Raw genomic sequence first — 72,089 nt, forward strand, 5'->3', positions numbered from 1 at the left:
ATGGTTATTCATATTGACATCAACTTGCGATATAGCGATAACACTCTGGCCTATACTGTGGAACCTGACGCCTCAGACAGAGCTATTAGGGGCATGTTAAAACAAAAATCAGAGGACAACCAAGAGCACCGACAGGATATTTAGCACAGAGACTGACCAACAACAAAAGCAATTATTTAGTCATGGAAATAAATTATTAGTGGTGAAGCTTGAATTCCAAGAGTGGAGGCACTTGTTACTTGGAGCCCGTCAGTTTTTTGAAATACGCACTGACCATCACAACCTTCACGTCCATCAACAAATTGCATGTCTTAAAAGTCAGCAAGTCAGATGGGTCTATTTTCTTTCTCTGTATGACTTTTTTATTACATATATTCCTGGATCTTGTAGTACAGTTGCAGATGCCTTGCCCCGGAGATATCCTTAACATTCCTATGGTAACTCTGCACCTAAATGCACCTTGCCCTTTTGTCAGTTTATAGTAGCTTACATAAGTGTTTTGGTCAGATCTGTAAAGCAACACAATATTCGATTCTCTTTCAGGCATTCCACAGAAGCAATTCCAGGGGACTCAAGCAATACTAAGATGTCTATTCTTTCAAAATAGTAGTAGTAGTAGAAGACAAATGAGATCCTTTACACCAGGAAACAATCAATGACCAACAAGTGCCGTTTCTGTGCAAGTGGGGACACCGAAACTCTTAGACATCTACTCCTTCACTGTCCTGGTACGAGCAACCCCAGACAAACCTATCTTCACCCACACGGATCAAAGCTCCAGACCATAAGGGAAGAGGATTGGTGGAACAAGCTTATGAGCGGGGATTCAATTTCCCTGACTATAGCGACTGCAAAATTTCTGGACAGTTTGAAATTAGAAGAAAAGGATACTTGAGATCAAAACGGGAAACAGCTTCTCCTAACCTAGAAGAAACAGTACCCTAAAGAATATCATAAAGAACAAACAGAATAATTAACGATCTTAGGAAGCACCCCAAAACAGAGTGAAGGAAAAGATCTTGTAAAAATTGAAATACAATTAAAATACAAGTAAAAAAAAAAAAAAAATTGTCTTTTTAATCCTACCCTCTCTGTACAAGAAAAGGTGCTCTGATTATGTCACAAATACCTTACAGCGGACCTAAAGAAGTATATGCAACTAGCAAGAAGCTCATCAGACACCTTTGGTGGCCTTCCTTACCACAGATGTGGTATGGCAGGTGACATGTCCAATTTGTACCCAGTTTAAAACACCTTTGTTGTTTCTTGTGGGAAATTTGCGGCCCCTCAAAATACCTCAAGAAACTTGGAAAACGATATCCACTGACTTTATTCTGGGTTTACCGCCTTCTGAAAGCTACACTGTGATTATGTTTACCATCGATTCATTCACTAAAATAGCTCATTTCTCTCTATGTCTGGGAACATCGTCCACTCAAGAAATGGCAAGGGTCTTTTTTCAAGATCTGTTTCGGTAGTATGTCTGCTCATCAAATAGTTCCTGACCAGGGCCACCAATGAAGGGAAATGCCATCATCCTATGTGAAGAATCTGACAGATCCCTCACTGAAACCCTGCCTAAAGTCTCCTCCCAGGTGGCCAGGAAAGGGCAGATGCTTCCTGATCCCAATTCCGGGGGTGGTGTACTGCGGGAGGATCACCTGGGTGGAGATAGGGCCAAGGGTAGTGAGGAGAATCTGCGGGATGAGACTCAGTATTTTTCCGCTAAAAGGGACACTCTTACCACTATGCTAGAAGAGGTTATGGCTTATTGTCATTTTAACATCTCTCAACTTCCTAGTAAAACTGAGATGGTCAATTCTAAGGTGGCGGATTCAAAACATATTATGCCAAAAGAACAAATCTTTTGTATCCCTAAATGCCCTCCTCAATACCAAAGGTATACTCCAGGAAATGGTGGAAAAGCTGCCTTCTCTACACCTTCTTTCACTAATAAGATTGAAACCTAGAATCCCTCTTTAAAAAATAATAAGGGATTTAAATCTACCCTTAATTCTATAAAAGATGTGGGAAAACATATTTCTTCTAAAATAAACTACATGTCCCAGAATATCTTTGGGAGTGAAATGAAGAAGAGGGTTGAAGAGGCATGTTGAAGCGAAGGACAGGCAAGTAGGCCTAATAGCCTTTGTCAGGGTTAGGCAATTAACAATCAAGACCTGCACCTGAAGTTTATTACCGACCAAAGAGGCATAGAAGAAGGAGCAGTAGAAGGAGCAGAGAATGGAGCTTGAGCAGGAACGGGAAGGCTGGCAGTTGTAGCAGAAGGAGAAGAGCATGAGGCTGGCAGGCTGGCAGTTCAAGAGGAAGTGTGTTCACTTAAGGGACGCCAGGGGAAGAAGAAAACAGATTTCCCCCGCAAGTCCTGAGAGAGTTCTGTGTTCACAAACCCTGTTTTGTCGGGGCTGCACTGAGAGAGATGTGGCAAGATTGGAGCGCTTCCCAGGTGCGCCTAGTGGCAATGATTGCAGAGCCGTGATCATGCTACACCCTGAGGCCCGTGTACAGAAGCAAGCTGAGGGACAGAGGAGTAAAGGAGACTCCCCGTGGTTAAGGCTGGTCTGGGGACACCCGTGCTGTTGAGGGGTGTGGGTCGCAAGAGTGCCTAATGTAGTAGCAGAAGCAGTAGAAGTCGGGAAGTGGAAGCAGCAACCGCTGTGTTCTTGGAGCCGGTGAGGGAAGCTCTGCGTTCAGGTTCACTTTAAAACAATTGCTGGTAACTGTTACCAGCTCTGGATTAACTTGTGTAAGAGTGGGAGCGAGTTAAAGACTGTTCGTTGTTGTCAAGAGGTCGGCGTACAACAAAAATGTATCATGCATGCTTTTGAAGCACGTTGAAGTGCTCGCGTGTAAAAGAAAAATTTTCATTTTCTATTGTTAGATGTTTTAACGTTACTGGAGTGGTCACGTGCCTCCAATTAGGAAGGGGGCGCTTTTCTAAATCTCTCAGAAATGGAAAAGCTGACTTTCACATATTGTTACAAAGAATACTAAGTCAAAGAGAGGTTGCGTGAGAACCATTACATTATGATTCCCAACTGAAGTCAGAATATAACTGTTTTATCAAAGGGGAATACAATTCTTTATGGGTCTTTAACGTTAAAGATCCTCTTCAAAGAGTGGTTGCGTGTACCTAGATCTGTTTCTCTTTTGAAGATTGAACCTTGTACCATCCAGAACAAGTATTTTTTATAAATGTAGAAGTTACAAAACGGACAAAAAGAGCAAGCATTACCCAAATCAGCAGGCAAAACCTTTCAGTAGTGAAACTAGCCCTGTTGAAATGTATCCACCTGCATTCTGAGGTTGTTGAAGTTGTCAAAGGTCCAGTGTCCTCTAACACAAGTGTGAAATATTTTTCAAGCTGGAAGAGTGACAATACAGCTTCAGGGTAGCCACTGGAACCAAGAAGGTGCGAATGAAGCTGCGGAACGGCGCTGGGTGCTTGTAAGAAGATTAAGTCAAGAATCTGTAATGCAGAGACTGTTGAAGTGGAAGGAAAAGCAGTCTGAAAGCAGAGGCAGATAATATTGGGAGCCATAACACAGACAGAGGCAAAGTGGCTTCCCTTTTCTTGTAGCCTAGGAAAGAAGAGTGCCTTGCCTACCTGTGGATCTTGAAGGGTCTTGTCTTTAAGCTACCTAACAATTCTAAAGTATCAAGTGAAAGTAGAACTACCTGAATTGTGCTGGTGTATAAAACTTTCAGAGCATGTTGCACTAAAGGTGGTTGAAGTAGTGGCATACTGTGGAACAAGAGGAGTCTGTTCCCACAGTAACAGTAGTAGAAGGGGGTTGTTAAGAGGAAAGCGACACCCTAAGAAGAAGCACCCTGACAATTATACTGCAGAGGTCAGAGCTACATGGGAAGTTGTGGAAGCAGAAATTGTTTCATTACCTTTTTGAACTGTGGCAACATAATCTTGGAAAAAGGATATCCAGGATTACCATTGGTGCTGTTTTCTTGGCTTGGATTGGAAGGGGAACCTTTCAAAGGATTTTTGTTTGGTGAACTCTGGAACTCACAAGAGCTGATTCAAGACTTGCTGTTAGATACTTATGGTCCACAATGAGGTTGGCGACTGCATCTGGGAATTTGACTATAAACACAAAGTTGTACAATGGTGGGTGGTAGATTAGAAAACCGAACAAAGCTGCCAAATTGACAGATTTGCAGTCTGGGAAAATTGCTGTTGAGGATCCTTTGGTGGGATGTGTTTTTTGTGTACAAGGGCAGTTCCTTTGCTTCCTTTCCCTTCATAATTCAACTGGACTCTCTTGAAGTTAGGTGATGTGGCTTTGTGTAATCAGCGTCACTACTATGAGCTGGTCGATTTGCTTTATTGACGTGACAGATTACCAGATTGTCGAATGTATAACTCCCATGGGCTCCGAGTGCTAGAGCCCTTCGGGTGGAATCGTACAAAAATGTCGACCTGGAAACTGCGATGGCCGAAAATGCTGACTTTCTTTTCTTCTTTTTAACCCCTCCCTTACACCATATATATATGTGGGGGGCTTAGAGGAAAATATTATTATGGGGGAGTTGCAGGGGGTCTCCCCCCGCATATATATGTGGTGTAAAGGGTTAAAAAATAAGTCGGCATTTTCGGCCGTCGCAGTGATCACATAGATCCCTTCGGGTTGCATCCAGAAGCCTTATGTTTCTGCTGTTTGGGTTTACACTATGCGCCTGTTTTCCCTAGCAGGGTAACCTGACCCTGCTGGCTGTGTGAGCGTACCTGGTTGGTGGCAGTAATTATAATTTTTGGGGTTACAGCCAAGGGGTGATGTCTATCAGCCACCCTTCTAAAAATCTAAGTGCCCCTAGCAGCTGGATATTGTTTCCTACAAAGTACTTTGAGCAGATACACATGTGCCCATATATGGTCATGGAGCTGGCCTGCTTGTTTCCAGACTGGTCAATACAAGATCTGGGAATGTTTGTAATTATCTAGGTTCATGGTGGAATCTTAGGTGGCTTTTCAAGAAGCCATCTAAGAAAAAGCATTCAAGCTTGAATGATAATGTCTTTCTCTTGTTAACCAACAACCTGTGAGTTTGAATGAATGTACTCCACTGATTGGACCCATCTAAGAGTCTTTAATTTAATTCATGGAATGATTGTGCGCCGAAATGTGTGGCGCTAGCGTGAAAAAGCAAGCGCACGCGTGTGATTCGCACGCAATCGATTCATGGAAGGCTCTGCGCGTGGCTTTCCCGGGAGCTACGGAAAATCCGCGCTTACCTTACACATCACTGCGACTTTCCAAACGCTGTGCACGACACGCACAGCGAAAGCGCACAACACCTAGCACACATACCTAAAAGGGGGGCGGAACAGGCGGAATGCAGAACAACGCGTGAAAATGTGGGCTTAACGATGTAAGTGCCGCTGGGAAATACAAGCAACGCCCACACGCTTGCGAACAACACATATTCATGGAATCGAATAGGGAAAATCCGTGCATGGCAAAAGGCATGCACACAAGTAAATACGTCCGCCACACAAAAGCAGGCGGAAGCACCCCTGCGCAGTATAAAAGCATGCGCAAACAACAAACAAGCATATACAGCTCCGATGAATGTCCCATTTCTCACAGCAGTGATCGTGGGACACCGCAGGAGGAGGAGAATAGGCAGGCTCTGCATTTTTTTGCCCAGGACCAGCCTTTTTGGGATGCCTGATGACCAGGTCTATGGCAGGTATAGGTTTCCACCTCATGTCATCCTAGACCTGGTCACTGAGTGGGAGGATGACCTCACATCACCCACCTTGTGCTCCCAAGCACTGAGCCCCTTGGAAAAGGTGCTCAATGTCCTGCATTTTTTGGCCACTGGGTTATTTCAGCGGCCAACTGCCATAGTTGGGAGCGTCTTACAGCCCACGCAGTCACTCGGCCTACACCAGGTGTTGGCAATCATGACTGTGCGCCCCTCAGTCCGCAGGCACATAAACATGCCCAGAACACCCGCAGAAAGGCAGGCCGTGGTCCAGGACTTCTACAGGATGGCACACTTCCCCAAAGTGCTTGGTGCCATAGATTGCACCCATGTGGCCCTACGTCCACCTAGGGCCACTGAGAACATCTACTGCAACCGCAAGCACTGGCATTCCATCAACGTGCAGGTTGTATGCAATGCCAAGGGAATCATCATCTCTGTCTATGCAAACTATCCAGGGTCCACCCATGACAGTTTCATATACAGAATTTGCGCCCTGAGCCGGGACCTGGAAGTTGGAAAGCATGGCAACACATGGCTCATTGGTGAGTGCAAATGCCTGTGCACATGCATGCATGTCACACACAGACAAATACACCAAGCCAACTAATGACAACCATTATCACCTCCCCAGGACCCAGTTTCCCACCCTCACCTGCCTCGGGGGTTGCCATGTCCGACACAACACCATCTGGCACCAGTGGCAACCCCCCCCCCAGGCAGAGAGGCAGAGGACTGCCAGCTTCAGTGCAAATGAAGTTGGCATATTGGTGGAGCAAGTCCTGGGGCATTATGATGCCCTCTTCACACCATTGCGCGTCGACAATGAAGGACGGAGGAGGATCTGGGAGGATATCGTGGGTGCCATCAATGCGGAGGGGGTGGCACCCTGCGACTTGGAACACGTCCTGAAGCGCTGGGAGGACTACAAGTCCAAGACCGTCAAGAAGGCCTGGCACCTCTTGGACGCAGAGGATGCAGTGGGCGCCGGGGCCAGCTTACCATCCAGCAGATGAGGGTCCTGGAGCGCATTCGCCCAGTGCTTCACCACCAGTTCCTCGAGATGCAGACCCGTCTGGAGTCGAGCGGTAAGTGCCCATGCATTCTCGTACAACACAGTGCATGTTGCAGTGTGGGAGGAGTTTGCAACTTGGCTGTATGTGTGACATGGGCCATGTATGGATGTGTGTGTGCAGGGACATGATGGTTATGCATGTGAGTCCAGTCAGGCGTGTTCCACATGGATGGTGTATGTGTTGCAATGCATAATGCGCAGCAGCATGTGAGAATGCACGCATGTTTGCATGCCTGTGTCTGTACTTGGCCATGTTTGGGGTGTGAGACATGGATGCTGCTGTCACTGTCATGGTCATGCATGGTGTACATGTGCGTGTGTCTGAGTAGTGTGTGTGTGACTGGGAAACGCCATGGATGCATGACACATGTCCATGACGATGTGTGAATTCACTGATGCGGCCTAGTTCTCCATGAATTCACTGTGTCGGGATGTAGACATGGCCAGATACATGACTGCCGGGTGGTGTGTGTGCATGTGATCAGCATGTCCCATGATGCATGTGAGGTTCAGCCCCCCCATTGGATGTTCCAATGGTGCCTTGGACATGGATCGAATGTCTGTTGCATGTGCCATGCCTGTTACTGCATCTGTGTTGCTTGCACTGACCCATGTGTTGTGGAGGGTGATGATGGAAACGATGTATGACAGTGCCACTCATGTGCAATTGCTTTGTGTCTAGGAGACTATTGTTCAGTACCTTGATGCTTGTGTTCAATCTCTCCCTGTCTACAGCGGCGACTGAGGAAGAGGGCGGAGACGGCGTTGTGGAGCAGACCGGCGGGGATGCCTCCACCAGGCGGGGACGCATGGCCCAGTCACCCTCCCAGGACATGTCATCTTCTGGGAGCGAGGGGACTGGTGCCGCGTCCAAGGCCGGGCCTGCCGAAGGGATGCCCAAGAGGCGGAGGTTGGAAGTGAGCTCCTCGGCAGTGGTAGGGGCAGGTGAGCCCCCACAAGGGCTGTCCACAGCGGAACACGGTGCGGAGGCATTCAGGTTGGTGGTGGCTGAGGAGGAGGAGGAGGCGGCATCAGACCCACACATGGGGCCTGGTGCGGGTGGTTCCACTGGTGCAGTCCAGGGGCAGGAGCAGGAGGCAGCACTGGTCGCCGCAGAGGGGCCTGTGCATGTTCCTGTCCCTGATGCTGAGACTGCATCACCATGCACCAGCAGGGATGCCCCGTCCCAGGCCCATCCACAGGTAGGGGGAGGACCACGTCAACTGGCACCCCTCTACCTGTAGACGTGGCGATCCGTGACAGAGTTGAGCCCATCCTAATCGGTATCGCGTTGCTCACACGTGACATTCGTGATGATGTGCGTGCTTCCTGGGGGGACCACACACGTCATCATGAACAGATATGTGCCAACTTGAGCTGGCTGGGAGGGCTCATGGTTGGGGTGAGGCGCTGCATTTGGGGCATAGTCAGGGGTGAGGGGCTTCCTGTGGGGCATGGTCGTGGATGTAGGAGGGTCCCTGTGGTGTGGGCTGCCTGCAGGCCATGGTCAGGGGTGAGGGGTTGCCTGTGGGGCATGGTCAGGGGTGTAGGGGGTCCCCTGTGGTGTGGGCTGCCTGCAGGGGGTGCATTCGGCTCCTCACTACGCAGTGACCGAATCAGTCGGTACGCAAGTGCGCTTTTCACACGATTTGGCCAGAGCGAGCAGGGTACGCGTATTCCGGGGGCGCGATTTGGCCAGCGCGAGCGGGGTACGTGTATTCCGGGGATGCGCATGGACTTTTACACGCGATTGGGCTGGCGCGGGCGGGGTACGCGTATTCTGGGCGTGCGCGTGGAGTTTTACACGGGATTGGGCGGGGCCGATTGGGGTACGCATATTCCGGGGGTGCACGAGGAGATTTACACGCGATTGGGCTGGCACGAGCAAGGTACGCGTATTCTGGAGGGTCGGGGGGCTTGCACTTTAACACGCGATTGGGCTGGCGCGAGCGGGGTACGTGTATTCCGGGAGTTGCGTGTGGAGTTTTACACGCGATTGGTCTGTCGCGAGAGGGGTACGCATATTCCGGGGGTGCGCAAGGAGTTTTACATGCGATTAGGCTGGCGCGTGAGGGGTGAGTGAGCGTTTTTAGCGTGATTTCGTTGTTGGGGGTATGTATGCTGGTCCACTGGCCTTTGCACCATAAAGGGGTTTTGTGCGGCTGTTTTTGGCGCAAGGGACGGGGCGGGGGGCGTAACTGGCACTGCTGCATGGTCGCTGTGCCTCGGCTGGATATGGATGTTGAAATCCATGAATACGCAGTGTGTGGAAATGGGATTTAGGGCACCCGGCTGGCGCCTGCTACCTCTGTGTGCCAGCTGCGTGCGCTACTTCTGCGCAGGAATCTATTAATTACCCCCTAAATGTTTTGCACAAGTCCTTTAAAGAAACATTGGGAGAGGGCTTTGCAAAGAAGAAGACCTAAACACAAACTGCTGACAAGACAAAGTGCTGCATAACACTTACAAAGAACCTCTGAGGAACCTTAGGCACTTCCACCAGAATGACTTCCAGGGTAAGACCTTCTCCTAGTGATAATCACATCGTCTACTCAGACAACCAATAAACCTTGTGTTCGACTGTAGGATCTGTGATGAATTGCGGGTATTCATCCCTTCTCCCCTCGGGGAGCTTCCCCCTTTGAGGCTAGGGCGGTGAGCCCGCTCAGCAAGAGCCCATATAGGGGTCTGGGCATGTGAGACCTCATTGGGTGATATCCCCTTTAGGGGACAAGGACTCCCATTCCTCTGGGTATCTCCCTAAGCCACACACCAAGGTAGCATATGTAGGATTATCTGCTCTGAGGAATAATATGAGCTCTGCATATTTGGCTGAAGGCAATGCTGAAACAAACCAGCCTGGAAAAAGAAAAGAAGATGTCCCTTTAAGAAGAGACGTGTACTTAACTGAGATGAGTGGAGTACCATGGAGAGGCGCAGGTGAAGCCCCTTGATTGCGTTTTGGAGAAGTGGAGCTGAGTCAAGCCACACACAAAACCCGCAGTTTATGGGAACGCCAGTCTGATACACTGAAGGCCCGACGCATCCCACAATGGAGAAACTGTTGTGAGCCAGGAGAGCTGAATCCGGTACCAGCCCAATGGATGCCTTTGAGACCCTCAGAGGAGGGAGTGCGGTCAGCTTCCTAAAACCTGCGTTCAGACGCAGCAGCAGCCAGAGAAGAAGCCGGGAACAGGAGACCGGCTAAACCGAGGATTGAGAAGGCGAACACCGGAGAGGAATACCCAAGTGAATACCATACCCTGCAAGGTTCCCCAGTATAAAGAGAGGTAACGGGGAGAACGGGAGAAGTGGGAGGCCACCGGGGCAACGTTATACAGAGAGAGAAACTCGTCCCAGTAATAATGACAAGATACTAAATATAAAAGTGTTGAAATGGAACTGAGCAAAGCATATAAATAGAAGAGCGAATAGCCCTGTGTGTGAAGTAGATAACAACTGGGAACAAAGACAATTGAAAGAAGGGAAAATACCCTATGAGTCCAAAAATGAAGATTGGAGAAAGTAAGACACAACATCCTGTAATAAAGGAGATGAGATGAGATAAGACTATCAAGTGAACAAGATAGTTCCAGAGTGAGAACCCAGGAGGGGAGAGATACCAAAGTAGATCAAACCACACCCAAGCCGAGAAGCCAGCATAACAGACTGTGAGAGCTATATAAATTTAAACAAGAGTGGGAGGAAGCATCGCAAGGGAAACTGTCACAGGTGCATTACTAAAGAGAGTTCAAACCCCAAATATATTGTGGAAGAGCTAAGAATTAATCAAGGAGATATCCAGAGACTATTATAGAAGATCGTGTTAGGAAACAAGTACAAGAAAGAGAGACATTGATATAAAGAGACTAAGATAGGATAACAGAATACCAGGAGAATTAAGCCATCCTCCTGGCCTCGTTTAAGTTGTTTGTATTAGTGGTAGTAGCAAAAAAGGGGGTATAGAGGTGCACACCATAAATTAACAATTAGGTTCAACAGCACTTCAAACACAATCTGAGAGAAATGTAAGTGTTTTTAGAGGTGCTCCCGGTCAGACCTTGGCTACAAGGCCAGACATTGTGATCATTGGATATTCCTCAGGGAAGGAGGAAAAGACCTGGGCACTCAATTAGCTAATCTGCCTGATTAAACGTATGAACAATAATTAGAAGGTGTAGAGTTTAATGCAAAATTGTGAATCCATTGCGCTTTTATTTCACAGAAGAAACATGGGATATATTCTTATAAATGTGACACAAATTGTTTTTCCACAAGTGCTTTGAATAATGTGCACTAGTACTCAAAAACACATAATTAAAAAGGAAAGGAAAGATTTTTACATGATACACAATGTACCTAAATGAGTTAATGTTTTGAAATCAACAGATATAGGCAACAAGAGAGTTGATTCATAGGAACACGTTGGTTTGTCCTATTTCTTCTTCTTGTGTGTCTTACTGCGCGTTTCGGGCAAAAGAGCCCTTCATCAGATAAGTGATATCTGTTTTCCTGGCTGCAATGTCAATGATATTGTATGTCAGTGTCATGGGCTTAGTAACAATAAATAGTTCACATGAAAGCTGTAAGCTAGGGAAACTAACCTTCTATTGGCCAGAAGATAGGATATCTGTAATATTGAGTGCAGTGGATGGCCACTGTGAATTGCTAGAGTTTCTCAGAAGCAATGCTTGCTTGTCAACACTGTTGAAACAATAGAACGAAGGATGCGTGCTGAGGACATTTATGGATAAAGCGTTTCCTAAATGGAAAGAGCCCAGAATGGGACAGTCGCTGTGGAATATCTCTGGATGGAGCGCGTTTTGTGTTGCGTGTTGTCATAGGTTTGTTACCCTCCAGCTAGTGCTGCCTCACCCTCTTAAAGGGGATTTCTGAGCTCTAGACTTCACCTACGAAGGGCAAGCTACAGAAGTGTTAGAGTCCTGCTTAGCTTAGTTTTGGCACAGTGCCAAGTCTCCGGATGGTGCGGTGTGCTGGCACCATTACCCAGAACTAGAGGTGTCCCTATCTATGCCAAGGATTGGAAAAAAGGGCTGACACCTTGCCAGAGCAAAAGCTGGAATACCCAATTACAACGAGTTAGAGTAGTTCTCCTGATTGACTCTGGTGGCCATTCAAAGCAACGCTTGGGCCTGCATATACAAGAAAAGTACAATGTTTTAAACAGCTGCACAAGCCTTTGAACACTTTCCGAAATGTGCCTCTCCAAAGAGAGATCTTGGTTGATCTGGGCATGGAGACACTTAGGTGCACAACTACTTCCGAGATCAGAGGCGCAGACTCCTTCACTGCTAGCCAGTGAAGAGGAGTTGGGGTTGGTGGTGGTGTTGGGCATAAGGAGCGATAGCTGGATGTGTATCGCTCTGCTTTATCAGGTAGTGAGATCTGATTAAATGGTCCTAAAGTGTCAGGTATTTCTGGAGAGACATGGAATTAAAGATGGGTAGCTAGCAACTCTGGGGGTACATTCCACCCAGGGTTGTGAGTGACAGCTGATAGATATCCAGAGCGCTTGGGTTTTCTATGATGTCAAAGAACCCCAGGGTGAAACGCACCCTATATTTGAAAGCTGCCTATCAACAATTGTATGTTATATATGCTCCCCCATGTCCCTTTTTCACAATCTCTCTTATCCATCCCTTATGGTCCAGTTTTGCAAGGACTGTAGAGTGGAGACATGAGGAATCTATACACAACTTTAAAAAATCCACGTTCCCGCTCTCCTGACGTCAGAACCACCCAAACCTTTTTTTGAAATCTCTGCAGTGAACATGTTGTATCAGCCCTTCCATGATGTCAAAACAGTTCATTATGAATGCCATACTCCCCTGCCATGACGTCACAGCAGGAGGATAAAGTATTCAGAATGGTGAAACGTTTCTATGCCATTCACAACATCTCTGTTGTTTCATGTTCTCAGAGCTGGGGAGAAAGATATGTTTTTGTGGACACTAAGGTTTGGGGAGTGTGTAACGGTTTATTGAGAGGCCACCCTCAACACAGGGAGTTCCTTCCCACCTCAAGCTAAGCGTCACACAATAAACGGTTACGTCAGTTCTTTTATTCAGCCCTATCTCAGCCTCATATCATGACCTTTTGATCCCTCCCCCTGAGCTACCAATGAACCAAGAACCAGGCTGGTGTACAGGAAATATATTTGTATTTATTTAAATTATAGGTAATAGAAATCACAGTAAACTACACATTTCACCTTCTTTCTGGCTCACAATTAACTTCTTGTTACATAATTAAAACAGTAAATTACAACAGAAGTCTTTGGGCTAACTGATTCAGTCTGAACCCATATACTTTTTTCCACAACACAGACAACATTTTTTAGTTAATAAGTTACAAATTCTACATCTAAAGTCACCTATGACTGACTAAATATCCCTTTTCAAAGAGACTAGCTATCCCTTAAATGGGTGCTGTCTCCCTAGTGAGCGCTGGTGTACCGCCTATCTAGATTAGGGGATAGATACGAGACTAGCCCTACCCCCTCTCAGTACTTCTTCTAACATCTAAAAATAAGTGCACACTTTCGGAAGTCAAATGTGCCTTTTTTATTGTTATTGCTTCCTCTCCGTGTGACTTATCAATTCCAAACAACAATTATTCTTATTTTTTTAAAGAAATTTACAATCTAATGGGAAGATTGATATGTTTTGTCTTTTTTTGTGTGTATATCTAGTCACACCCTTATGTCTGCAGAGTCAATCTGGTCACTTAAAATGACACCATTCAGCTGAGCTTGCTAGTTCATAAGCATGTCTCGGAGGTCAGGTTATCACCCTGAGCTTCTTATGGTCAACCGGTTTCAGCGGGATGAGTATCACTATCCACCTTCTTCATGACTCTAACTTAGACATCACTTGTCAAGTTTCCAACATTTTTCTAAAAAAGACAACATTATTTTTCATGTATTACTCTTCATTTTCTGTTTGGGGGAGAGCGTCTCTTGTTTTCTTCTACAGGCGTCTTAATTTCCAGGTTCCCTTCAAGGGAATATATCAAAAGGAACCATCATTTTCTAATCGTGAATCCATCTTGTCAGGGCATCCAAAAACAACTTGTATCTTGCCCCAGCTTTCTTACCAGTTCTCAACAGTTTTTTCTCCTCTCCTTTATTCAGATCTTCAAGTATATGTCCTACTCTTAGTCTTAGTATCTCTGATGTCACTACGGATAATACTAGTTTTTCTGATGTAATTTGTGAACCATAACCGTTTTTCTATTATATTTTTAATACAGGGTCATATTAGCACAGCTTGCTTACCAGTTTTCGGTGCTCCACTTGGTTTTTGGGCCACCTGTTTTTGTCTGGGTGTTTGCTTTATTTTGTCGAATTCCACTTCACGCGGCTGTAATACGCGGTTCTTTGTACAACCTACTCAAAAGACAAATATTCTGGGTTAATTTACGACCCAGATGTCTGCACAGATCACATGATCATGGTGTATTATGGCGACACAAGGCGCCCTTCAAAGATGGCCGCCATATTCATGCCTGTTTCAATATGTGCATCACCAGGCACCCAGCAGTAGCCTTTGCCTTGCTGATTGGCCACTGTGTCTACTACCCCTGCCATTGGCCGCCGGCTGGCGAAGCCGGCCCTCTCACACCAAGGCCCTCAGGAACAAGGCTGGAGCCTGTTCTCTGCCTGTTACCTGCCGACCCTGCCGTCTGCCAGTCCCCTTGGCCTTCCAACACCAACCTCCTAAGGTAACATTCTGGGAATTCTACTATACTGCAACGTAGAGGCTATGAATGATCAGCTTCCCTCACAAACCCACCTGATCTGTTGTAACTATCGTCTCCCTTAGTAAATCACCTCCCGTGCAAGACACCTGCCCAGCCAACTATGTCCGCACGCTCCACTTCTATCCCGGGGTTACCCCATCCATCCGTGCCACTCCGTGTCCTTTAGGGTGATACGAGCGCACTGTGCCTAACTGCGACATCAAATCCAGTCTAAAAGTCACCTGCGTGTGCCTTATTTAAACTTTCCTTCATCATGTCTGACCGCATTTTATATTGGCTGACACACAGCCCAAATATAACATTTCGAATCTAGATGCTACGACAAATGCACTGTGCCCAACTACCATGCGACTTGCTGATTTATAGCCCACACGCAATATGTTGATGCTTGATGCAACTACAAATGCATTGTGCCCAATTGACGTTAGAATTACTGAGATGCAGCCCAATGCAACATTTCAAATCTAGATACCGCTATAACTGCACTGTGCCTAACTGCCTCTTGATTTGCTGACTTGTTCACCAATTGTCACTAGAACTGCTGACTTGTAGCCCAAACGCACTACTTCGAATTTAGATGTTACTATAATTGCACTGTGCCCAATTGCCTCTAGAATTGCTGATTTGTAACCCAAGTGCAACATCTCGAATCTAGATACCGCTATAAATGAACTGTGCCTAACTGACTCATGAATTGCTGATTTGTAACCCAAGTGCAATATCTCGAATCTAAATACCGCTATAACTGCACTGTGCCTAACTGCCTAATGATTTGCTGATTTGTTCACCAATTGTCACTAGAACTGCTGACCTGTAGCCCAAATGCACTATTTCGAATCTAGATGCTACTCTAATTGCCCTGTGCCTAACTGCCTCTTGATCTGCTGACTTATAATCCACAAATAATATTTCGAATCTAGACATCACCTCCATCCCTTTGAGCCCAACTGTGTCTTTAGTCACCCAGTCACTACCCCCTTAACTGTAATCCTTACCTGCGCCACCGTACCATATTTATCTGGTCACATCATGCGGTCACTGCCCTTTGCTAGCCCCTACTTGACCAACATAGCCGTCCTAGGCTCCTTATCCGTCAGGCCACACATTACCCCCGCCAGTATCCCTAACCCATAAGACATGCACACCTCACCTTCCACCATGCCCCCCTTTTCTGACCCTCCCTCAAATCCCTACCTTAACGACCCAGCCCTGTGGCTCAAACACTTTGCCACCAAACCTTCACCCAACCTTCCTTGCACTGTTCAACATAGGAATACCAGACTTAGGTCCAGACTACCCCGACCACCTTGCACTCAGCGCAACCACACTGCCCCCTCACAGCCCATCCCACCCACGCCCCCAAGCATTCCATCTACCACCACACCTACCTCTACACTCAAGGGAGCCCTCATCAATGCCAGATCCCTCACGGCTCACGCCCTGGACATCTCAGACCTTATCAGTGTACAAAACCTTGACTTTTTAGCCATTACGGAAACCTGGTTACATGATGCCTCTGGCCCACTCCTCGGACTATCCATACCTAAGGGTTACGCCATTATTAGAAATGATCCACACTCCAACTTGTCTAAAGGAGAAGGAGTTGCATTCATCCACAGTGACAAGATCACTATGAGAACTATTGCCAAAGCCCAATTTAGCTCCGCTGAATCCCTATCAGTGAAGCTATCCCTCTCACCCACTAACACAGCAACTCTCCACCTTATTTACAGACCTCCAGATCCACTTGGTTCTTACACTGATGATGTTACATCCACATTGTCTGCCAACACGAAGCCCAACTCTCAGGTACTGTTATTAGGTGACCTCAATCTTTAGCCTTTCCGATCCCAAGGACCACATGGACACTGAAGTTGCCACTACCCTTACCAACTTAGGTTTCCAGCAGCGCATTCGTGATCCTACCCACAACAAGGGTAGAACGCTAGACTGGATAGCAGACTTCAACTGCAATATCACTGTCAGTTCCAACAATGCCTGCGTTTGGTCTGACCATCATGTCATTACCTTCCTCATGCCAGCCACCAACCCTCAGCCCACACCTACCATAGCCCCGGCTATACCCACTAGAAATTAAAAGGACATCACCAGGGAGAAACTAATTCCTCTCATCCTCCCTATTCTGAACACCTCTGCCATGCTGCACAAGGACCCCACCGTCCTAGTAGATACATTCAACAGCACTCTGCTCAAAGCCATCAAGACCATAGCCCCGCTAAAAACTCGCAAAGCCAAACAACAGTCCCACCTGAACTCTTGGTTCACCCCGCAGCTTAACCAGCTACGCAAAGAAAAGCGTAAGGCCCGAAGCACTGTGGAAAAGTCATCCTAGTACGACTAATAAAGCCTCTCTCCTAATTACCTCGCTCAACTATAAGGAAGCCATCCTTCAAGCCAAGAAAGAGACATATAACCTATGCATAACCCAAGCAGAATCTAACACAAAAGAACTCTTCAAAATTCTCAAAGAATTAGAATTACTATCACCTGCCCCAGACGCATGCACTACGGACAGTACTTGGTGCAACAATATACAAAATGCGCTTCTCAACAAAATAACCACTCTGCAACGTAAAATTAATGATAAACAAAACTCTCTCCACGCGCCTATCCTCAATAAAACCATGCCACCTAAAACTACCACCCAAGACTCTCCCTTGCCTTTCAGCTTTATGCCATTTACACCCTTGAGGTTGGAAAAATCATCGCCAACTTGAAATCCTCCAACTGCCAAGGGGACGCCTGGCCAGCTCCTATTATTAAGGAATCGGCCCACGACCTTGCGCCCTTCATCACAACCTTTATCAATTTTTCTTTTCAATCGGGAGTAGTCCCTAACAACCTGAAGGATGTTTGGGTCATCCCTCTCCTAAAAAAACATACCCTGGATCCTGAGGTCCCAACCAACTATAGGCCCATCACGACTGTCCCATTTCTCCTGAAAATCTTAAACCGAGCAGCGTATCTACAGATACATAAATACCTGGAAACTAACAACCTTCTAGGCACCAGACAATCCGGCTTCAGACCAAAGCACGGTACGGAGACAGCCCTCCTAGACCTCAAAACCCACATTGAGGACCTCAAAGACAAAGGTAAACTAGCCCTGCTACTATTACTTGACTTATCTGCGTCCTTCGACTTGGTCAACCACCAAATCCTCTGTCATCACCTAAAAACGGCAGCCCACTTTTCTAATAATGCCACTAACTGGATTAAATCATTCTTGGATAATAGACATATGAGGGTATTCTCCCCCACCTCCTGTGCTGACCCTGCGCCAGTCCCTTGCAGTGTCCCACAAGGGTCGTGCGTAACCCCCACCCTCTACAATGTTTTCACCAAATGCCTGTTCGATGTGCTTGATTATCTGGGTGTCACCTACACCAACTATGCCGATGACACCCAGATACTCATCCCTATCACGGGTGACTACATGGTAGACTCGAAAGCTTTAAATGACATATACCACGTCATTCAAACTTGGATGGCACAACATGAGCTCTGTCTTAATGACGACAAGACAGAGCTCCTCATCCTAGGAACACAGCAAAGACTCAACAAGTTGAACCCTATGTTCAACTCCTTCAATATCGATGAAAACTCCATAAAAGTCTCTAAAGATACTAAAACCCTCAGAATTTACCTTGATTCTACTCTCTCCCTTCACAGACAAACTAATGCAGTAGCATCCGCCTCTGCATACACATGCAAGCTGATCACAGCATGTCGCCCTTTTCTCTCCTCTCAGAACTGCACTACCCTTGCTAGGACTTTGGTCATGTCCAAACTAGACTACTGTAATGCACCGTACCAAGGCACCAACCAATGCAACCTTGACAAATGCATGAATAACCAGGCCCCTAGCTATCTATCCTCCCGGTTTACCCAGTATATCCCACCTCGCTCACTAAGATCGTCCTCTAGCCAGAGCCTACTGATCCCAAGATTCAAGCTCCAAACAGCCGGTGGGGCCAGCTTCCCAGTTTTGGCAGCCAAACTGTGGAACTCTGTACCTCTCCCTATCAGAAACTTGCCTTCCCTGGATTCCTTCAAACAAAAAGCCAAACTTTGGCTAGTCTTCTCTGAAGACTAATTGACAGTTCGACAAGCATGTCTACGAATGTATCAGTCTGCGAATCTGAAATGTGTTCTTATTCTAATGTTCAGTGTATATGTTCTATTTATATATTCTTTGTAATGTAATACCTCCATGTAACCACTGTCTTAAGATACGCGCCCGGTAGCCTTCGGGCCTGGTTTGCGCTATACAAATTAAACAAATACAAATACATACTCTTTCTGTATTGCCTGCACTTGTGCTTGTGTCACTGTTAGGTAATATTTTGGCCTTCGTTCTCTCTATTTATTAATTAAGGGACACCCTTTATCCCTAAACATGCCATTTGATGCCTTCTGGAGTCTCTGTTATGGGGGACTTGTGCTCCAATGGGGCCATCACCCTTCTGTTCTGTCCCGTATCGCTTTAGGTGAGCGGGTCACATCTTATCTCGTTTCTTGCTCGGTGCGCCTGTTGTTCGTGTAGCTCTCTCAGTTCAGCATTCGATTATGTACGCAGTGTACAGAAATGACGTAGGGCGCGTATTTAAAGTCATGTGACTCTGGCATCTAGCATTTCCAGTCTTCTTTCCATGTCTGTGCCATCATTGTGTATTATACGTATGTTTTTGAGTCGTGCAGTGAGTTAGTATTCTACCACGGATTCTGGTGTGTGAATACTTGCAAACTTACTTTCAAATGTACTTGTGCCAGCAGGTTTTGTTTGGCTATTTTCGGCCGTGAGGCATTCTGGGTATTGTGGTTTTTCCATTAAATTTGCCATTCTTCCCTCTTCGGTCTTACCATTATTTTCATACTGTATTTCAATCATTGTGTTACTCCATTGTTGACCCGCCCAAGTCATTAGTTACTTATATTATTTAATTCAGCCATGGTATATTATCGGATGGATAGTTCTACCCATTGTGTAAAGCATCACTCTACTTGATATCCACTTCTTATAATTATTCCACAACTTAATGGGCCTCATTACGAGGATGGCGGTAGCCGTGCCTGTAGTACAGGCATGGCTGCCGCCGGTATCCATTGTGTTCCGGCACCCGCAAATGGGCAATTACTGGGTCATGCCGAGTTTGGCGGATCCGGTAATTGCCCATTTGCGGGTGCCGGTAATGAGGGACTCCCCATCCCCATTCGGCCCCATAGGGAATGGGACGTCGGATGCACCGGCACAATTCAGAGTGGTACCCGTGCATCCGACGTGCTGTGCTGCGGGTGCCGCTCTGCCCGAAAGGTGTCCACGAGCACAGCTTGTAGTATGGCGGCCTGGGAACTACAGTACCGACATGCTTACCGGTACCGTAGTTCCCGGACCGCCATGCTTGTAATGAGGGCCAATGTGTTTGTTTGATCTGTGATTGTCATATTACTCCGGGCTTTTAAACAGATGGCCACCATGGCTGGATTAAATTTGGTGGTTCACTGGGGGACCCAGGTTGCTAATCTGATAGTTTTTGCATGGATTCCTGGAGTGCAGAAGTCAAACTAGATACCACTCCATTCTCTACATTGTGGGCAGAGTTTGCCAACAAATGTATTCATTCAGCCCCTCTGTATGGCTTTTTAACCAAAATATCCAGAGCTGTTCCCTTTTTTAAGAGCATTGCCCCAATATTCCCTCCTCTTTTTGGTATTTGTACTTTTTCGAGAATGGTCAAGATATATCATTTTCTGAGTGTTGATTGTTCACATAATGCTCCACTAGTGGAGCTGTCATCCGTTTTGTCCTGATATTCGATCTGTGTTCACAGATTCTGTTTTTTATAGCTCTAGTCGTCATCCCAATGTATTTCTTCTCACATGGGCATTTTATTAGGTATATAACATTTGTTGTGTTGCAATTCGTGAGGGATCTTTGCTCCCATGGCAGTGACCATCCAATATCTATTGTTTTGGTGCGCTTTGTGAAGGGGCATACAGAACATAGCCCGCATGGAGAATGTCCAGTTGTTTTGGGTAAGCCCCATAATCTCGTTTGACTCTCACTTTCTTTTCTATCCTATTTTATAGGGGTGCACTAATGAATCTCTGATATTCCTTCTCCTCTTGATTGCAAATAAGGCATGGTTCAGAGGGCGTTGTCCAACATTTAGGATGTGCCACCGATTTTTTAAACTCTTTTTGATTTTATTCACCACTGGTGAGTGGCTGAAGACAGCTGTTATCTGGTCATCTCCTCGTGATATTTCCGCATGTTGCGTGAGTGTAATTTCTTGGGTATGTTCCGTGCTCTTTTTCTTGCATGTCTGATGGTTCTCTTGGGGTAGTTCCTCTCTCTAGGTTTCTTAGTTAGTATATTGGTCTGGAGGTCATATTCGTTCTGTATCGTATTTCTTCTAAACCTAAGAAGGGCACATTTTCTTTCAAGGTTCTTTGACGGAAGCTGTTGAATTCTAACAACAAATTTCCATTTGTTGGTTTTTGATATATTGTTGTTTCTAGCCGTGTTCCACTTCTTATGATCTTGAGATCCAAGAATGTTGCTTCTTCCTTACTAAATGCAGGTCTGAATCTAAGGAAGGGATTTGGAGCGTTGAGACACTCTATGAAATTCACCAAATGAATTGGGAAAAACACAAATCACAGTGCTTTATCTCCATTTCAATATAAGAAATAATTAGCGTTGGTAAACGACCGAATTCTATTTACATATGCAATGCTGTGCAATTTTGATTTTCCTGTGCGCTTAAAATGCTAGCAGTTTAGTTTTACAAATGTGTACAAATGCATATGGCAATTATTATTTCACCCACACTTTTGCTTTAAAATAAACACAGGGTGATTTAGCAGTTTGTTTTTAAGACCCCCTTTACTTTGGTCTGTGTTGGGGAAGTCGAACGGAAACATTTCAATTATTTAGGGATTTCGGATTCCAGACCCCCCTCCACTTGAAGGCCTGTGGTAGGGAAGCTGGACAGCAAACATTGGGATATTAGAGAATTTTTTGATTTTAGACCCCCCCTCCACTTAAAGTCCTGTGTTGGAGAAGCTGGATGATAAGAATTGGAATGATTTGAGAACTTGGGATTTCTGACTCCCCTCCCCTTACAGACCTGTGTTGGGGAAGCTGAATGGTAAAATGTGGAGGATTTATTTTAGTTTTGGTTTAGGAACAAAGGCACCCCTCTTCCTAAAAGAAGTCAGGGTTAACAGGCAAAATAGGATTACCCAATTACATTACAGTCTACAGTTTCCAGCGCACTGTGGGAATGAGCTTTGTTAATTTCAAATTCTAACAAAAATCACTCTCAAGGATGGCCCCCAGCACTCTGCCATAGGACCCAGTCAGCATTCAGGCCTTCCCAGCAACAGACAACAGCAATAGACAGCACTATCCAGAGGCAATTACAGCAACATCTCCTTTTAGTGTTTCCTGGCGGCTGTCAGATGGTATATTTCAGCAGCTCTCTTCCGGATGGTAATTTTAGGTGATCTCTTTCTTCCTCATAGTGCATCAAATTTATATAGCAGTGATGACACCCTCAAGTTTTCAATCTTGAGGAGTACCCTGCAAGAGTTCTCACAAATAGGATTGGACATTTGCCCTTCTCTCTCTTCCCAAATCCAGTCCCTCTCTAAGGATTGGTCTAAGAGTCTCAAACAGACATATGGGAACTTCCCTTTAAAATCCCCTTTTGTTCCTATGCCAAATTTTGGCACAAATCTAGTTATGTGTCAAATACTTTGTGATTTACTAGTACCTGCTATAATAGATATGTTTTCCAATTCAGCTAATCATGTGGAATTAAATAAAACGACAGCCAGGTGCGCACCATTTTGCATGCCCATTTGGCAACTTTCTGCCATTTTTGCAAAAAGCATAATCATTAGGAACATGCAATGTATTCCCCACATATCTTATTTTACCAGCCACCAGTTCGCTAACTCTTAAATTCGGGACATTTTTAGATCAGCCAGAAACACATTTTAGCTGGTCATTACAGTTCCGTAAACTGCAGGTGAATGATTTCTATTTCAACAAAACAGCCTGGAAATTATCTAAAAAATGACACACACATCAGTGCAATACGACTTTCAATTCTGACATTGCAGGAGAAAGTCAGCCTCTGCAGTTGAGCATTGTGCCTTAACACAACGGGTTGATAGCTTATTGTTCTGTGTTGCTCGTTATTTGCTTCCTCCAGACCCACCTCCTGAGATCGGTTTCCTGTGCTGTGCTCACTGGGGCAGCGGACTTCCTCCCTTCTGGTTCACTCTTTCAGCCTCCTTGGTCCCACTGGGGGTCATTCCGAGTCTGGAGGTAAGGTACAAACCATGCCGGTATTGATTTACCGGCATGGTTTTCCGCTCCATGCCATTCCGACCCCTCAGACCGTAAATTACGGCACCGTAAACTACAATGCCGTAATTTACAGTCTTGAGTCGCGCGCGCGCACCACCATGGCGAAATTAACGCCATGGCGTAAACCGGAGCTGATTCCAAGTAAGGACCACACGTAAATTACGTCCTCCTCAAGGCCGTAAAGTACCTTACCGGCATGGAGTACATACAGGCATCTCAGAGAAGGAGTAAAGAACCCTGAGCAGTGGGACCCAGAGCCACAGGTGCACACATGCAACACAGACGGAGGCCAGGAGTCTGGCATAGTAGAAAAGGAACACACCCACACACCACCACCCTCCAACACCAAGATGACACCAATTGAACAATCAAGTCCACAACCACACAAACCCCTGCAACAACACTAGGCCCCCCCACTGAGGAGACACAGGGGTAGAAGGAGGGGGGAGACAGGCCCTGCATGCAGCACCTGTGCATCCTCCGTTATCACCCCTGCAGCCCCCATGCACACGTAGCATGACTTAACGCTCTAGGAGAAGGCCTACCAGATAGACACCCCTGACCACCTAGACTGTGACACCGTCACCACCATATTGCGGCACAGACACAAGACAAGCGAGCACCATACAAATGTACAGTGCCAACCCGGCACAAGTGATGGTGTTGCCTGTGCCCCACACCCATGCCAAAGGCACCCACCAGCACACAGTGGCATGTCACAACCGTCCATTATGCGGCCACATATCCAAGTGCCCTTACACCCCCCCCAAACACATCCCCAAACACACAAGGGTCCACCGATCCCCAACATGGACCACCCATGAGACACACAACAGTAAAGCTTGACCAAAAGCAAATGGAGGCATGCCAAATGACAATGGTGCCCCTGACAGCACCCACAGGTCGTATGTGGACCAGCTTGGCATGCACGTTGCGGACATCAACTGCAAACAATACCACTCCCCCTACGTGCAGATGGAATGCAACACTACCAAGAACCGCACACATGGGTGGGCCCGACACCAAACAACTACACATGACTCAAAGGGCCTGCTGATATGACATGATATGATATGAAATGGCATTTGGAACGCGCCTATACACAAGTGTTCCAAGGCGTGACGAGGCAGGGAGTGGGGAACAAGGGGAAGACAGACAACGATCCTACTAGGCCAGGTGTCACACAGACCGCGCAAGTGCAGGGGTAGTGAGAAGGGAAAAAGTGCAAGTGCAAGGGGAGGGGGGAAGTGCAGTACAAAGTAAGTCGAATATCCAAAAATAAATTAATAGGGCCAGCTGGTGGCAAGTGCAAGGTAAGTGCAGACAAGTGCTGGGAAGGGGGGGATGTAGGGATACAGAGACAGTCCCGCAGTGCAGCGGTTGCCAGGGAGGCAGTGCAAGTGGAGAGTGGCTGGGCCCAGGACCGAGGTCGGCGAGAGTGGCCCAGATGCAGATCCTGTGCAGTTTCAGTGAAGAATTCAGCAGGGGAGAGGGAGAGAGAGAGCAGAAGCAAAGAGGAAGGTCATGAGGTGCTTCCGGAACCAGAGATGGTTCTCCTCAAATATCAGGGATGCAGGAATGCTGTTCCAGAGGGAGGCCCCTGCCGCAGAGAGAGATCTACCCCCAGCTCGTTGCTCCGAGAAGCCGCTGACCCTGAGTGAGTCAGAGACGGATGAGCAAAGGTCTTGGGAAGGAAGACATTCAGGAAGAGAGAGTAGAAGGCATTCATGCCCCAGGCCCCAGAAGGCCTTGTGGACAATGCATAGTGTCATGAACTTAAGGGAAGGAGGGAGTGGGTGTGCCGATGAGGAGAATCTCAGTCTTACTAGCATTAAGGCAGTGTTCATTGGCTGCACACCATTCCTGGATATCAGACAGACAGTCAGAGATGAGGGAAGGAGAGGAGGATGCCGAGGGTAGCCTGAAAATTCGCCGGGTATCGTCCGCATAGCGCTGAAAGTTTGGGCAGAGGGTGGCGATGCGGTGGCCAAGGAGTGCCAAATACTGGTTGAACAGCCAGGGAGGGAGATTAGATCCCTGGGGAACACCACAGGTGGAGGAAAAGATGTCAGAGAGGAGGGCCCCAAGTTGGACCTGGGAGGGTCGATTGAAAAGGAAAGAGGACAGCACGCTACCGCGCCACATGGCCCAACATGCAGGATGACCTGTCTGGCTGGCTGTTGAGTCGTCTGACTGTGTCATGCAAGTGCACTGGTGCCACAGGGTGGGTGCCTGCATGAACCAACTGCGTAGATACGATGGAGCCATTGTACGTTGTTCACCCTGACAACAAACCTGCCAAAGAACCAGGGCAACGGCACATATGAACATATTTTCACTTTGACAGAATAAGGCACCCACATCACACTACATCTACACCAACTGACAAGGGATAGGCACACTACACCAGCACCACTCATTGGCGGACACCACGACCGCAAGTGCATATCCGAGGGCACACTGCACATTCACATTGTGGCATCCCCCAGCCTGGCACCACATTGGAGACCCACCCCTGGAAGTGGAATTCACGGAGGACAGCAGGGGTACGATATCACGTCACCGGCATGGCACCCCCATAGGAGTGTTGGGAATCACCATAGAATGGATCAGAGCTGGATGATGGACATGATCCGCAGCCAAATGAGAATGTACACAGTACACAGCACCAGAATGATCCGACATCAGAACAGCAGCATGCGACAAAGGAACATGTACCCCAAGATGTCCACACCACCGTTCACGGACCATCATGTAGACACGACACCCCACAGCATTACATTGCATCGGACACATATATGTGTCCCTGATCGTGCCGAATATATCTATGTACATGTACATATGGCCATGATCGAAAGCCTGCCATGACAGCCAAGTACTGTTCACCACCATGACAGTCCATACACCCACCTCATTTTGCGACACATGCAGCTGTTGGTGGATGTACCCTAACAGCAAGCCACATGACCCCTGTCATGAACCCCCTGAACAGACCCATGGGGCAACCAGACTATGGCCATACCCGTGCATGCGTGTAGATGCAGCAGTCACCAGGTTTGCGTGATGCACATATGTGCCGGCGAACCAGGACTGGTGGCTGACCCCTCCACTGATATCTGGTGTCGAATGGGCCCATGCCATATGTGCAGATGGACAAAAAGTGCAATGAAGAATGTCCACAACGGTTCAACTTTGCAACACCAATTGTGTATTGAGATAACAAGAAATGAAAAAACAGTGCTTACATCAGCAAATGCCCATGCCCCCTCTCCCCTCCCCCCAACTCCAGAACACAACATCACCCCCCTCCCCCCAACTCCAGAACACATCACCCCCCTCCCCCCAACTCCAGAACACAACATAACCCCCCTCATCCCCCCAACTCCCGAGCAGTCGTACCATGTAGGATCTGGGGACCACATGTGGCAGGAATGGCTAATGTCCCTTGGAGCCCTTGTCTGGGGGAGGCAAATCCCGTTTGCGCAAGGAACGCCGGAGGCGTCTCTCCGGGCTGCCTTGCGTGGCCTCACTTGTCGCGGACGTGTCCTCCTGCTGTGGCTGCGTATTTTGACTCCCTGCCTCAAGGGCATTTGCTATGCGGCTGAGGACATGGCATAGCCGGGTTGTATTGTCCTTCAGGGAGTCGCACAATCTGGTGGTGCAGGCGTTGAGGGACTGGCGCATTTGATCGAGTTCCTCATGCAGTCCAGCCCTGGTCTGGCGATTATCCTCTATATAGTTCTCTATGAGATCGCTCAATTGCTGTACTCTGAACTGGTCAGGTGAAGGGAGGCCATCGGATGATCTACTTGCACCAGCATGCTGTGCAGGGGGTTGTATGGGTGGACTGGGGGGAACAACGTCACACCCCAGTGGGTCAGGTTCAAGGCTGTGCACTGGTGATGGTGCATCCCCGGAGTCACTGCATGACGCCAGTGTCACGAGGCATGGTTCCAGCATTTGCATGCTCTCCTGGTCGTCCTCTGACATGGGCCCCTGGATGGGTGGCGGGCTGGGCTCCCACTCATCTGGTGCGGTAGCGGCAGCCTCCCCTGAGATGCTCTATTGTGCTGAGGTAGGGGTTTGCTCATCTGCTGCCGCGGATGTTGTGTGGTTTGCTGGTCTGCCAGCTTCAAGTGGCCTTTCTGTAGGCTGAGGGGTGGTTTTTTTGGCTGCTGGCTTCGGCCTGGTCCTGCCAGTACCCGCGGAGGTGCTTGGCCGGCTTCCTTGGGGCTCTGTGCTGTCATGGTCTGTGCCTTTGGGGGTAGGAGAGAGGGACAACATTAGTGTATGTGCTATGTCCTATTTGCATACATGGTTGCATGGACATTTCAGTCATTCACGGCTTGTTCAGTTTGGGGGGTAGCTATGGCAGTGGTACATGTGCATGGTGATGACATATACACATGTTTGGGAGTGATTCTTTGTGCCCTGTTCATGTACATTTCGGCAGGTACTATGCCTACCACGCTGGACGGTGTGCATGATGGGCTGTGCAAGTCAGTGCAGTATGGTTGATGTGCGTTATGTACTCGCACTTGGGCCAGCATTAGGCGGCACTTGCCTCAGCATTTGTTGGATGGGGGGATGCGTTGGATGGGGGGAGGGCAACACGAGAGGGTGCCTTCGATCGCCCCTGGGTCAGTTTACATAATGCAATGGACATTGCCAGTGTACACTGTCAACACTCACCTCCTTCTGCAGAAGTCGCTCCGCCGCACTCCATGGTCCCCACGCCCTCTATGGATTCTGTGCCAATGAGCTGCGCGCAGGTCTCCTCCCACGGCTCTAGTTGGACCTGTGTACTTGGCCCACCTCCCGTCTGCAGGGCCTGGCTGTGGTTGCTGGAGAGGAGGCCCCGCACCCGCACCCGCAGGTCGTCCCACCGCTTGCGGCAGTCCCTTAGGGTGCGGGGGGTGCTTCCAACAGCGCTCATCCTCTGTGCCAGTTCCGCCCAGATGGTCTTCTTGCGGAGGGTTGATTCCCTGCGCATGTCGCCGCTGAAGACTACATCAGCATGCTCTGCCAGGTAGTCTACCATGACCTGCAGTTCATCGGTGGAGAATTTCACCTTGCGGACGCGATCCGCCACCCTTTTTGGTGCTTTCGGCATGTCCTGCGGTGCCTGGTCCGGTTCACAACTTTACTTTCCTCACAGGGCTGCTGGTAGCTGCAGATGGCAATGGATTGTGTTTTTAAAGATGGCCGCCGCTCTCCTTCCCGTTCCTGTGCGATGTCGTAATTTCCGGATCCGTTTTTTTGCGGAGACCGTAATTTACGGTTTCTGTAAATTACGGTCACCGTAATGCACTGTCGCTAATGCTTACAGGGCGGTGTAGTACTTTAAGTGTCGATTGCATGCGGGTAGGGGTTTTTCGGGGGGTTTTGCGGCAGGCCGCGCGGTCCTTTTCCGGCGTGGCGGAAAGCGCGTGTCCGAGAGCTCGGAATGGGCCGCAATTTTCGGCCTTCAACCAGCACGGTGTCGTACTTTACGCCATGCCGGAAAATACTGATACTTACCGGCATGACTTGGAATTAGGCCCACTGTCTCTTGTGCCCTGGGGCAGCCTTCTTTCTCCTTTGTTCAATGGCCTTCCTGTTAAGCCTGCACCTGACATCCATATTGGTTCTTCGTCAGAACTGGTTTGCACCAACTACCTTCTGCTTGTTGCCTTCGGGACATGAACAATAGCTTCCTGTGCGTTCTTTGCCAGAAATGGTTTCCAACAGCTACCTTCAGCTTGTCGCCTTCGTGACCTGGACAGTACCTTCCTGTGGGGAATAAAGGGAACGGCAGACAACTTGGTAATGTAAGTAAAATAATATTTTATTCTCAAGTGAAGACAGGAAGAGAAGCAAGTTCCACCGGCACAATCCCCACAATTGCTGCCCAACCGTTGCTTTGCCCCAATGTTTCACGCAGGTCTCGTGCACAGGTGAGCATGTGGGGACCTTCACACACAACACATCTCTCTCCCCTCACATTAACATTTAACATTCATAACTTTTTTGCACGTCGATACATTACATAATCTTTGTTTCTAACAAGAAGAATTCTCCTTGCAGATCTCTAACGGTTTCACTCACACCTTGTCTCACACTCTAATCTTCTGTAACTTCACTAGCCACCACTTTTTCATTTTCCTTGGACTCTTGAAGTGAGCATTCATTTCTGACTTCATTACCTGCTATGCCCTGCCAAGGACGACTTGCACCTCTTATCTCATTTCTCTCTTTCCACTTGCATTGTACAATTCGATACGGGTTCCAACTCCCTTTGTTCATTTTCTAAGAACATGCAACTTCCTCTACGTTGCTTCACTCTCTTCAGACTTGAAAACCTTGGCATCCCTTTCGTCATCTTGCCATGCAATTTCATATGTACCAATTCTCCTCCTTTTATGAAGTGCCTTTAAGCACTGTGTCCTGGTCTGCATAACCCTTTTGATCGTTTTGTTTTTGCGTGACTCGTTTCTCCAACTGCACCTAAGCCGCATCATCCCACCTAAACTTTCTAGCAACTTTCCTCATCCAGCTTAGATTCAGAGAAGTACAAAGCAACTGCCGTCACATTAAATCAAAGAGAGACACTTCCGTTATACTGTGAGGTGTAGACTGAAAACAAAAAACCTTGTTAATTCCTTCTTAAAGTCCCATTCATTCTGCACACACATCTGCACCAATACTTGTATTCTTCGGTTGAATCTCTACATCATCCCATTTGACTTTGGATGACATAGAAATGTACACAGATGTCTTATGTCATACTCTGTCAATAAATAATTTATCTCATGAGATTTCCATTGCACACCATTGTCGAAGAAAATATCTTCTGACACACCCTCCCTAGCAAAAGATTTTCCAAACATGTAATCATGTTTCTCGTGTTCACCCCCTTCATGGGCTGGATGATTGGTCACTTTGAATAATAGTCCATCACCCCCCTGAGATTTCTATGGTCTTCCTGCAGCATCTGAAATGGTCCCTTTAATATCAATTGCAATTCTCTTCCATGGTCCTTCCAGTAACCTCACTGGTGTCATTGGACTCTTCCTTGTGACCATTAACTTGTCACTACTTTGACATGGCACACATGCATTCACGTTATTCTCCACGTCCACATCCATTCCTGACCACCAAAAGTCAGCTCTAAATTTCCTCCTTGTTACGCCTATGACTTGATGGCCCCTCTGTCCCACATGAATTCATTCAGATCTCAATGATGAAGGTGGCGCCAATAACTCACCCCTCATTCCACATCCATCCTGCACACTAATCTCCTCTAACACCTTCAACATTGCACTTAAATTGCCACGCAATGCGCTCTCTGTGGGCACCCCTTTTATCCAGAATTCCTTTGCTCTACTTAGAATTGCATCCCTTTCTCCTGACTCTCTACATTTTTCTCTTGATACGGCTCTTCCTTCCAACGACGCAATATCTGCAAAATGATTCCTCAACCTCTCCCATCCATGCAAATTCACTCTCTGAATCTACTTGTTCCGCGTTTATGATTAAAAACAGTCTAGGCAAACAATCAGCTTCTGCATTGCTTTTCCCTGTAATATTTTCTCTCTTGAATTTGTAGGATTGGCTTTTAGTTGCAAACCTTTGTAACCTACCAGTTAAATTCCTTTTACCACCTGGTGCTAAAACACAGACCAACAGTTTTAGATCTGTCCTGATTGTAAAATATGTTTGTCATACGTACATCTTGAAATTCTCTAGAGCCCATGTACAAGCAAGCGTCTCCCTTTCTATTACTGAATGCTTCCTTTCTGACTCCGACAGAGTACGCAACGCATATGCAACCACTCTGAGTTGCCCTCTCTACTTCTGTGACAGTCACTCCTCAAACATAGTTGCTCGCATCCACACTCAGCAGGCATTCCTTCCCACATCTGAAATCTTTTAATGGTCTTGCCTGACCAATTTACATTTTTAAGTTCTGAAAGCACGTTTCTTCAACTTCGGCCCACTTATATGTCCCCCCCTTTCCTCAGTAACTTCCTTAGCACTTCTGTTTTATGTAAAAATGAATCCATAAAATGTGCATAAAACTCAGCCAAACCCAGAAAAGATCGCAATTGATCTTCGATTTGGAACCCTCTGTATGGCATCTACATGATCTGCCTTTGGTATTGTACCATCACCAGATATATTGTGACCTACGTATTCCACTTCTATCATGCTAAATGTACGCTTTTTAAACGTCAATGTCATTTCACACTTCTCCAACACTTCTAGAATTTGCTTCAAGGCGAATCACGTTCCTACTTTGTATGACATAGAACAAAATATCACCCTGAAAAGCAACAATACCTGCGATATTCCTAAATAAATTGTGCATAATTCATTGAAAGACTGACAAAGCACTAGTAAGACTGAGTGGCATCCTTTTTTATTGGAAAATAAATACGGCATTATAAATTCCGTTACTGGCCTTGGATCATCATGTAGTCTTACTTTGTGATATGCACCTCTCATAGCCAGAGTGCTGAAAATTCTCCCCTGTCCCAACAGAGCCAGCATTTCTTGTAAATTGGGCAACCGATGAAAATCAGCCACTACAAACTCATTTAAACCATGCAGGTCCACACACATATTTATTCTTCCATTGGCTTTCTCACATTGTGATCCACCATCTCCTTCAATAATTCGTCCAACTCCTTCCTCACACTTATCGGCACTCGCCTTACTTTAACCACCATAGGAACGGCACCTTCATTTAACACAATTTTATGCACAAAACCTCTAACATCCCCTATTCCTTACGGAATATTTCAGGATACTTATGCACCACTTTGCGATTAGCTTTTTCCTCCATACATAATGCCTGCTCCCTTTCCCCTGTTTGCAGTTTCATTTGCAATTCACCTTGATGTGTCCACCCCAAAATCGGTGCAACTTTAGCAGCTGTGTATGCTTTTCCGTTCATCCTGCAGTCTTCCAACCATCATATCCTGCTGGATAAATGTCTAGTTTGTACAACTTGCACTCTCCAAAAACTTTCTTAAAATCATCTAGGCCTAAAATGGTGTACTTTGAGCAGGAGTCAGTCATGGCTCACTTTCTATGCCCATTAAATGAAACAACACACAAAGGCCTATCCCACTCATTTCCATCACTCCCTGCATTTACCATCAACACAAAATCTTCCAGCCAGAGGCTCCAACAAACTCACTCAAACCACTCTGAATTGACCACAAACTGATCAATTTACTAACCTATTTCCCCGTTTTGCTCCTACAACATAACTGACGCCACTACACCAGATCTTGGACTAGCCACACTACACATAAACAAACAGAGAAGCAATAGTATTTTCACACCCAGCATCTCTAGGTGCTGAAGCACATCTAGAGTGAAGCACCCACATAGTCCATAAAACCATCAACAACCCAACTACACCAAGATACCGGATTAGCTTATAGCTACGGCCGCAAATGACTCGGGATCCCTTATGACGCTATCTAATCAGCACGCACGACCAGTCGCACCATAACCCACACAACATACTAACACCAACACAAACACTCCCACACAGCCAAGGCACTGAATCGTATCCATATGGTAACAATGCATGAGGCCTCTCGTACAAACTACCACATGCAAAACAACATTCACAGAAGCCAGTGCCTCCTTATTCTGAACCTATCCTCTCACCCTATCCCCACTAACTTCCCCACCCTCCTCTCTTTCAGAGCCAAACGAGTGCTTGGAGACTGCCACTGGATGGTAGCGTTGCTTGGTATAAATCAACGTAAGATAACTAAACATTTAAATAGCTCCTTCCATAATGCACATTTCATGCTGGGATTTCCTGGCATAGTCAAGAAAGGAGGTGGTGTTGTCACTGTCAGGTTCATCATTCTTGTTATTGTCACCTCATTAACACCTCCTTCCTCCATCCTCTCTGAAAAATATTCTCTTTAAAATTCTCTTACTTCAATATACAGTGCTCAAATTTAGTCTCCCTTCTCTTCCTGCAGTTTCCTGCTTACTGTCCTCTTTTCCTCGGTCCCTCTCCAACACCCGTCTCCATACCATCTTTAATTTCATTTGATTCCGGTCAGCACTTTGTGGGTGAATTTCTTTCACCCCTCCGCTCTGCCCTACACAGATGGAACTCACACAACATTGGTTTGCAAAGCTATGTTCTTGACAGGCACAGCTCAGTTCCTCCGCCAGCGTCGAATACCCTCCTGCATGCTGTACTCATCGCCATTTTGTGGGAAATAAAAGAATCTGCAGACAGCTTGGTAATGTAAAGTGTAATATTTTATTCTCAAGAGAAGATGGGGAGAGAAGCGAGCCCCAGTGGCAGAGTCTCCATAATGGCTGCTCAACCGTCGCTTCATTCCCAATGTTCCACGCGCCATTCACGCGCAGGTGAGGCTGCATGGACATTCACACACAATACTTCCATACAACAACTCGTAGCTCCCAACACAGCCCTGAGCCTGCATCAGGTTAAACCTGGAGAGCCTTTCCTTGCGGTAGGAAGTCTGTTTTAGGGCATCTCTACATGATTCTCATGGGAGTTGCTTTGGGGCAATCACTAGCGTCATACCTACAAGCTTCATGCCACCCTGAAATTCACAGGTAAGGTCAGTGGCTTCGCACATCAACCAGATTCCTCATTGGTTCACTCATCGCAGAAAACGGGTATGAAGTGCAGGCAAGACACTGAAAGTGAAATCCAGAGTGATAGTTCTGTTCCCATGGTGGCAGAACCTGGATATATAGCTATGCTTTCTCAGGTAGTGAGGCCTGAAAAGAAAGATCAGCAGGCCGAGAGGTCTAGAGATAGTTCTGCTCTCCAGCAGTACGGTCTGGTGGAATAGATCTGGTCTCTTAGGTAGTGATGTTGGGAGTGTTAGCAGTGCTATCCTGGGTTATGAGATCTGGAGCAATATTTCTGTTGTATAAGGTAACAGGACCTTGAGATACAGCTCTCATGTCTCAGGTCACAGAGTTGGGGGCAGATCTGCAGTTGGTGAGACCTAGAGCGATAGATCTGGTGTCTCATACTGTAAGATATGGAGAGGGCTGTCTGACGCAGGAGGATCAGAGAGGTTTAAAGGGATAATTGTGCCCACACCAAACATGTGAGAGTCCATCTACTGAAAACCACTAAGGCCAAAATCCCTGTTCTACTGGTGGATCTGTCTTGGCAACACCTCACTGATGACATGATAGAAACACGTCAGAGGAGAACTGCTTGGCATTTTGGTTCTGGGTTGGGTTGTGGGCAGCCTGATATTCAAATATATAATTTCTCCTCTGGTTAAGTAGGGTGAGCTGAAACAGGAATACCCTTCTGAGTGGGCACCATCCCATAGAACAGGTAACTAGTCCTTGTTCATTTTCAGTAGACAAACTCTCACACTTTCAGCAGATGTTGAGACCAATGGGGGCCACCCTAAATTAGTAAAGGTAATCAAGATAGTCTGCTTGCTTTCTGTGTGTGGAAACACTGTTTCTGAATAGTGACACCTAATTGTATTGGTTTATTGAGAGACCACCCTCAACATGGGGAGTTCCTTCCCTCCCCACTCAAGGTGTCATGCAACAAAATATTTAACAGATTCTTTTATTCAGTCCTAGTTCAGACACATATCATGCCCCTTGGATCCCTCTACCCTAAGTTAAAAATGAGCCAAGAACTAGGCCGGTGTACAGAAGACATATTGGTATTTATTTAAATAAAAGTAATAGAAATTAGCACGAAAATGTCAAGCACCACTTTATTCACGGCACAACACAATAAACTTCTCTCAGTATAAATAAATCACAAAAAGTGAGTTGAAAAGAAAACAATCACAATTTTTCACTTTCTGCAAATTTCACTTCAAGAAATAATTACCCTCATCAATAGCAATTTTGATTTTCCTGCAGGCTTAAAGGCTAGCATTAGGATTTAAAGATTGGTACAAATACATATGGCATGTGTGATTTCCCCCACACTTTTGGATTAAAATAAACACAGGGTTGCTTAGCAGTTTGTTTTTCAGACCCCTCCTACTTTGGTCTGCGTTGGAGAAGTCAGACAGAATAATTTGAATGATTTGGGGAATTTTGGATTTCATTCCCCTTTCCACTGAAAGGCCTGCGTTGGGGAAGCTGGCCAAATAGATTGGCTGATTTAAAAACAAGGACACCTCTGTTCCATAAAGAAGTAATGGTCAGCAGGACAAAAAGGATTACCCAGTTAAATTATAGGCTATAGTTTTTCAGCGAACACTGGGAAGTGAGCTTTGTTAATTTCGTATTTTAACAAAATTCACCCTGTAATGTTCTGCCAAATGGGGAATTAATTCAATTAATATGTTTAGTTAAATAGGCTAAGTATCTACACATTGTTGCCCCCTGCCCACTATAAAGGGAAATTATTCAAGGCAAGCAGACTCCCTCACCTTTTGGTCTGCCAGGTCTCAGTTCTACTTACATATAAAGCCTCTGTTTGAAGTTTTGAAGTTCTGGAAAGCCAGCTGCATCTCAGGACACTCTGGAAAGATAGGGCAGGGGTCTGGTCACTCCACACTCAATGACGGCCTCCTGCTCTCTACCATAGGACCCAGTTAGCTTTGAGGCCTTCCTAGAAACAGACAGCTCCACCCAGATGCACTCTCAGCAATCTCCTCTGGTGTTTCCTTACAGCTGTCAGATGGTACATTTTAGCAGCCTTCCTTGTCAATCTGCCTGTCTTTCCCTGTGTCCCCTCCTCCTAGTGCAGTCCCCATTATATAGCAGTGATGACACCACCAATTTTACAATCCTGGGAAAGTACCCTGCAATAATTCCTGCAACAAGGATTGGACAGTTACGCTTCTCTCAACTACCAAATTCAGCTCAGCCTCAAAGTCAGGATTGGTTTAGGGGTCTGGAGCAACATATAGCAATTCCCACTTGTATTCGCCATTTGTTCTCCTTTCAAATTTTTGGCAAAAACGAGTTATGTATCACAACTTCATACTTTTAATAGCAATTGCCACAACATATATATTTTCTCATTCAGCTTATAATAGGTAATTGGATAAACTTACCACCAGGTCCGTACCATGTAGCGTGGCTATGTGGCACATTTCTGCCGTTTCCATAAAAAGCACAACAGTTATGAATATGTAAGTTATTACCCATATCCCTGATTTTATTCTCCGCCCGCTCACCAACTCTGACATTTGGAACATGTTCAGATCAGCCAGAAACACATCTTAGATAGCCATTACAGTTCCCTGAGTCACAGGTGGATGAATTTCATATCTACAAAATCGCATAGAAATTACCTAAATTATGGTACGCAAATGAAGAAAATCTGCCTTCTGGTTGCTGAGAAAAAGGCCTAAATGATAATAGTCCTTTTAAATTAATTGTGAATCTTCATGTGGGGCGAATGGCCACTCTCCTGCCTTCCAGCCATTTATTTTCACTGGGTCAGCCTGTGCCCAGAGTTCTTTTATCAGTCTCTTTGTGTTGGTAGCTTTCTCTTTGAAGTTGATGCCCCCATTTTCACACATTGGTCATCCAAGGGGAACTTCTCCTGCAGTCAATGCCTTCAGAGCCAACAGGTATGGAGAGCACTGAATTTCGACACCTTTAGCAGGACACTTTATTGCAGTTAGTAATTGGCTGGGGGATGTCAAATCCAAACTGGCAGAGGGGGATTTCTTTGTGAAGTTTCCCACAGCCAGCAAAAGAGGTTGTCTTGGGCTGACATTTTTCCATGAAAACAAAGTGGCTTTTCAAATTTCACTGGTGTTTTGTATGTGAAGCAGAATATACATCGCTTTTGGTCAACCTGCAACATGTTTCTGTGAGCAGCGATACATTTTCACATTTAATCTGCTTTTACGCAAGCCGTTTTTGTGTCACTGTTTAAAAATCCTGTTTTCCATGTGAAAGGGATCTTTGATTCCTCCTTCTTTTGAGAATTAAAGTACTGCTTTTCCTTTGGTAATGACATGTTGGCCCCTTTTCCACATGGCTCTTCAATTTTACTTGAAAAAAAACCCAAAGGCCAAGCTGTTTTTTCGTTTCAGTGTTTCAAGTCCTGCTGTTCATGTGAAAGGGACTTCTGTTTGGGGCCTTTGAATGCACCCCACATAATGAGACAGGAATGTGTGTCGAGGGTTGCCAGTGGTACTCTTATCCAGAAGAGAGTTACCTAGCATGTTGATGTTGGACCTCCGGTGTGGCTGGGAGGCTCCAGGAACTTTGCTTTAGGGGAGGGGAAATATACCATGGGTCTTGGAGTGTAAAAGGGCTTCAATCTGCCTTCAAGGCAACAGGGAAGCATGAAGTGAGCGTTTTATTTTGTTTTGGTGGCCAGTCTGCAGGGCAGGCCTCAGCTTGTGCCCTAGTATTCTTTACTCGGTGCCTCCCATTTATTTGTTGATTTCTATAGTGCCAACATTGGAGGCTACAGAGGTGAGCCTGCTCTGCAAAACCCTGCCTAGGGGTAGAGGTAAACAGGACTTCACCGGGAGAGACGCCCCCTGTGAGGAACTCCCCAAAAGACATTCGAAAAAAAACTGTTCAAACCATTCCTGTGACAATCTACATGAAAAACAAACCAATCTGTGTTATCGTCAAAAGGAAATGATAAATCTTCCTTTAAATATAAATTCCCATTCAACTGGGAAGAAGAAGATGTCGTATGGAGGAACACAGAAGAAACTGGAGACAGAGAGCCAGGGACAAGGAGTTGCACCAGGGAACCACGACAGATACGTGAGTCCTGTAAGTGCAGGGGCCTGGAGACATGTGGAGAGAACCTGCGAATTACGAAAAGGCTTGAAAACTGTCTCGAGAAAGAGACAAGACGCGCAGCGTCTCGGAGTTGTGAACGGGCGAGAAGCAGAGAGAGGCGCGATACAACCTTTAGCAAGGAGACAGAGAGAATCGGAGCTGGGCGCATGTTGTCCTAGACCAGAGAGAGAGAAAAAGACAGAGTTTCGGCGTGAGCAGAAAAGGTTTGTGGTGGACCAAGGGTCCCAGCAACAACACTGTAACCACTGTGCACCGGCAAACACGGAACAAGCTGGTGCATGGAATACAGAACTGCCATATACCAAGAAGAGACAGAGGAAAGACGCAGAAGGGACATCTCTCCAAGCTGGAGAGAGAGAAAAACGACCCCGAATGACTAAGAAACCCTAAGAACTTCAGGTAATATGGAAAACAGGAGACCGGGGAGGGGAGCAGAGAATCATTATTGGAATACTCATACTCGTCCCTGTCAAAAGAAAGATATTATAACATTATCACAAAGAAGAGCGAATGATCATCATTATTGAAAGAATCATACTCGTCCAAGTCACGAGAAAGACATTATGTCATTTCTACAAATAGGAGTGCATGAGAACTGTTATGAAAGCGATCAAACATGTATTAATGAAGGCAAAGAAAGCCCAATCCAAGAAGACAGCAAAGTCATAAAAGAGAAGCTTGAGGATAAGGTTGGAACAGGATATATGTCCAAGGACAATCACCAGAGATAAACCAAAGTTTATGAACTCAGTAGAAAGAAAAGAAATAATAAAGAAGAAAGACAGAACTATTGGATCATTTTTCCCTGGCAAGAGAAGGCAACAACTCTTTGTAGAGAAAACCAAAAGGTGAAAGAAAAAACGATAAAGAGTTTATTAGTGAATTCCTTTGAAATCAGCCTCCTCATTGGCAGGTGCAAAATTTCATGTAAGCATAAAACCTGATGCTCTTCCAAGATGGAGGAGGAAAGCAAAGCAGAGAAGCAAACTCTCCTTTACGCCCTTCCTATTCTTTAGAAGGGCACACAAAGGAGCCGGAGCCCAAAATGGAAGAGTAAAAGCATCACGCCTTGCGTTAATGCTTTCATTTTTCAGACCCCGTTCAGTGCTAAATGACCCCCCTTTGATACTGTAACTTCAAATTCAAATTCACATACGAGCCCCAGTTGTCACTCAGAAAAGTCAAGCAAAGGATAAGCTGCGACGTCCGGTGGGTGGGGAGATTCTCTAGGGGATGGGGCTCCAGAACATATGTTGCATCCTTTCACCAGGTACGCCAGTCAAACCTCTGGCACTCCTTTCTACCCAGTGCACAGTCAATACTTGAGTGGGAGACTTGGTAACTTTGCTTGATATGACAATTCATATTTGTGTCAAACTGTTGTAAGCGCAGGTCTTTGATTTGGAAACAGGAGAGTTGGATTCCCCACATTAACACAATTGTGTGATCCTGGGCAAATCATCTTCTCCCTCTCTGCACCCTACTCTACTTAAAGTGTTGAAACTCTAGGAGCGCATAAAACAGTGACACCCCCCACCCCCCACAAAGAAGTGCCATATGAAAACTAGACAAAGATGGGCGAAATGGCTAACTTTAACTTTGGTATAGGGATTGCTATGGTCTCTGGGGAGTGAGGCAATGAGGGGTAGTGAGGGAAGAAGAGGTTGCGGGTAAGATGGTGTGAGTGAAAGAAGGGTGAGGGAAACATGCCGTGATTAGCAAGGAAAAGGGGGGTGCTGCCTCCGGAAGCCTGGTCGGGGAGAGGAGGTGCACAGGGATGGACACAAATCTCAAATAAAAATGTCGTTGGGGAGATGTACAAAAACCCATCCGCCTGCAACTGAATCCAGCAAAAACTACTCGGAAATAGCCAACTGGAACTTCCAAAAGTACGCTCTGCTTTCAGGTTTAAAAAAAAACATAGACAGCAGAGGCTGCTTGCAGCAGGGCTGCAATATTATTAAGCTTGAGTACCCCAGGGCAGTGTTGGGGATTAGGTCCCTGGAAGCCCAACTGAACGGTCCAGAGAAAAGCGAGGGCTGCTAAAGAGGGCTTAAGGCACCATATCTCGAGCTTTGCCCTGGCGAGTTGGTGCCAATACTAATAACAACCGTCTGGGCAAAAAATCATGAAACGATGGAGGAAAAAAGAAAAGGTTAATCTATGGTTTCCCCGTAGAGCGGGGTTGTCTTGGCAACCCATTCACGCTGAGGGAAAGCAATAGAGCTAGAGAGAGGTGTGCGATGGCCACGCCTGGGCCACCGTGGAAGGGTGGGACACTGTAGAGATATCGCGAAACCTCCTGGTCTCGCAAGATCTCGTGAAAAAAGCAGAAGTGCAGCTCCCGCGCTCGGCGCGAGGCAACGCGGCGAGAGAGGCACAGAGCAGGATCAGCTCCTGTGTGCTCCTCCACTGGACTGGCCCATGAGCCTCCACAGTGACTTAATACCCATATCAGCTGCACCAGTGTTCCAGGGAACGTTGCCCTTTTGATGTCATATGATTTAAGATGCAGATTTCAACTTGATGTTCCTGCTGAATAAAGAAACATCATCTGCAGCCATGCACCCTCCTGTCTATTATTTCAATAATTATACAACATAATTGGCGCCGAAGATCACCACTGAAACCCACGTGGCGCCATGCAAGGAGCGACACCACCCCCGCCTTTCCTGCAAACTCCAGGTAGGCCTGCCATTCCGTGGCCACAATGGCAACCCCTATTCACTACGTACGTGGAGGCCTTGGGCGGTGCAGGCTACTCGGCAGCGAGACGCAGGGCGATGCTACTAAATGCCCTGGGCGTCGAAGGACAAAGGGTGTTCGAGAGTCTCACCCCGGAACTGGTAGCCGGCAACAACGATGATGTATTTAAAGAAGCCCACAGCCCAGCCGAAGTGCAAGCAGTTGCATTCCGCTCAAAGAAGAAGAGGCAGGTCCTCGACACTAGAGAAGGGAAATGGGAGAGGAAAGAACCGCTATAATTCCACAGGTGCACCAGCACGAAGCACTTCGCTTTTGATAAAGAGTGCCCAGCAAGGGACAATGAGTGCTCGGTGTGCAAAAAGATTGGACATTTCTCAATTGTGTGCCAATGGCGTAACAAAAAAGTCACGAATGTCAACGCTGAACACAATACTGAGAGGGAATCGTCCTCCGAAGATGAAGGGAGACCTACTGTCATAATGGTGAACAGTCCACGGGCCAGAAGAGAAATGCCCCACTGCACAATCAAAATCAATGGACTGGAAACAAGAGTCATGGCTGACTCGGGCTCTGACCTCACCATAATACCCCTGCACACGTACAAAGAGATGATGGGAACAGAGACGGTCCAAGTGCTCAGCACGCGGCACAGGCCTACAGTCTTCGGCGGTGTTTCAGTAGATCTACAGGTTTCATCAAAGGGAAAGTGGAGTTCAAAGGAAGAGAGACTACCACAAAAATGTTCTTTAGTCAAGAAGGCCCAGCAGTACTAGGGTGGGACGACCAGGCAAACTGAAAATCAAGCTGGACCCTAGCACGGAGGACCAGGTTCTGTCAGTCAGTTTGAGAGGAGCGCCAGTAGTGAAAGGAGACTACCCAAAGTTATTTTCGGAAGAACCAGGGCACGTCAAGGGCTAGGTCCACAAAATACTACTTAAGGCCAACGCAGTCCCAGTCAAACACAGGGTAAGACCAGTACCGGCAACCGCAAGAGACACCCTCAAAAGCCAATTGGACTGAATGAGGGAAGATGGCACCATCGAGGAAATTGAAGCATCAGAGTGGCTGAGCCCAGAAGTACTTATAAAAAAACAGAATTCACAAGAGCTAAGGGTATGCACTGATCTCTGCAGTCTAAACCTGGTAGTAATCGCGGACAGCTACCCCTTGCTGAGAATCAATGAATGAATCCTCATGATGAAGTAGGCCAGAGTGTTCTCGAAGTTGGACATGAGCAAGGCCTACCATCAAATACAACTACACAAGGAGTCCAAGCCACTGACCGCTTTCATCATTCTGTTTGGCACTTATCAATTCACAAAGATGCCGTTTGGCCTATCATCCGCAGCCTCAGCGTTTCAACGCATGATGGATGCCCTACTACGGAACGTCAGGAACGTGTCATACTTCCAGGATGACATCCTGGTATACGCAGGGGACGAGCAGACGCATGATGCCACATTGAAAACGGTCCTCACCAAGCTTCAAGAAATGGGAGTAAGATTAAGGTATGAAAAATGCGTCTTCAAAGCAAAAGAAGTTGAGTATTTGGGGTACAGGATATCAGAGCAAGGTATAAGTCCCAAGCAAAACCTACTACAGACTATCATTAAAGCTCCCGAACCCGCCAACAAAGACAAAGTGAGGTCGTTCCTCGGGCTGGCGGAATATTACGCAAAATTCATCACCAAATTCTCTGAAACCTCAGTGCCGCTCCGCAAGCTTCTCAAAAAAGGGTCAGAGTACACGTGGCAAGAAGCCCAGAAGAAAGCGGTGGAAGGCATCAAACGTCACATAGTGGAAGCGCCGTGCTTACAACCGTTCAACCCAGATTGGAGTACAGTCATCACCATGGACGCCAGTGCATACGGATTAGGAGCTGTGGTCACCCAGAAAAAGGGCGATACAGAGCATGTGGTGGCATTTGCATCTAAAGCCCTATCGTCAGCTGAACAAAACTACTCCACCATCGAGAAGGAGATGCTGGCGTGCGCATGGGCTGTGGAACATTTCAGGACATATGGGTGGGGCACAAGGTTCAAGTTAGTTACCGACCACAAACCCCTCATCCATATGCTCAGCCCATGCGGCACCGAAGTGTCAACACCCAGATTAGCACGTATAGCAGCCAAACTGCAAGAATACACCTTTGAGGTACAACACATCTCTGGGTGGGAGAATTCGCAGGCGGACTGCATGTCAAGATTGCCAGAAGGCAAGGACAATGCCACCACCTTCTTGTAAGAAGAATGCATTGTAGCATCCATCACAGATCTCAAGGCCCCAGACTACCTAGAGCTATGTGAGAGACACTGGATGGAAGAAGACGGAAAAGACCCCACCGTAGCGAGAATTAGAGAATGGGTCAAGAACGGATGGCCAGATGAAAGGGCAGTACCAGAAAGAATGAGACCATATTGGAAAGTGGCAGATGAAATCTCAGAAGCCGACGGCATAATTATGAAAACTGACCAGGTAATTCCGCCCACAGGTATGAGGAAAACCATCCTGTGCAGAGCTCATGAAGGCCATTTGGGCAACACCATGACACGTTGCAGAGTGAGGGAAGCCTACTGGTGGCCGTCCATGGATCAGGAGATCCGTACCATGATTGAGAGATACCATGGGTGTCTCAAAAGTGATAAGCGCCTAAAGATCAAACAGGCGCCCATGATTCCCACAGAAACCCCTCAAGTGGTGTGGTCAAAAGTGGGCCTGGACTTTATAGGACCATTGGAATCAATGGCACCCGAACATCGCTACGGAATAGTGCTAGCGGACTACTTATCAAAGTGGGTTGAGGCCGAGTTTGTCCCCAACATCACGACTGCCACGGTAATAGAAGTCCTCACTGCGATCTTCCAGAGGGAAGGACTCCCTAATGAGTTAGTGACAGACAATGGGGTACAACTAATATCCAGAGAAATGGAACTGTTCCTGAAGAAGCACAACATACACCAGAAGAAAGCAGCGCTGTATCATCCCCAAGCCAACGGGCTCGTGGAGAGGGCCAACAGGTTTATCAAGGGAGCCATCCAATTAGCGACCGCCTCGGGAATGAATCCCCTCAAAACGACCAAAGAGGCCATTGCAGCGCACAGACTGACTCCCAATGGGATCACCCAAATCTCCCCTTTTCTCATGTTGAGAGGGAGGAGAGCAGCCTCCACACTAGTGCCACCATGGTTGGCCAGGGTAAGAGAAGATGAGGAAGTAGACATGTCGGAAGTGGTGTGGAGAATAGAGAACAGCAAAGCACACATGAAAAGGTGGAGCGACAGAAGAAGAAGGACAAAGGGTGTTCGAGAGTCAGACATAAAAGAAGGAGATTGGATCAAAATACGTTTGCAGAACAAGGATCAAATGACGGGCTCAAGGTTCAGCAGACTCGTAAAGGTGAGTCACAGAGGAACCAACCATGTCCGCACCGAAGACGGCCGCACATGGAACATGGAGAGAGTAGCCATGTTTGAGAAGAAGCAAGAGAGAGAAAAGACCCATGAAAGACCTGAAACTGAGGAGGTAATGGACAATGAGAGAGAGAGAGAACGAAAGCCGGAGACAGACAGAAGAGAAGCCGAAGGAAATGAGTTTGGAGCGGAGGCACCCACATTAGAGCAAAAAGATGACCTGAAGCAGGATGCCCATAGCGAGAGAGGTGGCCGGCCGCAAAGGGAACACAGAAAACCGGTGAGATACAAAGACAGCTATGTGGTAGGGCAGATAGAAGAAAGGAGCATGGTCGGACTGAGCCATACAATTGTCTGGGTCCCAATGAAAAAGTGGCCCACAGTTTCAAATAGAAATGTATTCCTTTTGTGACAGACTGTTTGAATTGTACCCAAGCGGTTGTTTTTTGATAAAACGTAATGCATATTGCGCCATTTTAAAGAATATGTATTCAGCAACAATGGTCAAAACTACTAGCCGCATCGTGAAGTAACTCAGCAAACTGGACCACGTTGGCCAGAAAAAGTGGCCCACTTTTGGCCAAAAAATTGGGCCACGGTAGCATTTTGCGTTTTTGATTCGGGCGTGTCCCTATAGGCCAGTCCGAGCCTGGAAAGTAGGGGCAGCAGCCGAGGCAAATGGAGAAGCAGGAGAGACAGAGCTCCATGCCAACTGGTGTGGAAATGTAAGTTGGGGGTGGAGGGGAGGGGCCAGGATGTGGGCGGTCCCTCTGACCAGTCAGAGGGATGGAGCAGAGGATGAGCTGGACAGTGGGAGCAGGACAGGGAGGCCCAGGAAGGCAGAGCAGAGGGAAGAGGAACGGGATGGGGTAGGATGGGTCCAGTGACGGAAATAGGAGAGGTGGGACTTAGAATTCTCTGGGAACATTCTCTGGGGTGTGCTGATGCTAGTAAACATCCAATTGAAATGAAACAAAATGGCTTCTACTTCATCCAGTTAAAGTACATGGGTTTCAAATATAGAATTCATCTATGTGACAGGGTCAGCGGCTTGAACCTGTCAGGTGGGCACAGCAGCCCCTCCCAGTCTGGGGTAGGAGGCCTACCTGGGTGTATGCCAGAGGCAATCCGACTGCAGAGGCGGGTTGAGGGAGTGGACCCAGACCCCTCACCTCCCACCTCTGGTGTGCCTTGTTTGCTCATGTGGGTACCACAGTCATTCATCCAATACTCACCAGCCTGTTTTCTGGACAATTATTGGTGCAGCCAGCACAGACCTGTATGGGCATTTCGGCCGCTACTTGAGTATTCCAGCCCACGACAAAGTTGCTGATGATGTATGGGCAATGCTAGCATGAACAGTCTTTGTACACTGGCATATGTTGTGGGCAAAGGCCTCTCAAAAATGCGTTGGAAAATGTTCCTGTGCATTGTTGGTGACTTAGACTCTGTTGGGTTTTTTCATGCGCTACCATACAAAACTGATTGCAATGTGTGGGTTATTACCAAATTTCTCACCTAAAGTGCTGTAAAATGCACCATTTTAACCCATTATCTGGTTCAGGCTAATTCGCTGCTCTCGGTCGCTCACGCATATTCGGCGCAAACATGTACACCTCTCCAGTTTCCAAATCCACCAGCCACCACTGGAATAGGACAGGCTATTTTAGACAGTAGGGGTTACCGATCAATAGTTGCATTGCATCAGTGGGGCAACAGGGAAGTCTGGGCCAGGCTGGCGCGTGCCCACGGGAGGTCGGGGTACTAGTTATGGATCTCTCTTAGTCAAACCACCCTGCAGTCTGACGAAATCAACAAAGCCACCATTGAGCGGTTTTCCTGGGATGGTGGAATCATTCAGCCATCCATGACAGCTGATAAAATGAAGTCAGCCCTAGACCTTTCTCCATAGCCATTTAGGAGATTCACAGATCCTTATTTGGGAGCAACTGGATACATTAGAAGTTATAAGGAAATGCTTATGTGGAAATTATATCAGTACACCCTGCTTTCAGGTGAAACGCATAAAACAAGAGAGTCCAGTCACAGCAAAGCTGGGATGTTCCAATTAGCTTCGACGGGGTCTAGCTTCGGATGTATATTTGTTTTGACAATCAGGTAAACTATACAAATGGCAGAAAAAAATAGGTGCCCTTCTTGGGCATCATCACAAAGTTTTTTTGTAACACAACATTTCCACATTTTATTAATTAAAGATGGAGCACACATATGGTCATATGCTTAAAAGCACCTCCGCAATAATTACAAATCTTTGCTGTTTCTATGCCTAATGTAAATAAGTTCTCTTTCCATTTCCATGCAACTTCAACATGATTTTCGAGAAAGGCATGATATTTTGCCAATGTGCACTTTGTGAACATCTTTGCAGATCCAACTAAGGATTATAATCTTCCAAGAACATTGGGCGACCAGTCCTTACACACGATGAAGGGGCCTACTGTCCATGGTCAGTATATTTTCATTATAATAAATCACAGTTCATGGGGCACCAAAACAATCTTTCAAAAGGAACAGCAGCTTCAGGGTGCACACGAGTTCTAATTTGTGACTATTTGGTTTGCATTGGATATATTTGGGTCAAAATAAGATATAAAACTCCCCCTAATAGTGACATGACACACTTCCGGCTCTCGAGTGAACTTCTATGGGAGGGACTGGTCCTCATTTTACCATGGTGACAATTCCAGCCAACCATGAACACATGTTTTTTACCTGATCCATTTCGTGGCATGTTTGTTTTTGGAATCTACTCAGCAGTTAGCAAGAACAGTCGGGAGCGGTGTCCCAATACTTGTATTTATTTCTGTTTTCCATTCCTCTACTTTTTACAACATATTCACCATTCTATACAGAGGATTTGTCCATTCATGTCCTTGTGCAAGTGTGCATTTGTATTAGGAGCATTAGGGCCCGATTCATGGAAATGTGCGCAGAAATCCTGCGAGGGCTGCGTGCCGAGAATAACACTGCTCAAGCCTGTGCACAGAATAAAAAATGCGCGTCCCGTGTATTCCTGGAATTGTCCATGCAAAGTAAGCGTATTCGCAGGTCGTGGACGGAACGCCCCTGACACGACCATATGCAAAGCATAAACAGCCAGATCTGCTACCTTTGTGCACTCCCCCGGGCGTAAATACATGTACCCTTCAAACAGTACGTGGAGTCCCCCGCAAGCAGACCTGCATCTCGGGGACCCTGCGCAGGGTCCCCCGTAACTGTTCCCGGCACCCAGAACACCTGCGTATGAAAATCGTAACTTGATCTAAACTCAGAAAATCAGTGTGCGAACCACATAAACCATTCCTGCACCCTGCTACACTGCTTATGTGCTCCCCCTAAGTTACATCAGAACCCCGATTGAGTACACGCACCCCAAAATTCAACATGCAACCCCACCTCTGCGCCGAAAATCCTACACACAATTATATTTACACATGCCTTCAGGTGGCGGATCATATGCAGGACTTGGGTTGCCATTTCCTGGCCGAGAGGTTGCACGATCGAATCCATGAATACATCTCGTGCCACGCAATTAGGGGCGTGCGAGGGATTGCCAAGTGGCCGTCCCTCGGAACGCCCACTTTTTCGCAAGTTCTTCCTCATTTTTGGTGTTCTGCCTCCTTCCCAGCCCTCTGCGCAAGCAACACCCAGCCTGGAGTCTCGCACAAGGTCCTCGACAGCTCACAGAGATGTGCCGAGCCAGTGCAAATTCCATGCAACTCCAGGTAAAGTACAGCGCATTCGATTCCATGAATCGACGATGGTGGATTTGCACACAGCTGCGCGCGCAAGTACCCTAATCTTCATGCAAATAATTCCATGAATCGGGCCCTCTGTTACTAGTGCCTTAGACAATTGCAATGCCCCGGCCGCAAAACCTTGTCACATGATGCACTATGCTTCTGCCTACCCTCTCCCCTGCCGAGACCACAGTTCCACCACTTTGTTCGGTACACCTCTACCACTGAATCTACTGCACTTTCACAGGGTCTCTAAGAGTTCTTCAATTCCACCTAGGTACAGGTTATTGACGTTCATTGCGTCTGATTGTGTACTTCATTGTCATTTCTCTGCAACCAGTAGCCTTTCCCTTGATTATTGGCTTGAACATGGCTTCGTTTTCTTTCGTAGTCATACTAACACACCACATTTGGGTGCCGCCTTCCAGAAGCTTAAAGAAGAGTTCACGCATCTCCTGTGCCTTGTGCCATAGCCACTGGACCAATGCAAAAACAGTATGGCGGCCGGACTCACTAAATCCAGTACCAACCCTGCCAGGCTGATACGCAAATGGATATTTCACCTATGGTGTGGCACACAGAGCTAACTGGTGATCATAGACCCGCCTGAGTGGGCACCATGTCACAGAACAGGTTATTTGGCCTTCTTCATTACTCGGCTTGGCTCTGGTATGTTTTTGCAGATGGCGCTGCATATCTCAAATAGATTTGGAGGAACAGATCTGCTGTCCTGGATATCTGGAGAGATATCACTGCTATCTCAGGCAATAAGATAATGTGTCCGGGGAGTGCAGACATGATCTGATATGATATGATTGAGATGGCATTTATAACGCGCCTGTACACAAGTGTTTCAATGCACGACGAGGCCTGGGAGGGGAAACAGAGGGAAGACAGAGACAACGATCCTACGAGGCTGATGACATTGAGATCGCACAAGTGCAGGGAGGGGGGAAGGGGAAATGTGCGGAGGGGGAGGGGATAGTGCAGTACATAGAATAACAGTCAGATAAATAAAGACAATAAATAAATAAATAAATAAATAAATAAATAAACAAATAAATAAATAAAAGTGCGGCCGGCAGGTGGAAAGTGCAAGGGAGATACCTTTGTGCTTTCCCAGATACATAGAAAGATAATTTTGCTCTCTCTGCGTGGATAGTTTACATGTTAAGTGCTCCTCTCTCACATGGGGTGAGCATGCACTCACAGGTCTGAGTCTGCGGCAGCACCGACTTAACCTTTCATCTTTTTTGATGTTGATTAAGCGAAAACTCGTAATTTGCATGATAATAAAACCTCTTATTACACTGCTTTGAAGCTGGAGGTATCAGGCATGTAACACTATATTAAAACAATCATCATCATCTTGAATACTAAAGTCTGGCGAGAGCTAAGCTTTCTGGACAATCAGTGCAGTTTGATAAGGCAGCTCAGCTGAGTGGGATAGAGTTCTTCTGTCCTAGGTAGTAGTGGTGTCGTCTATGAGGGGGCTGAAATTGTACAGTCCCCCCTCACCCCCAAAAGATTTCACGAGGAGCTGACCTCATTAGCATTAATAAAGCCAAGATAGAGGAGGCACTTGTGTTCATGTGCCTTCAATTCATTGAGCAGGAGGTGGGCAAAGAAGCGAATTCCTCTGTGTTCCATATGATATATGATATGACATTTATAACGCGCCTATACACAAGTGTTTCAAGGTGCGATGAGGCAAGGGAGGGGGAACAAATGGAGGACAGAGACAAGGATCTTACTAGGCCAAGTGACATTGAGATTGCGCAAGTGCAGGGAAGGGGGAGGGGAAAAGTGCCTGGGGAAAGGGGCGGGGGCAGTGCTGAACATGGGATCAAACAATAACAAGAAGTGCGGCCAGCAGGTGGCAAGTGCAAGGGTAAGTGCAGACAGCAGGTGTCAAAGGTGCAGGTAGGGGGACTGTAGGGTTACAGATACAGACCCAAGTGCAAGGGTTGCCGGGAGGCAGTGCGGGTGTGCAACAGGACGGGCAGGGGCCTGGGCCCGCAATCAGAAGGTAGCCAGGTAACCAGTGCAGTATCAGACAGGAAACCAGCATGAGAGAGGAAGAGAGAAGGCAGAAGCAAAGAGGAAGGTCTGGAGGTGCTTCTGGAACTGGAGATGGTTCTCCTCAAGATTTAGAGAGGCAGAGAGGCTGTTCCAGAGGGAGGCCATAGCCGAAGAGAGAAATCTACCACAAACTTGTTGCTTGGAGAAGCGACTGACCCTGAGGGAGTTTAGGTGGAGGAGCGAACAGCTAGAGTAGGAAGGTATTTACAAAGAAAGAGTTGGAGGTATTGAGGGCCCAGGCCCCAGAAGGCCTTGTGGACAGTGTAGATGGTCTTTAACTTAATTCTTGGAGCCACTGGGAGCCATTGCAGAGATTTCAGAGCTGGAGAGATGCAATCCCTGGGCTTGAGGCCAAAGAAAAGTCTCACAGTCCTGTTCTGGATGAGTTGCAGAAGGTGGAGAGTAGAAGCAGGCAGATTTAGAAAGATGCTGTTGCAGTGGTCCAGTCTAGAGAGAACTAGAGCTCTAGAGACAGTGACCTTCTGGGGGAAGGAGAGGAAAAGAAGAATACCTCAGAGGAGGTCAACACCACACCACAGAGAAACCCATATCAGATGGGGTTAATCTTTTCTAAAAAGGGCAGTTATTCCTGCATACCCTACGCGTGTTTCTTTTTTCCACTGCACCATCAATTTGTGTAACACAGATATATTTGTATCACTATGTTGTGTGACCTCTTATATCTGCTGGTATTGATTTTCAACAGGCAATGCAGTTGGTGTTGGTTTTTAACGCACAGTGTATCGTTTACTGATTGTGAATGGTCCAGTCTAGAGAGAACTAGAGCTCTAGAGACAGTGACCTTCTGGGGGAAGGAGAGGAAAAGAAGAATACCTCAGAGGAGGTCAACACCACACCACAGAGAAACCCATATCAGATGGGGTTAATCTTTTCTAAAAAGGGCAGTTATTCCTGCATACCCTACGCGTGTTTCTTTTTTCCACTGCACCATCAATTTGTGTAACACAGATATATTTGTATCACTATGTTGTGTGACCTCTTATATCTGCTGGTATTGATTTTCAACAGGCAATGCAGTTGGTGTTGGTTTTTAACGCACAGTGTATCGTTTACTGATTGTGAAGTAGTGTCTTTTCTGTTTTTCTGAAAATGTTTGCTTTAAGACAAATTTGAGACTCATGCTCTGATTTTGCTATTTACCTCAGATGAATTGGTATGTACCACCTTGACTGTCTTACAACCAACATGCTGAGAAATATGAAATAAAAATCATGTATAAGCCTTATAAATGAGACTATGAACAAGTATGTTGTTGATTCACAAACAGTCTTGATGCTTAATGTATTTCAATACTTAATGAAAAATATGGGCCATAGGGGACTTAGTTAACCCCAATATTATCCTACCAGAACAGAACAGCATACAGAACTAACGATCTGCTTTAATTCAAATCGGCAGCTACCCTCTTTGTGATGCACTCCAAATTACTGCCCCAGGCTCCGCCTCTAGGGCTGTCCCTCCGATTACAATACTTCTTCGAGACGTCAGACATGTGAGAAGAGAAGGAGAGAGTGGAGTCGAAGATGACCCTGAGGTTTTTAGCCTGACAGGTGGGAGCAGGAAGAGGACCAAGGGAGGCCGGCCAGAGAGTGACAGGAAAGGAGGGTGCAGGTGTGCCGATGAGGTGAATCTCGGTCTTACTGGCATTAAGGCAGAGATCGTTGGCGGAACACCTCTCCTGGATAGCAGACATACAATCCGGGATGAGAGACGGAAAAGAGGTGGCATAGTGGGAGGGCGGCACATCCACATAAGTGGGAACTCGCCTCATTCTGTGTCCACTACGGTTGTCTCAGAGCACTGTTCACATGTGTCTAGCAAGGCCTTGCAACCCCACTAAAAACATAAGCTCGGTCAAAGCAAAGCAAATCATGTTCTCAGACTGGCCGGCAGCAGTTGATTTCCATACTTTGCAATATGTTTACTTTGTGGCAAGAAGGCAGCTTTGATGCACATCATGTATTACGAATAAAGAATAGGAGGAGTGGCTCAGGCAGTGCCTAAGAGCAGCGGTTGCACATGAGCAGCCAAGAGAGAGAAGAAAGACTTCTTGAGCTGGGCCATGCCCAGTGTGGAATATTCAGCCAGACCTGTTACTTTTAGGGCTGCACTTATAGTTGGAAAATAAAAGGTACAAACAGTGTACCAGAATACAGATGGATGTAATTTTCAAATATCTTATCCCTTATCCAGAACAACCTGAAAGCTTTTTTTCTGTACGTGTTAAATACAATGGAAATATGCAGCACTTTTAGTGGGTTGTTCCTTAGTTTACCTTCTTTCAGACTCTTTCGTCCTCATTTCAATTTTGCAGGATCCAGCCGGTAATTCTGGCAGGATACCGGCAAAACTGCCTAACCAATTCTGCCGCCCGATATCCCAGTAATACTGGGATATTATAGGTGGTGGAGAAGCTGGTAAGTTCCCATTCCATGGAATCCCCTAGGAATGAGATGGGAATGCTGGAATTACTGCCACCGGTAGAACCGGTAGTACCGGTACCAGTGATTCTGGCATTTATCTGCTAGTAGGGGCCTGAACTCCCGGCAGGTCAGGCCTGCCGGAAGTTCACTGCCCCCCACCAGCAAACTTGTGTTTATGCGGTCCAGGAAAAAAATGCCAGTGCTGGAATTACCCCCCATTTTGTCCGGAGCGGGGAACTCATAATGAACCTCTTAGGGTATTATGGACTGACAAGATGTAGGACACAAAAGAACTGTTCAGCCCAGTCTAAAAAGGAACGAATTTTAAAAGCAGTCACTTATCCTCCCCTCTTCTAATAACAATAATAATTTGTACTCTTATGTAGCTCTTCAAACTGGGTGACTCCAGCTTTGAAGCGCTCTAATAAAGATAATGTTACCTCGTTCAATGCCACTCAATTAAGCAACTTCAGAAGAATGAAGGGCTAAGTCGGCCCTGCTGTGGGATTTGAACTTGCAAAGTGCAGGCTCGCCCCATGTGAAAGGCGAGTACTAAAATTGTGAGCTAGCCGCTAGTGAGCTTTTACCCATTTACCCCACCATTTGGAGGCGGAGCACCACTTCCTGTGATGCCACTTCTGGCCCAATCGAAGGCTGAAGTTTAAGACTGAGAACCAAACACAGGAAATGTAGAAGTTGGCACCCATGCATAAAGTACTGGTGGAACACTTGCCAAGCTTCTCTGCATGCAAAATTGTTGGTGCAACTGAATGTGTGGTTTGAAACCTACAAAATTGCAAACTACGCTGGAAGAAAACATAGGCTTGCGCCCTTGATCAAACCATGTGACCCTGGGCAAATCACCCAAACTAAATTAGTTTTATTTTCTTTGGCTGCCAAAACCAGAATCGCCTAGGAGAGATTCTGCTAAGTCTGCACTACACAAAGAGCCTCACTCATACATTGGTTGCTCCATATACAATAATATTCATAAATGGTTCATTAGACTGCAGTATTTGCTTCATATAAACAAATGGTTATCATTTATATAGTGCACACCACCAGCTGCGAATCGCACCTTATCTCCCTCAATGCACCATTGCTTTTGAGACAGGATTCTCTCCCATTAGAAAAGTGAACAAAATTACGCACTACAGTGTTTTGTTGGCAAAAGGGCTGGGGACTGAGCCTTGATTGTGTAAGGAATCCCCCAGCCAGTTTCTGAGTGGGGCCGTAGGGGGCAAACCAGTCTTGGTCACGGCGGATGCTCTCCTAGCAAAACAAAAGAGGTGATGGCTGAAAGGTTAAGGATTAATCTTTACCTCTAGCACCGCTCTGGGCAACCCTCCAAACCATGGTTCTTTGCATGCTGGGCCATTACAGAAAGGGGAAAGACCATAGGCAAATCAGGCTTGGCCCCACCCCAAAAGGAGCAGCCCAGCCCCAGCTGCTAGGTCACATCCCTTCTTTACGAGGCCACAAGCACCCCTAGACATGTTTCCGCCTCATTGTGTGTCATCGGTGAGGAGTAGCTTGGGTCTCTAGGCTGATTAGGCACAGGACTCACGTCTGGCCATACCCATCCCCCTCGGGGTGACAAAAGCAAAACAAAAGAGATGACTGGAAGGTTTAGAATTGATCCTAACCTCTGGCATGGCTCTGGGCAACCCTACAGACCATCGTTCTTCGCCTGCCAACCCATTACAGAAAGGGGAAAGACCATATGCAAATCAGACCTGGTCCCACCCCAAAAGGGGCAGTCCAGCCCAAACTGGTAGGTCACATCCCTTCTGCACGAGACCACAAGCATCCCCAGACATGAAAGTAGAAGGGGCTGCTATTAATTTAACCTGGCTCCCTTGTTACAAACGTATGCTCTCTGTGAATCATTGATACACTTCTAGTTGGAGGGTTCATGCATAGTAGTATGCAAGTGGCCTAAGTCGAAGGCCAGATCAAAATAAACAATTACAAAGGTTAGCAATACTCCATGCGCTCCTTAACTCCCTTTTGTTCTTTGTTGTATTTATCTCCACACCCAGTTAGGCTTATATTATCATAGTACTAGCATCTTCTCAACAAACCAAGGTCCAATCCTCACAAAACATCATTCTATAAATTGAAAATGTAATCCAAATTTAAAACATATAGCCGACATGTGTTTCGACCTTTGACAAGGTTTTCTTCAGGGCTACAATGAAGATCTGTGTCGATAGTTTCCCTCAGATGAATAATAAGTATCCTCTTGCTTAATTTTGTTTGGCGTCTGCGTTAGTCGTCCCTTTGAACATTACACAACACTGTGTCTCCGATATTCAGCTTGCTCTTAACTTCGAAAAAACCTGTCTTAATCGAGAATTCATAATTCTGGGTTTTCTCATAATGTGTACTTCTTCATTTACTCTGTCATCTGATCGTTATGAGATAGATAGTCCTCTGTACTATTACTGTATCGCAGTTTACAGTCAACTAAAGGGAATTCGCGCTCTTCTGTTTCCCGTGTACTTCACTGGTCTCTATTGCGTTGCTTCCGCTTCTAGAAGGCAGCATGGGCTTCCAGATATGACGTGGCCTTCACTGCTCTCTGATTGGCTGCCTCCTCTTGCAGAATGCATCATCTGTTATCAGACCGCTTTATCTGATAACAGATGCTGCATTCTGCAAGAGGAAGCAGCCAATTAGAGACCAGTGAAGTCAACGGGAAACAGAAGAGAGAGAATTCCTATTAGTTGACAGTAAACTGCGATACAGTAACAGTACAGAGAACGTCCTCCTAACAATCAGATGACAGAATAAGTTGAGAAGTACACATCCCCAGACATTTTTCGGCCTCATTGGGCATCGTCAGTGAGGGGTAGATCTGGTCTCTGGACCTGCCACTTGCCACCTGCAACACATTGTTTTAGTTTGTCTCCCACACATCCCACCATCCAGCACATGTGGGTTACCAGTCCTACTCCCACTTCTGCCGGATGGGGGACTAGGAAGAGGTCCCCTGGGACTTGCTGCCGGCTGGGGGACTAGGAAGAGGTCCCCTGGGGCTTAAGCCTTCTCGCAGCCCAGCTCTGCTTGCTGATCTCGCCTGCCCAGGAAGGAGGGCATGGACCAACCCAAAGTTACTGCTTTTATCAGCCTCAGAAGGATGACATGTTTTGCTTGCCCGTCATGCATATGAACTTGTGACCTGCATCTTGCACACAGATCTCTGCAGAATGTGCAGCAAGCAACTGAGGTACCTTCCAAATGATATATAAATGTTATGTTGTATGTGTTAACCTGCTTAAGGATAGATGAAAAATAAAGTTGGTAAATGGAGAGGAAACCGGAGTTACTTCAAAAAGGGAAGGATTCCTGGGTTTAAATAAATCATAACCACTAGCATTGCTCTGGGCTGCCTTCCAGAACATCATTCTTTATTTGGGTTATTAGGTGGGGCTTGGGAGAAATGCCATATGAGGAGTTACACAAAGCTTGTAGGTGTTGTTTGGTTATTTGCCCACCCATTGACTTTCTATGGCAATGCTAATCTATATGGCCATTCCCACCTAGTTGTTGCCCCTTCCCGCCCAAAACACCTCCCCTTGGGAACTCTTTGAGCTCCCTTTCATTCCACCCTTGCCATCAAACTTTGCATACAAAGTGCCTGCCAGTGTTTTTTTCAAAGCAGTCTTCTGAGAGTTAATGGCTTAATTGGAGGTGTAAATGTGTCACTGGTGTAATTAAAATGTCTTAACCAGGTCTGCCTTCACCCACTCGATTTATATGCACTATGCGCGTCCTTCACTGAAGCCCTGTTAAAAACAAGCATTGGCAAAGCCACCAGTTTTGGCAGTACTTGCCAGCCATTTCTATTAGATGCCCAGGCACTCGCATCATTTTGCAGCTGCTACCATGAATAGCCAGTTAATTCCACTATGGCAGTGCCGGCCAAGTACATTTCCCATGCCTGTGCAAAAGCCCAAACTGTTGGCACTGCCAATGCTTGTTCATCTTTCCTGCACGTTCATAGAAAGGGATCAGCCAATAACAAAGGATCCTCGGTCACCAAAAGGAGCATTCAAGTATGATCTGCTCGGTCTTGTGCTCCCTGCACCAGAACACAAGCATCCTCCCACTTGTTTTGGCCTTGTGGTCTAGCAGCCCGATGCTATAGAATATTGCCCAGAGCGATGCCAGTGATTCTGATTGATTCAAAGCCTTGCACTTGAAGAGATAGAGTGCGTGGTGAGATGTGGTTCCCTTGCCTGCTATGCTCAGGCAATCAAGGCTCACCTCGCTGATTAGGTATAAGGTTTAAACATGCCCGTGGCTGCCTCTGCACCCGTGCAGACGGGACATGGCCTAACATTTCTGACTGGACGGGTCCCATTGGTGGCAGAATCAAGCCTGGCTTGCAAACGGCTGCTCCCCTTCTGACGGCACATGCCAGCCACATCCTGATGACAGGGAGGCTGTGCAGAGCCAGGGCATTGGTTATGATAATACAAAACCTTCGAGCCATCACATAGTTTGAGTGGAAAATGGAGGTTCGTTAAAAAACAAGGCCTGCACATTGTCGCTAACAGGTCAATGCCTATGATGCCACTTCCTGTGATGTCATATAGTGCGTTTTCCCTCCCTGTGTTGCCCCTTCCCATGGCATCACCGGGGCCAAAGGTTGCACCAAATGGCTGAGCTCGCCCCACCATAGACATGTGAAACGTGGCACCCTGCTGTCTCGCATGCTTCCCGAGAGATGGCTCCGCTGTCTGGCACTAAGGCCACGAGAGAGAGTTCTGCTATATGATTTATCGGCAAGGTCTATTTATTTAGGTGTTTTGTATAGCGCCTCCAGGCACCGCGCAGCGCTAATGCTCTAGTAACATCAGAAGAGGCGGGCGGTTGGTCTGGGGGGTTTGAGCAGGGTCTGGAGTGCTCGCTCGGCTGTTTCAGGAGGAGTTTACTGGTATCGATAACGCGTGCAGGGGCAGCTTAGCTGTCTGGGGTACGATGACCGCGCCCACTCGCCCGCGCTCCGACAGGAGGTAGCGTTTGGGACGTGTGCGCCAGCCGCCTACCCCTTTCTCTCCCCCTGTGAAGTCAGGCAAGGCCTGCTTGCACACGCAGCAGTCCCTCCCTCCTTCCCTCCCCACCTGGTGGCAGCCCTTCAGAGTTCCCCTCCTGGATGCACTCGTGAGCCGGGTCACATTTCGCCTTCTCCCCCGCAGGCCCCATCATCTTTTCTGTGTGATCGTTTCCCTTTCATCTTCACAACCTGCAATTAAGGATTTAACTCTGTGTTATGCAGGTAACTTCTATCCTGGAACGGGAGCTGCTGGTAAATGAGCCTTGTATTCCCCCGAGGGCGAGGCTGGATTTCATGTATTGTAAAACGAGTCATTTGTTCCTGGAGATGGGTTAATATATTGGGGGACCGAGGCTTAATTGCCGGAGATGTTGTCTTGTAAAATGAAAGGCGAGTCATGGTGGTTTATGCATTGGAATCTTACACCTATACGGTCTGTGGCTCAGTGGACGAATGCATCCACTACTGGCGCTTGTGTTTGACGTCATGGTCACATGTGCGTCGCTGCAGCAGGTGCATGCAAGCACTAGCAACACGAGCCCCAGGAAAATAGGCTATTAGGGAGGCATCTCTCTGGCCAATGCCGAATGAACTTGCGGACCACGTTCTGGCATTTAAATGTGGATCCCCTGACTAGTAGGGGTGTTACAGATCCCAGAATGTATTATGCTTTGGTTCAAGCTACTGTAGGAAAGGATGAAGAAACACGAGGTCGCCTGCCAGAATGCAGCACACTGCATCCCCAATGCAAGTAGCACCCAGCTCAGTTGATTAAAGATCACAAAATACATAGGGGGGGGGGGTTGATGCTAGAAATTCAGGGCTAGTGTGTGTAGGGAACTCGCGAGACACACAGTTGCGTAGTCTTGCAGGAGTTCGAGCGCGATCTGAGGAGAGCCGCAAAAAGCACGAGAAACTCATCCTGAAGGCGCCAGAGCTCCGGAGCAGGTCTAGCTCCCGGCGCTCCTCCTAATAGAAACTCAAGACTGCCTTGCTACCACAGGGCACCCAGGACACTGTTGTTCAGTTCAGTTCAGTTCACTAAGTCTGGTAAGAAGAAATTCAAAAAGGTTATCTTGGTTTCTAACCCTGGTCTCCCCATCGCTGATACCTATTCCAGCGCCTCTACCAGACAAACCCTCACTGACATCCTCTTTTTTGTTCTTTCACAAGATCTCTGGACCCTTCATACTGATCTCTGTGCTCTGTCCTGTCTCCTCCTCTCCCATTAATGGTGGCACCCGCTGGGAAGTATGTATGGATCTCTTTGACTCCTCTAGAGTCTTTATTAACATCTATCTAAATGGTACTGTCATGGTGCAAGGCCCTCAAGCAAACCTCCTCCTCTTTGATAGGCAGTTCCCTCACCTCATCAACTTCCTCTCATCTCCAGCTGTCCCCTACTCTCTTCCTCTGGCTACCTTGCCGTCCTCCGCCTCCTCCTTTGCCCCATATCCAACTCCTTCCACACCTCCGCAGGGCGTACCTACGATCTGTACCCCTTCCCGGAAGGTCTTTAAGACTGGCAACCTTCTCCATCTCGCCACACTAAATTCTCGCTCGGCCGTTAAACACTCGTCTAACATCTGTCACCTCCTAGAAGAACTCGACCTTGATGTCCTCGGTCTCACCGAGACATGGTTCACAGCCAGCTCTATCACAAGTTTTGACACTCTCCTCCCCGACGGCTACAAGATCCTCTCAGCTCCCAGATCCAATCGGCCTGGAGGGGGTGTAGCCCTTATCTTCCCTGAGTGGATCCCTGCCTCTGTCATTCCCACTCAAGCGTACTCCTCGTTTGAATGCCTAGTCTGCAGGCTCTCTCTCTCTCCTAGCCACTCTCTTACTGTTGCTACTCTCTACCGGCCCCCTGGTCAAATCACCTCTTTTCTCTCTGAGCGGGCTGACCTCTCCTCTTCCCTCTTGGCCTCTACCACTCAATTTCTCCTCCTTGGTGACCTCAACATTCATCTTGATTCTAACTGTCCCTCATCTTCACTCTTTCGCGACCTCTGCGATACACTCTCCCTCTCCATCCTTCCCTCCGGCCTGACTCACTTGGCTGGCCACACACTTGATGTCTTGATCTCATCTGGCCTCCCCCTCTCTACCCCCCCTTACCACTCCTCTCTCCTGGAGTGATCACTGCCTCCTCTCCTCTCATCTCTCCATCTCCTCCCCCCAAACCAAGTTCACTCCTAGATTGCCACCCACCTTCTCAGATATCTGGTCCATGAAGCGTGTGTCAGTCGAGGCCTTTGCTGCAACCTTCTCCCCCCTCCTCCACCCCAGGCTGACTCATACCCTGACACAGCCCTCTCTCTTCTCTACTCCTCTATTTCTGCTACTCTTGCCCCCGTCATGAGGATCCGTTTGAAGTCCAAAGCCAAGTGCAATTCTTGGTATGACTCTGACCTAGCTACACTTAAACGGAAGTGTAGGGCGGAGGAAAGGAAATGGAGGGCTTCTTGCTCATCCTCTGACAAACTGGCCTGCCGCCTGCTCCAAAGGCAATACCGACTCGCTGTCCACACTAAGAAGAGAGTCCACATACAAGCCCGCGTCTCTGCAGCATCTAACAACTCGGCCGAACTTTTCAAAATCTGCAAGGAGCTGGCCAATCCTGCTGCAGTCTCCACCCCTCCTCTCTCCTCCCAGTATCTTTGCAATGCCCTTGTCTCTCACTTTATTTCTAAAACCCAGGACATCCTGTCCACCCTCTCCTCCGCTCCCCCTCATCCTCCCTCTCCTTCTAAGCCTGCTGACCCTCCTTCAGCTACTCCTCATCCCCCTTTCTCCTCCTTTCCTCTTTTCTCCCCTGATGAGATATCTAGACAAGTCCGATCTGTAAAAACCTCATCAAAACAGGTCCATCCCTGTTCCTCTAAAACCATTAAGGACCACATTGACACCCTTGCGCCAGCCCTTGCTGATTTCTGCAACCTCTCCTTTGCCTCTGGCTCTTTCCCCACCCCTCTAAAACACTCCCTTGTGCATCCTCTCCTCAAGAAATCCACTGCTGATCCGTCATGTCCGGCAAACTACCGCCCAATTTCCATTACTCCCTTTTTGGGCAAGCTCCTGGAAAAGCTGGCTATCTCTCAGCTTAATCTCCATTCTGATTGTGTTGTGTTGCTCCCTCCATGACCACCAATCTGGCTTCAGAGCTGCCAGATGTACGGAAATTGCTCTCCTGAACATCCGTGAAAACCGGCTCTCCAACCTCGATTCTAACATTCCCTCTGACCTCATCCTTCTTGACCTCTCCTCTGTGTTTGACACGGTCAACCATACCACCCTGCTCAATCGTCTTCGTGACAACGTTGGTATCACTGATCAGGCTCTGGCCTGGCTGACCTCTTTTCTCTCTGATCGACCCTCCCAGGTACAACTTGGGTCCTTCCTATCTTCTATCTCCCTCTCCACATGTGGTGTTTCCCAGGGGTCTATCCTCTCGCCCTGGCTTTTCAACCAATACCTGGCAACTCTCGCTTACTGCATCTCAATGTTCTGCTCAACTTTCCAGTACTATGCTGACGACACCCAATTCATTTTCAGGCTTCCTTCAGCCTCCTCCTCTCCTTCCCTCATCTCCGATTGTCTAATCGCCATTCAACATTGGTGTGCCACCAATAATCTATGTCTAAATGCCAGCAAGACTGAGATCCTCCTTATTGGTACAACATCTCCATCCTTTCCTCTCACTCTCTGGCTGGCCTCCCTTGGCCCTCCTCCCACCCCCACTTGCGCGGCTAAGAACCTTGGGGTTATCTTTGACTCTACACTTTCCTTCTCCACACACATCTCTGATTTCTCCCAAAAAAATCTAACTTTTTACTTCACCTCCTTAGAGGTACTCTACTTTTCCTCTCCTTCCCTCAAAAGCTCACTGTCTCCCAAGCTCTGGTTCTTTCCAGACTAGATTACTGTAACAGCCTCTTCCTAAATTTACCTGCCTCCACTCTCTGCCCTCTACAACTAATCCAGAACAGGACTGCGAGACTTGTCCTTGGATTCAAGCCCTGGGATCGTATCTCTCCAGCCTTGAAATCCCTCCATTGGCTCCCAGTGGATGCAATTATTACATTTAAAACCCTCCGCATTGTCCACAAGGCTTTCTGGGGCCTGGGTCCAATATACCTTCATCTATCCCTCCGTAAATACCTCCCCTCTCGAGCCCTTCGCTCCTCTACTTCTAACTCCCTCAGGGTTAGTTGTTTTGCAAAAAAACGAGCTGGGGGTAGATCCCTGTCTTCGGCTGGTGCCTACCTTTGAAACAGCCTCCCGGCCACCTTGAAACTTGAGGAAAAGCATCTTCGGTTCCGGAAACTTCTCAAGACCTTCCTCTTTGCCTCTGCCTTTGCCCCCCCTTCTCCCCTGTTGATCTGTTTCTTCTCATGGCATTGTGCACCTGGCCACCCTCTGTTCTTTCGGGCCCAAGTATCTGCTCACCCTGTCACTCTCCTGCACTGCCTCCAGGCCAACATCTGCACTAGGGTTCTGTATCTGTACCCATACAGCCCCCCTCCCCAGTTTCATCTGCACTTATCAGATATACCTTTCTGACTAACTTTCACCTGCCACTTGCTGGCTGCACTGCCATGGTTCACAGCCCTTATTTATTATTTATTTTATTTAATATTTATTTATGTTTTCTCTCCTCTGCTTTGCACTTTCCACTCCCCCCCACACCCCTCCTTGCACTTTTTCCCCATTTTCCTTTCCCATTCACTTGCGCTTTCTTAAATGTCACTGGGCCTAGTAAGATTCCTGTTTTTTCAGTTTTTTCTCTCCCTTGGTCCCCTCCCTTTTTGCCTGGTCGCTTGTTTGAAACACTTGTGTACGAGGGCGATATAAATAAAATTTCATTTAATTTCACCATCGTTGCCTTCCTTGCCCATGAACATTCAAGGACCCTGTTCAGTGTTAACTGCATGTTATAACTACAACAAATAAGTTGTCAACTCCAGCTGGCTGATTCCTTATTATTATACAACATATTTGGCGACAGGGATGTAGACCAGAATCCGTGCATCATCATGCAAGGCGTGACACCGCCCCCGCCGTTTCTGCAAACACCAGGTAGGCCTGCAATTCCATAGCCACAATGGCATCCCCTGTTCACAACTTACCTGGAAGCCCTACGAGGTGCGGGGTACGCAGCAGCAAGGCGCAGAGCTATGTTATTAAACGTGCTGGGGGTGGAAAATCAGAGTGTTTGCAGGCAATACGCGCGAAGCAGGGGTGGATGAGAACGACGTTTACAAAGAGGCGTCTGAAGAATAATCAAGCGATTTGCCAGCAAAGAAAATACGGTGCTGCACAGGATACGTTTCTATAGTCACATACAAGAAGCGTCAGAACCTGTGGATGACTACAATACCAAGCTGCGCGAACTAGCCGCACTGTGCAACTTTAGCAATAACGCAGAAGGATTGATCTGCAACATGTTGACAGTCCACACCAACAGCAGAAAAGTGCAGGACACATTTATTTTGGAGAAGGAACTCCATCTGGAAAAGGCCATAGAGATCACGAGGGCAGTGGAAGAAACCGCAGGGCGACGGAAAAGTATGCAGGAAGCTCCGGCCCAGCAGAGGTCTAGGCAATCATCTTTAGGAACAAGAAGGAGAAACAAGTGGCTGATGCAAAAGAAGGGAAGTGGGGAAGGAAGGAACCACTGAAGTGCCACAGATGCACCAGCACCAAACACTTGGCCAACGACAGAGAATGTCCAGCAAAAGACAAGGAATGCTGTGTGTGCAAGAAAATCAGACACTTTTCACTGGTGTGCAAGTGGCGAAATAGGAAAGTTATGAACATTAATGCAGATCACAATGTGGAAGGAGAATCCTCGTCTGAAGAAGAAGGGAGACCCACAATGTTAATGGTAAACAGCTCACGAGCCAGGAGGGAAATGCCTCACTGCGCATTCAGAGTGAGAGGCTTGGAGACGAAAATTGATTCAAGCTCCGATCTGACCATACTGCCTCTACATACCTACAAAGATATGATGGGCACTGAAAGGGTTGAAGTCCTCAGCACACACCCCAAATCCACTGCATTCAGAGGTGTGTCAGTAGACCTACTAGGGTATATCAAAGGAACAGTGGAGTTCAAGGGAAGATTGACCACCACGAGAGTATACTTCACACATGAAGGCCCAGCAGTCCTAGGGTGGGACGACCAAGCCAGGCTCAAAATCAAATTGGATCCCAGAACGGAAGATCAAGTATTAACAGTCGACACAGGAGGCGTGCCGGTAGTGAAAGAAGATTTTCCCAAACTGTTTTCAGAAGGACCAGGGGAAATCAAGAACTATGTACACAAGATAATGCTCAAGGCAAATGCAGTCCCCGTTAAACATAAAGTACGGCCGGTTCCAGCGACTGCCAGGGACATACTTAGAACCAAGCTCAACAAGATGGTGAAGGAGGGCACCATTGAGGAGGTGGAAGCCTCAGAGTGGCTGAGCCCCATCGTCCTCATCAAGAAGCAAAACTCACAACATTTGAGGGTTTGCATAGACCTGCGCAGCCTCAACTTGGAGGTCATTTCAGATAGCTACCCCATCCCCAGCATAAATGAATGTATCCTCATGATGAAGGAAGCCAGAGTGTTTTTGAAGCTGGATATGAGGGATGCATATCATCAAATTCAACTTCACAAAGAATCCAGACCACTCACAGCATTTATCACTCTGTTTGGCACGTACCAGTTCACAAAGGTGCCCTTCGGCTTGTCGTCCACAGCCTCTGGGTTTCAGCACATGATGGACTTACTACTGCGCGACATAGCAAATGTGTCGTACTGCCAGGACGATATACTGGTCTATGCCGCAGATGAAAAAACGCATGGCATCACTCTCAAAAAGGTCTACACCAACTACAGGATGCTGGAGTCAAGTTGAGGTACAAATTGTGCATCCTCAGGGCACAAAAGGTTGAATATCTGGGGTACAAGATTTCTTCCTGGGGTATAAGCCCCAAAATAAACCTGGTGCAAGCCATTATCAAGGCTCCTGAGCCAACTAACAAGGAGAAGTAAGGTCATTTCTAGGACTTGCAGAATATTACGCCAAGTTTATCCCCAATTTTTCAAAAATCACAAAGCTGCTGAGAAGCCTACAAAAAAAGGTGCAGAGTTCCCTTGGGCAGAGGCCCAGAAGGAGACTGTAGAGGACATAAACGGGCAGATAGCGGAAGCACCATGCCTACAGCTGTTCATTCCAGTGTGGGATACAGTCATCACCACGGACACCCGTGTGTGTGGTTTAGGTGCTGTACTCACTCAGAAGAAAGTGTCATGATGCCTGCCCCCGGAAGACCAGACCAGGCCCAGCAGCCCCGGAAGCAGGCATCATGCCACTTGGAACATGCCCAAAAGCCCCAGTTAGGGGCTGTTTGGGTGCAGTCCTGGCGCCTATGGCGCCAGGCTCATAAAGATAAAGTCAGTCCTGGCGCCATGGGCGCCAGGCTCATTATTGATAACTTACCTGAAGCAGACCATGCTGCATACTCACCTGAGGCAGACCATGCTGCATGAAGACTCAAGCCAAATGAGGCTTAGGAGGAACTATTTTACTGAAGGGACTATTTTGTTACTTGGGTGGGGCTGTGGAAGAATACTTACCTGGATCTTCTTCCAAGGCTATTTAAACCACGCCCGGACAGCCACACGTGCTTCGCGTTATTCTGCTTGCTGCAGCGTAACGCTCACCGTGTTTTCAGCAGCTCCAGCGTTCATCCACGCCCACTTCAGTACTGGGACTCCTGAAACAAGAAGAAAAGAAGGATAAAGGTTAGAACAGGAGTTTTAACTTTAATCCTTACCTGAATACTGATCCATTTCGCCACGGAGCTGAAAGACAGAAGTCTTTGAAGCATCGCTTCGCATTCCTACGGCGCCGCGCTGAACTCACCTGCTTGGCCGTACTTCAGCATTCCATCACGCTCTCTCCATCTCGCGGCCGCCCTCCGACACCTAAGGAGACAAAGACAGCAAGGTGAGCAAGGGGACTCTCTAAGGCTATACAAGCTACCCCCAAGGACTTACCTGATTTACCACGGGGGGTACTCACCTCATCTCGGGTCGGCGCAGTCAACTCTGCTTCATCGCCGTACCCCGGCCCCTAAGGGGAAAACCACAATAGACTTACCTGAATCTTACCAATTGCCATTTGGAAATCTTCGAGTGGATTAATCGGCAACCTGCAAGGAATCGGACAGAGTGAAGATCAGACATTTGAACTCTTATGAACAATTGGACTTTAGAGTCAATACTGGAACTCACCAATTCCTCTACGCCAGTGAAATAACTGGTCATCAACGCGCCCCTGCGGTCGACGCAGGATGGAGAGCTCATCCTTCCAAACCATCAGAAGAATATTCCTGCGAGCCAGACAAACTAGGCTGAGCGGGCAAGTCCAGTCAGTCATCTCGGCGCTACACGTCACGCTGGTGGAAACAACAGCAGCCCAGTTCCGGTCGACGCCCCCCGTGGGAACCAGGTGAGCGTAACAGAAAGGGCATACTGAACAAGTCGTGGTATTTGACTCTAAAGCCCTGTCCACGGCTAAGAAAAATTACTCCACAGTGGAGAAAGAGATGTTAGCCTGCGCATGGGCTGTTGAGCATTTCAGAACTTATGTATGGGGCACTAAGTTCAAAGTGGTCACCGACCATAAGCCCTTCATTCATATGCTCAGTCCAGGAGGGATAAAGTCATCAACACCCCAGTAGGCACGCATTGCGGCCAAACTTCAGGAATACCCATTCGAAATAACCCACATAGCCCGGTGGAGAAATGCCCAGGCAGACTGCATGTCAGGATTACCTCGAAACAAAGAGACAGCTACCACGTTGCTGCAAGATGAATGCATAGTAGCGTCCATTCAAGATCTCAGAGGTTCAGAATATCTAGAGTTGAGTGAAGTACACTGGAATGAGGAGGATGGTAAAGACTCCACCATTGTCAGATTTAGAGAGTGGGTCAGGAGCGGATGGCCAGAGGAAAAGGCCATACCAAAAGGCATGAGGCCGTATTGGAAAGTAGCAGAAGAAATCTCAGAGGTGGAAGGATTGCTCATCAAAGGGGACCAAGTAGTACCGCCAGTGGGAATGAGAGGAGTCATCCTGTGCAGGGCCCACTCAGGGCATTTAGGAAACACTATGACACGGCGATGGGTGAGAGGCATTCTGGTGGCCTGCCATGGACCAGGAAATACGCTCCATGATTGAGAGATTCCACAAGTGTCTCAATAGTGACACATACTTGAAGACCAGACAAGCCCTGATGATTCCCACAGAGATCCCAGAAGCAATGCGGCACAAAGTGGGGTTGGACTTCATAGGACCATTGGAGGCAATGGCTCCTGAGCATCGGTATGACATACAGATGGTAGACTACCTGTCAAAATGGGTAGAAGCAGAGTTTGTCCCCAACATTACTACAGCCACTGTCATAGAGGTCCTCACATCAATTTTTCAGAGGGAAGGTCTCCCAAAGACTTAGGCACAGACAATGGAGTACAGCTAGTATCACGGGCAATGGAGTCATTCCTGCACAATCATAACATAAAGCAGTGGAAGGATGCTCTGTACCATCCCCAGGCAAATGGACTAGTGGAGAGGACAAATAGGTTCATCAAAGGAGCCATCCAGTTAGCAACAGCTTCTGGTATGGATCGCCTCAAAACAGTCAAGGAGGTTGTGACGGCCCACAGATTAACCCCCAAAGGCATCACCCAAGTGTCGTCGTTTCGAATGCTGAGGTGGAGGAGAGCAGCATCCACACTGGTACCACCGTGGTTGACAAGAGTAAAAGAAGATGACGAAGTAGAAATGGCAGAAGTAGTGTGGAGGTTAGAAAACAGCAGAGCACACATGAAAAGATGGAGTGATCGGAGAAGAACGACTCAAAGTCGTGAAGTCAAAGAAGACGACTGGATCAAAATACGCCTACTGTGCAAAGACCAAACGACAGGTTCAAAGTTCAGTCAACCCATAAAAGTCATCCACAGAGGGACGAATCACATTTGCACAGAAGATGGCCGCACGTGGAACATGGAGCATGTGGCAATGTTTGAGAAGCATCACACAACGGAAAGAACTCAAGAGGAAAACACCCTTTGTAGAAGACCCACCAGAGATGTCACCAGAGAGAGAGAACTAGAAATGTCTGCAAGCGAAAATCATGGAGAGAGAGATAGGGAGGCATCAGAAACATCCCAAGAAGCGAGTCTAGCACAGGACACTGGTGGTAGGAAGGGAGATCGTTGAGAAGAGAGCACAGAAGACCAGTGAAGTATGATGACTTTGTAATGGAATAAACTTTCCTTGGTTTTCAAGGGGAGGTGTGTAGGGACCTTGCGAGACACGCAGTTGCGTGGTCTCGTGAGAGTTCGAGCGTGACCTGAGGAGAGCCGCAAAAAGTGCGAGAGACTCATCCTGAAGGCACCAGAGCTGCGGAGCAGGTCTATCTTCCGGCACTCCTCCTAATAGAGACTCAAGACTGCATTGCTACCATAGGGCACCCAGGACACTGTTGTCCATCACCATTGTTGCCTTCCTTGCCTATGAACATTCAAGGACCCTGTTCATTGTTAACTGCAGCATGTTATAACTACAACAAATAAAGTTGTCAACTTTAGCTGGCTGATTCCTTATTATTATACAACATATTGACTTTGAGCTAACGTAACTGCAGATTCCACAATGCACCAATATGTGAAACCTTTTAGACCGAGAAAGACAGGATGAAAAGACACAAGTCACCAAGTGGCAGACTTGGTTAAGACATTTTCATTACACCAGTTGCACATTTATAACTGCAATTAAGCCATTAACTCTCAGAAGACTGCTTTGAAATAACACTGACCGGCCCTTATCAAAACAGTTTGATGTGTTGCTTGATAGTACTAGCTCAAAGAGATCCCAGGAGGACGTGTTTTGGGTGCGGTAGACGCAGGTAGTGGATGGGAATTTCCATGGCCATGGACAGTCTATGGGTGGGTAAATAACCAAACACCCACAAGCTGTGTCTTTCCTCGCATCCCATCTCCAACCCATCTATACATCAATGCAATCGTTTCTGCTTAAAGGTGTCATGTTAGCCCAACCTATTAGCCAACACTAAAAATAGGCACATTTTAGTTTATTTTTATGTTATGGCTTATAGCAGGAACCCAGCTCAAGAGCAGCAGAGCCCTTTACAACAGGAATGCGCCAGAATTGTGCTTGGCAGTTTATACAGTAACACAGTACTGTCTTTGGAGGTAGAGAGGGATTTCTATTCCCTTGGCAGGTATTGTTGAAAGAGTCACGTTTGTAGGGTTTTGCAGAAACAGGAGGATGGTAGGGGCATTTTGAGCCTCTGCCGGGATTGTAACAAATGAAGTGGTCCACAATCACAATCCTCATTTTATTCCTTTATGCCACAAACGTTTTCAGGAGTACCCCGGGACACATTTTTGTAAACATTATGGAAGTGTTTAAACCCCTTGATGTTAGTAACATTGATCAAAATGACTAGCTGCACACTTTAGTAATTCTTCAAACTCGCCCACATTGGCTCACGAGACTGGCCCACACTAGTATGTTGGCGGGCTCTTCAAACACCCATCTGCAAGAGGGAGAGATCGTGAGTTTTTTCATTTTTAGCAAATAAATGATGCTGGTAAATCTGTTTCTGAAAGTGGGTTCTGCCAATCAGACCCAACGTTCATAATGTTCCATGACAAAAAGCATAATGCAGCCACATGCCTTGCCGTGGCAGTCTAGTGACATCCCACAGCATCTGTCCTTCTGTGACAACAGGGCAGATTCAAACTAAAACTTAAACCAACTTCAGTTGATCCAAAAAAATGCCCTTAGAACAGTCTGGGGCATGACATGTTCAGACCACAGCGAGGCGCACTGGCTCCCCATCAAAGCACGTATCGAGTTCAAACTCCTCACTATCACTCATCGCTGCGTTCACAAGACTGCTCCCCCCTACTCATCCAGCAGCATCACTAAAAAAAACACCACTCGCAGCTTACGGTCCTCCTCTTCATCTGCACTCTTCACCCCCAGGCTCAATGGAAAGAGAGCTGGAGGCTCCAGCTTCACTGCCATTGCCCCACCCTGTGGAACACCCTGGCCCCCTATATCCGAGAAGAATCTTCATAGCCTCTCTTCAATGTAACTGCATATACTGCTCTATGTGAACACCTGCAACGGTCTCATCAGAAATGCCCACAGCATTCTTTATCACATGCGACCCAGCTCTAACATCTACTACCTGTATTGGACCATTCCTCTAGCGCTGTGATACCTCCGGGTCTGGGCACTACCAACAAATGAAATAAATAAATAAACATCACATGTGCACTCCTAAACACAGATGATGGAACCCAAAGTTCCAAAAGACATAGGTGGCTTTTTAACTATGCACCTCTGGTTCAAAATCTCATAACTGTGCATCTCAGAAGTCTGGTGACAGTTGTTAAAAATGAAATATAACCCATGTCTGCGTTTGACATGATGGCTACTGAGATTACACAGTGACACAGCAACACGCTTGGTGGACAGTAACTCATCACTAGCAGGGCCTGGTGTGTATTAAGCCGTCTAGGCTGTATGTTCCAACAACAACCATGTTAGGTCCTAGGAATCCGACTATTTGATCCCTTTTAAAGGGTTGTCACCTGCTCCAGGGAACATGAACACTCTCTGGGAGAGCCTCTGGAAACTGGTGTCTCAGAGACAGTCCTGTCATTACAATGGCCACCTCACTTCAGGGTGCTAATTGCCGATTCCTGAATCATTTTGATTCCTTTTGATGTAGGCACAGGGGAAGAGCGTGGAGTTCGAGTAGTCCAGTCCTGAGATTCAGCAGGGGCTCTCACCATCTTGGATTTTGCTAGGACTCCCAAACTTCCTGCCCCTCCCCACTTCCTACAGAAAATGCACTCTGGTAATGACATCACAAGGTAAAGCAGCAGTCTGGATTGGACCCTTGACAGCAGTCTTGCTGTGGACAAATCCAGGAAGTCCAGCAACACTAAGAAACAGGAATGCTCTTCTCCCTAACAATCCCAAGGGCCCATTTGGGATGATGAGCTAGCTAGACAAGGTCGCCTGCAACTGACACACTAGACCCAGAGCCCTGCTCACTGGAGGTGACAAAACCCTGCAAGTGCTCTCTACAAACCCTGTCCCATTGCCCCTGAAATCCTGGACTGGGGCTCTGAGCCCCCAATCAACCAAGGAAGTAACCGCTATCTCTTCCTGCATCTCTGAAAAACCTGGCCCCCATTTGGGAACCTTCAAGGCCATCTAAACTGCTGCAAGAGATATGCTGAAATCATGTTCAAACTTGAAGCTCGACCACCTCTGCATTTCTGAGTTTCGTTCGATACTGAAGCTCCCTTGTCTCTGCATCTGAAACTGCCCAAGTATTCTAGCATCCCCATCTTAACACTGCCTTCGTGGTTACCAGTTTCCTCTGGCACCAAGCCGTCTCTGCTGCAGTACCACAACTCCTTTTTGAGCCAGGCAAGCCCGTTTGCCACCAAAGGCAAGTCTCTGCTTCTCTGCACCTGAACAGCATTGCATCGTTGGCATCCGTTGCCGCCTCTCCCTGACTTGACAACAGCTTGGCACTAAAAGCTACAAGACCTCGGTTCGATGCCAAAAAGCCTAGCTTAACATAATTGATCCTTGAAAGACAAGATCTAAAGGTATTTGAATTGGCCCTGTCCTGATGGGTCCACCTTAAATTACCCTGGAGACTTTTCAGCCCCTTTCTCTACCTTTGGAAAGACATATGAATTTATTTTGACATTTCGCTGCTTAAATCATTACCTAAGCACCCCTTTTACCAACCTAGATGGCCCAGTAATTTAAAGTCAGCTCTATTTGTGTTTTATCCTATTGTAGTGGGCCAGTAGTGTATTTATTAGTTGTGCGCACTTTTGTTAGTTTATTTAAAGATCCTATTTGTATAGAACGTTGGCTGGATATTCTTTTATTTTGATACCACAGTACTATTGTTGTTTGGATTGCTTCTGTACCAGCTCATACCCCTCACAAAGAGTATAGCTTGCGTTGGCCTGTCCCACCCTAAACGGCAAAGGAGTTATACCTGTCAGGATGCACCTGTTTCACCTTTATGCTTGAAATCATTGCTGGTTCAGTTGTAGTGTGGAACTGAGTAAGCACTTTTGTCACTACTCATCACTGTACTCCTGCAGAGCAGTTGTCATTTCACCACTCTCTGAGCAGCTGGTGCCCGCTGATATTCCACCTGGTATTGCTAATACTGACATTCGCGAATCTACCATTGTACCCTTACTCGTGATGAGGACAATCTGGTGTTCAAGGTGTAGGTGAGCAGCATTTGGGCCATTATGACCTAGAGAAAAGGGCTGTGGGGTAAAGGTAGAAATGATGCCAACCCCCACCTGATCACCAGCAACTCCCGTCTGCCCGGGTCTACAATTGTTCTGTCAGGGTCAGGGTGTGACTGGTACACACTATGGCAGCCACTTGTCCATCCCTATCTACCTGTGTGGGAATGACACTAAGACTCTTAGGGCTATCATCAGTGGTGAACTGTTTGGTTTTCCGGGTCAAAATATGATAGTTTGATGAGAGCTTCCTGCACTTTATCGAAGGCTTAATGCTTCATCCCTGTCTGTGCCCCAGTCACAAGTGAGATTGCATAGTGGTTGAGTAATAGTTGCAGCTCGTGGGTGAAGGGATCACAATATGTGACCAGACCCAGAAATCTATGCCTCTAGCATTGGATCTTTCATGGATTCACACGCTGATGAATATTCCCTGTCGTCAGGCTGGGAAT

Source organism: Ambystoma mexicanum, chromosome 3p (assembly GCF_040938575.1).
Source record: "Ambystoma mexicanum isolate Mex_15411 chromosome 3p, UKY_AmexF1_1, whole genome shotgun sequence".
Taxonomy (NCBI): domain Eukaryota; kingdom Metazoa; phylum Chordata; class Amphibia; order Caudata; family Ambystomatidae; genus Ambystoma; species Ambystoma mexicanum.